This window comes from Hyla sarda, chromosome 2 (genome assembly GCF_029499605.1).
Source record: "Hyla sarda isolate aHylSar1 chromosome 2, aHylSar1.hap1, whole genome shotgun sequence".
NCBI classification, from domain to species: domain Eukaryota; kingdom Metazoa; phylum Chordata; class Amphibia; order Anura; family Hylidae; genus Hyla; species Hyla sarda.
In genome coordinates this window covers 108,542,533-108,607,138 of record NC_079190.1, presented here as the reverse complement: position 1 = coordinate 108,607,138, position 64,606 = coordinate 108,542,533, and the positions used below count along the sequence as shown (strand labels likewise).

At 43.8% G+C, this 64,606-nt stretch overlaps 1 protein-coding gene across 3 annotated transcripts; it reads right to left on the bottom strand.

Annotated features, from left to right (window-relative positions):
* Positions 1 to 22,292: 22,292 nt before the first annotated feature.
* On the bottom strand, positions 22,293 to 45,517 carry NFE2 (nuclear factor, erythroid 2). 3 transcript variants are annotated; one of them, XM_056560410.1, is made up of 4 exons: positions 45,203 to 45,517; positions 42,675 to 42,714; positions 27,437 to 27,601; positions 22,293 to 23,760 (listed from the first exon to the last, which is right to left on the bottom strand). In XM_056560410.1, exons 3-4 carry the CDS (start codon positions 27,506 to 27,508, stop codon positions 22,729 to 22,731), a joined length of 1,104 nt encoding a protein of 367 aa, XP_056416385.1. In that variant the 5' UTR covers positions 27,509 to 27,601; positions 42,675 to 42,714; positions 45,203 to 45,517; the 3' UTR covers positions 22,293 to 22,728. The 3 variants fall into 3 exon arrangements, with proteins under 3 accessions (XP_056416385.1, XP_056416386.1, XP_056416387.1); XM_056560411.1 differs by having other exon boundaries at positions 42,675 to 42,709; XM_056560412.1 differs by lacking the exon at positions 42,675 to 42,714.
* Between the last annotated feature and the right edge of the window lie 19,089 nt (positions 45,518 to 64,606).

The window sequence follows — 64,606 nt, the reverse complement described above, 5'->3', positions numbered from 1 at the left end:
TCTTCATGTTAAGCCTAGCAGGCAGTGCCAGCCAAAAGGGACAGTTTTGTTACCTTTCTATTAGGTAAGAACAGACTTTTACTATGTTGTACTATTTTGTGACCTCAACTTTACAGGGTGCTTGGCTCAGTGGATGGGTAAGTTGGTTTGAGTTATTCCTAAAAGATGCTACTAGCCATTTGCAGCTTGTCTATAGCTTCCTGTTAAACAAATGCCAGTTCTATCATCATAAGAAAATAATGGATGGATCTAGATTTTAATTATGATTTAAAACACTCTGCCTTGAATGGAGACACTTATCCCTGTTAGACACTCACTTTAGGTTTTCCCTTTAAATAGATAACACATCAAGTCAAGACATGTCAGTAGACTTGGTGGCTTTATTCCATAGAAAGTTTTGTAGGTGGCCCAACATCTCACGTAATCACGCCTGCTCCACATGTTTGATACACATGGCTTGTCTGATAGTGGCAGCAATGTGTAGGGCAGGCATAGGCAACCTTCAGCACTGCAGATATTTGGGACTACATCTCCCATGATGGTTTGTCAGAATTTTGGGTTTAAGAGCATCATGGGAGATGTAGTCCAAAACATCTGCAGTGCCAAAGGTTGCCTATGCCTGATGTAAGGAATGCATGTGCAATTGTTAACCTGTCGCTCTACAAGAACAATTGACTTATATTTTATATGGAGTTAAGCCACCAAATTCACTGACAAAGGTATGCCTTGAATGGACACTTATTGCTAGATGAGCAGTTTAGCAGGTAAAAGTCAACTGAATAAATAGGCTGTTGGCTACAAACTATTTGACTAATTAATTTCCCCCCCACCACACACAGTGATCACAGGATAGTACGTGCATTTTGTTTATGCATGAGCACACCTTTAGACTGGACTTCTCATAGCAACATGCACTTATGTTCTGCTTTTCTCAAAGCTTGTGGTTGCAAACTAAGAATATTTTAGTGATCGAATAGAAAAGACCACTAGTATTCTGCATTTATTTAAAATTTTCCCCATTGTGTGGGCTACAAGTCTACCTACTTCCAGCATTCCTCCATTGTTCTCCTGATCCTATGCAGAGATTCTCTGAAGCTGCAGTTTGTCTGCTACAGAAGCACCTGGGCCCTTTGTCATACCGCAGCAATGTCTATCCTTGGGCAGCAATTTTATGATACAATGTGGGAGATTTATCAAACTCTCCAGGGAGAGTTGCAGTCCTAACTGAATTGGCATTGATAACTAAAGCTTACCTGTGTATTCTTACAGGTCATGAACACACATGAGGATCTGACGGTACTGCTGACTTGACTGCTTGGTGTGAGTTGATTCAATGGACTACATATTGAAAGGTGGGTTAGTGTTGCTTGAGGAGGCAGACATCGCTAAAACACTTACAGAAGTAGTCCAGTGTTTTTCTTAACCCTATGTGCCCGGTCTGCCAAGCGAAAGAAGCTTTAACTCTCCTTCCTACATTCCTCCCCCCATTGCTCTGATCTCTATGTCCCATTCTCCAGTCCCCAACTTCCGCTTCCTGTAAGTCAGTCATGTGACCCTCAGCGTATCACCGGCCGCAGGGGGACACTGCTGTGGCCAGTGATAAGCGGAGCATCGCGTTACTCCTTGACTTACATGAAGTGGAAGCAGTCAGGTATTGAAGAACAGGATATCAATATCGGCGCAATGGGCAATGTAGGAAAGTGAGTGAGTGTTTCGCTTTGCAGCCCGGGCACAAAAGGTTAAATAAAAAACCTCCTATAAACTATTTAAAGCGGTACTCCGATGGAAAACTTTTTATTTATTTATTTATTTTATCAACTGATGCCAAAGGTTGAACAGATCTGTAAAGAACTTCGATTTAAAAAAAAAAATGACCCTTCCAGCAGTTTTTAGCAGCTGTATGCTACAGAGGAAATTCATTTCCTTTTTGAATTTGTCTTGTCCACAGTGCTGTCTGCTGACACCTGTCCGTTTCAGGAACTGTCCAGAGCAGGAGAGGTTTGCTATGGGGATTTTCTCCTGCTCTGGACAGTTCCTGATAAGGAGTCAGCAGAGAGCACTGTGGACAAGACAAAAAGAAATTCAAAAATTTAATCTGTAGCATACAGCTGCTAAAAAGTACTGCAAAGGTAAATTATTTTTTAATAGAAGTCACTTACAAATCTGTTAACCTTCTGGCACCAGTTGATTTAAGAGTCCACCAGCGTACCCCCTTTTAAAGCACTGATTTTGAAACCTATTGGCCTCCATTGCTCTGCAGACTGAAGTTTAAATAGTCCTTTATTGATTAGCAGATCAATTGCAATTTGTAAGTGGCCAGTCAGCAATGCGCATGAGTAGAAAAAGTAGACTGCCTATTTACAACAGTTAAAGTAATACTATAGTAAGAATTCTAATAACATACACATGCAGAATATTCCACTGTCTCAAGGACCTGCCTAACTTTTTTCCCCCCCCCCCCTTTCTCCTGCAGTTGAGTGGAATTGTACAATCAAGGAGTATGCCTGCCTGTTTTTATATTTTTTTAATAAACTAAACTTTGGTACATTTGCAGTTTGTCTTAATTTCTTCTAACTGATGTTGGATACTTCTAGATGGTAAAACATGAAACCTAGTTGACCTACTTATCCCATTGTGTAAGGCCCCTGTCACACTGCCATTGCTCTGTCAATAATGGCCGTTAAAGTGTACCTGTCATAGTGCAAAAAAGTTATATGGTACTCAGTAACTGATGTGCATATAATTGTGTCTAGGACCTATATATCCAGCAGCAAATATATTTTTTCTTTGAATTACTTCATCTTGCTTGCTGGATGGGCGTGTCAGAGCAGATTAGTCACCACTGAGGGAGACAGACTGTCTCTAGAGCAAGCCTGGGCAGTCTGCTATACACGAGGGGTATGTGCAGAATGCAGAGCAATGCACCCTAGCATCTGTGGAAGACACTAGGGTGCAATGCTCTGCGCATAGCTCCATGTGCAGAGGCCCTGGTTGGGCAGATTGCTGGGATGCAGTCACTTACAGACACAGCCAGGGCTGCAGCAGGAGCAGTACGGGTACAATCACAATCCTCTGGGATCGGCTTAGTGTGCTACACAAAATATGGCTATAGCAGGGTGAGGAGACATAGGAGGGGCACAGTTGAGTTCAGAGAGTTGAGGCTATGCCTGAGTCCTCAAGGGGTTAGACCAGTGTTTCCCAACCTTTTTCGGGTCAGGGCACACCTCGGAAAAATTTTCCGCAGGGCACTGCTACCGAGGTTGATGAGCAAGAAAAGGGGGGGGGGGGGGGGAATGCAATGCACTAGATCTATCAGTGGGTATGTAGTTTAAAGGGCTGCTTTATACAGCAACTCAAAAATGACTCTAATTTGCATCATTGTCTTCTCTTCCTGGTCTGGGCCATCACGATTTCTTCCACACACAATTCTTCACCGTTAAACCTGCAAAACCTATTAGGATTGGCACTTTTTTTACTTGGGTGTAGAGTTTACATGGGTGACGGGTATAGAGGAGTGTACATGGGTGACCAAGGGGTGTACATGGGTGACAGAGGGGTGTCTCCAGGGACTGATTACAAACGGGGTGCCGCGTGCAAGATCCCGGGGATCCCCAGCGGTGGGAGTCCCGCGATCAGGCATCTTATCCCCTATCCTTTGGATAGGGGATAAGATGTCTAAGCACCGGAATACCCCTTTAAGTGTCTATAGCTACAAATATTCCCTATCCTGCCAATATGGGAGAAGTGTCTGATCGTAGGGGTCTGAATAGGGACATTAATGAGGTTATTCACCTCTCCCTAAAAGCCCTGCCTAACAAATATGCAGGGCACCCCTGTCTGAATCCTGTCCCTTTACAAAAGTCCCTATTGCTTCCTTAAATAAAGGGACCCCCACTGATTGAATTAGCAGATTAAATATAAAAGATTGGGGAAGTAGTAGTGCCCCAAGTGAACTGGATCTGGGGGAGTAGTGAATAGAGGGAAAACTAAAGTACAGTGCAAACCACATGGTCACTAAGATTAGAGGCATTGTCATTACAAAAACTTTTTATATTTTGTACTACTAAGATTAGACACTAAACCCCTTAAGGACCAATACAAATAAACCTGTACGCCCCTGAAAGACCAGGCCTGTTTTTTCAAATCGGATTTCTGTCTTTATTAGAGAATAACTCGAACGTTTTGCCAATCACGATAATTCTGACTGTTTTTTTTGTCACAAGTCGTCCATCATGTACTATCATGCCCCCTCCTGTAGGCTTGCATTGAGGGGCGGAGCGTGAAGTCACATGCCGGTGCAGGCGTGACATCACACGCCACCCACGCTATAGTCGCCAGTAATCAGTCCCGGAGCAAACGCGCTCCGGGAACAAATTACAAACAGGGTGCCGTGTGCATGATCCGGGGGTCCCCAGCAGCGGGACTCCTGCGATCAGGCATCTTATCCCCTATCCTATGGATAGGGGATAAGATGTTTAAGCACCGGAGAACCCCTTTAAGAGGGAAGTGCTATTGCACACAGATGCCTCCAAACAGCTGTTAAACTATTGTAATGGGTAGCAAAATAAAAAATGCAAAACTAATTGGAGACAAAGGGTTAAATCCAAGTTGACAGAAGATTAGAATGATAGGAGCCTGGCGGTATCAAGGTTCAATAAAGCACGTATTATCCAACCTCTCATTTAGGCCAAGGGGAGACTGGGATTGGATGCAGTGTATCCAACTTTCTTCCTTACGTAGAATCAGATTGTCCCACAACCTCAATAGCAAGAAATTGTATGGCTTTAGGGCTTCCATTGCGTGCCTCAATGGGTCGTGCCAATAGTTTCCCTATGTTCAATGTCATTAAGGTATTCGAGGACCCTCCTGCTAAACTCCCTTTTAGTTATTCCTATGTAATCAAGGGGACTTGTGCATTTGCCCTTTGAATGACAATTGGCAAAATCAGAGTAGACATTAACCTGTTACTGTACTAGAAAAAATCTTACTATGCGAGATATAGGGGCTTGCTCAACAACCACCACATCTGTAAGTACCAACTGGTTTGCGATGTAGCCATGATCCAGTTTGGGATGGTCTTTGACTATGGACTAGTCTGTCTCAGAGTGATTGGCCCCTGTGGTAGTTAGAAATTACATCCCTCATATCCTTATCAGCCAAAATCTTTTCAAAATATTGTGACCTGGTTCATTGTCATATGTGCCAATTAACAGTATAATCTTGGATGTTTCTTGTCTCACCTTGGGGACTATACGACTACCCCGATCCTGGGAGGCTGCAAAATTTAAAGCTAGGTATCCATGTTTGAATCATTTCTGGAGATCTCTGGACTGTATGAAACTCAGTATCTGAAGAACAGTTTTGTCGCATTCTAAGATATTGTCCCTTAGGGATGCCATTTTTTCAAAGCAGGTGGGTGGAAACTATTCAGTGGTGACAGTGGACTTATGATATACTGGTTTACTGATCTTATTAGCTTTTCTTGACTTCCTACTCAAGAAAGATGGTATCTCATCATGATGGATTTCATATTTGAAGGTCAAACCTATGGTGTTTTTATTGTGTGGACATTAAATTACTAAATTCCTTCTTGGTACCTGACCAAAAAATCAGTTTATCGATATACCTTGCCCAAAGGAGGATCCCTGTCCACCATATCCCTTCTGATGGGAAGACAATTGTGTCCTCCCACCAGCCCAGGAGGAGGTTTGTGTATAATGGGGCACAGGGACTCCCCATCACAGTCCCTGTGTGCTGGTGATAGTTTACCATCAAAAGTGAAAACATTTGGTAGCAAGATAAATTCCATAAATTTAACAGATTTATTTAACAAATCACTGGTAACAGGAGCCGTCCTGGAAGATTGAAAATTAGCAAATATCGTGCCCACAAGAAAGATAGGGAGGAATCGAGCAACTATAGGCCAGTAAGTCTGACATCAATTGTGGGGAAATTAATGGAAACCTTACTAAAGGATAGGATTGTGGAATATCTAAAATCCCATGGAAGATCATGTCAAACAAATCTATTAGATTTTTTTTTTTTTGATTGGGTGACTAAAATGATTGTGGAGGGACAGTAGACATCGGATATCTAGATTTAAGTAAGTAAGTTCAGAGTAAGGTCTTTAATATCTTCATTAGTGATATTGCAAAAGGTCTCTGGTAAGTAGAGATGAGCGAACTTACAGTAAATTCGATTCGTCACAAACTTCTCAGCTCGGCAGTTGATGACTTATCCTGCATAAATTAGTTCAGCTTTCAGGTGCTCCCGTGGGCTGGAAAAGGTGGATACAGTCCTCCTAGGAGACTCTTTCCTGGGACTGTATCCACCTTTTACAGCCCACCTGAAAGCTGAACTAATTTATGCAGGAAAAGTCAACTGCCGAGCCGAGAAGTTTGTGACGAATCGAATTTACTGTAAGTCCGCTCATCTCTAATGGTAAGGTATGTCTTTTTAGAAAGATATGTATCAGGGTTGATGTTCCTGGAGGGATCCGCCAGATGGAAAAGGATTTAGGCAAACTGGAAGAATGGTCAGAAATCTGGCAACTTAAAATTAATGTGGATAAGTGTAAAATAATGCACCTGGGCGTAAAAACCCTCAGGCAGAATATAGAATATTTGACACAGTCCTGACCTCAGTATCTGAGGAAAGGGATTTAGAAGTAATTATATCCGAAGACTTAAAGGTAGGAAGACAATGTAATAGAGCAGCAGGTAAGGCTGGGTCCACACTACGTTTTCTCCCATACGGGAGCGCATACGGCAGGGGGGAGCTAAAAGCTCGCGCTCCCGTTTGTGACCGTATGCGCTCCCGTATGTCATTCATTTCAATGAGCCGACCGGAGTGAAACGTTCGATCCGGTCGGCTCATTTTTGCGCCGTATGCGCTTTTACAACCGGACCTAAAACCGTGGTTGACCACAGTTTTAGGTCCGGTTGTAAAAGCGCAAAAATGAGCCGACCGGACCGAACGTTTCACTCCGGTCGGCTCATTGAAATGAATGGCATACGGGAGCGCATACGGTCACATACGGGAGCGCGAGCTTTTAGCTCCCCCCTGCCGTATGCGCTCCCGTATGGGACAAAACGTAGTGTGAACCCAGCCTAACCTAGCAGAATGCTTGGATGTATAGGGAAAGGTAGAAGCAGTAGAAAGAGAAGTGCTCATGCCGTTGTACAGAACACTGGTGAGACCTCACTTGGAGTATTGTGCACAGTACTGGAGGCCGTATCTCCAAAAGGGTATAACTACTCTAGAGAGAGTTCAGAGAAGAGCTACTAAACTAGTACATGGATTGCAGGATAAAACTTACCAGGAAAGATTAAAGGACCTTAACATGTATAGCTTGGAAGAAAGAAGAGACAGAGGATATGATAGAGACTTTTAAATACATAAAGGGAATCAACACGGTAAAGGAGAGCATATTTAACCCCTTAAGGATGCAGGGCGTATGCATACGCCCCCGTTTCCGAGTCCTTAAGGACTCGGGGCATATGGATACGCCCTGCGTTCGTCCGGTCCCTGCCGCTCACCTGGCAGGGACTGGGATGCCTGCTGATATCATTCAGCAGGCATCCCGGCATATCGCCCAGGGAGGTCCTGAGGTCCCCTCATATCGTCAATTCAGGCGTGCGATTTGCGGTTATTCCGGGTCAATCGGGTCTCTGGTGACCCGGAAAAAAGGGTGAATATGGCTGTCCGGGACAGCCCCATTCACCCTTACTCAGCATGAGTGAGGTGGCACGGGTGCTGCCTTGCAATCACGTGATTGATCGGTCGGAACAACCGATCAGTCACGGACCTACTGGAGACGGCGATCGGAGCGGAGATCGGCACCGGAGGGGGTCTCCTACCTTTCCCTGGTCCGGCGGCGGCGATAGGAGCAGCAGGATCGGCTGCAGCAGCGGTGGCATCCCTGGGAAGGATACACAGCAAGAGGTAAGGCCTCTTCACTTCCTGCTGTTGCTTAGCAACAACTCTCGGAATGCAGTTCTAGTTTTGCAACAGCTGGAGGCATACTGGTTGCGAAACACTGAGTTAAGTAATAAACTGTGGTTCCCAACCAATGTGCCTCCAGCTGTTGCATAACTACAACTCCCAGCATGTATGGTCTGTCAGTGCATACTTGGAGTTGTAGTTTTGCAACAACTGGAGGTTTGCCCCCCCTCCCCATATGTGAATGTACAGGGTACATTCACACGGGCGGGTTAACAGCGAGTTCTGCCCCCCCCCCATGTGAATGTACAGGGTACATTCACACGGGCGGGTCAACAGCGAGTTCTGCTGCAAGTTTTAGATGCGGCAAATTTTCTGCCGCAGCTCAAACTCCCAGCAAAGAAACTCACTGTAAACCTCTGCCCGTGTGAATGTATCCTAAAAACACTACACTACACAAAATAAAAAGTAAAACACTACATACCCCTACACAGTCTTCCCCCCCCCCAATAAAAAAAAAAATCTTGTACGGCAGTGTTTCCAAAACGGAGCCTCCAGCTGTTGAAAAACGACAACTCACAGTATTGCCGGAAAGCCACTGACTGTCAAGGCATGCTGGGAGTTTTGCAACAGCTGGAGACACCCTGTTTGGGAAACACTGCCGTAGGGTATTTTAGTGGCAGATTCAAATCCCCAATTTAGTCCTCAAATGCGCAGGGCGCTCTCTCACTTCGGAGCCCTGTCGTATTTCAAGGCAACAGTTTAGGCCCACATATGGGGTATCTCCGTACTCGGGAGGAATTGCGTTACAAATTTTGGGGGGGCTTTTTCTCCTTTTACCCCTTATGAAAAGGTAAAGTTGGGGTCTACACCAGCATGTTAGTGTAAAAACTTTTTTTTTTTTACACTAACATGCTGGTGTTGCCCCATACTTTTAATTTTCACAAGCGGTAAAAGGAAAAAAAAAATTTGTAACACAATTTCTCCTGAGTACGTAAATACCCCATATGTGCGCGTAAAGTGCTCTGTGGGTGCACTATGTACATTTGAGGTCTAAATTGGTGATTTGCACAGGGGTGGCTGATTTTACAGCGGATCTGACTAGAGATGAGCGAACTTACAGTAAATTCGATTCGTCACAAACTTCTCGGCTCGGCAGTTGATTACTTTTCCTGCATAAATTAGTTCAGCTTTCAGGTTCTCCCGTGGGCTGGAAAAGGTGGATACAGTCCTAGGAGACTCTTTCCTAGGACTGTATTCAACTTTTCCAGACCACCGGAGCACCTGAAAGCTGAACTAATTTATGCAGGAAAAGTCATCAAGAGCTGAGAAGTTCGTGACGAATCGAATTTACTGTAAGTTCGCTCATCTCTAGTTCTGACATAAACGCAAAACAATAAATACCCACATGTGACCCCATTTTGGAAACTACACCCCTCACGGAATGTAACAAGGATAGTGAGCCTTAACACCCCAGAGGTGTTTGACAAATTTTCGTTAAAGTTGGATGTGAAAATAAAAAAACATTTTCCCCTAAAAGCTGGTGTTACCCTACATTTTTCATTTTCACAAGGGAGAATAGGAAAAAAGCCCCCGAAAATTTGTAACCCAATTTCTTCTGAGTAAGAACATACCCCATATGTGGATGTTCCCTGTCGTCCTAACCAGCAGCACAAGTGGGGTGTTTCTGCCCCTTTGAAGCTGGCAGGACGGTGGAATTTTTAATTCCGCCCAAGCAATTAACATAATTGAACCCCCCATATAAGGCCTCCTCCCCAGGCCATAGTGCTTTTTTTCTGTCCTGTGCTGGACAGCAGGATGGGGAAGGCTCATTGAGCCTACCTGGAATTATATACTTTTTTTTTATACATATGTTCTGCAGCGTGTGCTGCTTTAAGCCTTGGGCTTCCCTTACGTCCTAACCAGCAGCACAAGTGGGGTGTTCTGCCTCTGTGAAGCTGGCAGGACGGTGGAATTTTTAATTCCGCCCAAGCAATTTAAATAAATTAGCCCCCCCATAAAAGGCCTCCTCCCCTAGGCCATATTGCTTTTTTCTGTCCTGTGTAAGGACAGCAGGACGGTGCAGGCTCCTTTCGGAGCCTGCCTGGAAGTCTCCCCTGTATTTTTGGGGAGATATTTTGGGGTGCAGTACCTTTTTCCCTGCCCCCCGTTTTTTTCTTTTTATATTAACTGGGCCTCTGGCCTGGTTTATCTTTAAAACAATTTGTTTTGACTATTTCTGTTGCTAGAGGGATCCGGTGATCCCTCCTAGCATTAGGGATGCCGCCGCAGGTATTTTCTTACCTGTCCGGTGTCCCGCCACGCTCTCGTCTCCTCCGCGGCTCCATTACACTGTGCGGGCCGTGGACCGGAAGTACGTCATCTGACGACTTCCGGTCCCGGCCTCACTTTTCTTCAGCGCTTTGCACTGCTTCTAAAGCACATATTTATGTGCAAATGCAGGCGTGAGCCCCTTCCTAAGTGGGGAAGGGCTCAGTGTATAATTTTTATTAAAATTATTTTCCGTGTTTTTCAGCCTTTTGCAGGCTGTTTTTCTGGAGGGGGCGGGACTTCCGGGTCCCTTTCCATATAAAGACAGCTGAGACCTTCATTCGGTCTCTGCTGCCATCATAGCTAGACCTATTTACTAGCCTAGCATTAGTGGTTAGAGCTCCTATCTGCATTATAGGTATCTCTCCCTCTCTATTTGGTGCTAGGGCGATAATATTTTTCTTTATTATCCCTAACTTATTTTATTCCTTTCCAGAGTCATGTCTACTCCTTCTAGTGACCCACACTCTGGTGGTCGCAAAGCCAGCACCAAAAAACGCCATTTAACTTGCGGCAACTGCGGCACTCCGCTTCCGGACGCTTATGAATATAACAGGTGTCCTGGTTGCCGTCCACCCGCTAATCCAGCTGAACCTACTGTCCAGGACATGTTCATCTGGATGAAGGAGTTTATGGGAAATTCCATCTCTGAAATTAAGAGTGCTCTTGTTCCCAAAAGAGCTAGAACTGAATCCACTCCTTCTGTGGCGGAAGAATCCGTTATGTCGGTCGACGTATTGGACCAGAGATCATCGGTACAGTCTGAACAGCCTGTTGAGGTGAAGATATTTCCGCCTCTTTTTCCTGCGGAAAAGACGCAGAGATTAAGGGACCAGAATGTTGACCAATGGGAAGCCTCTGTATCCATCTCTAGAGAACCTTGGGTTTTCAAGGTGAATGATGCACGCAAAAAAATGATGAAGGCTGAGTGGAAGCACCCAGATAAACCTGCGCTTGTCACTCGCACTTTCAAGTTGATGTACCCTCTCTCGGACGCGGAATCTGATTCCTGGATGCCACCTCCTAAGGTCGATATGGCGGTAAATAAATTGTCCAAGAGAGTCTTGGTTCCCGCGGATGATGGAAGCAACCTCCAGGACCCGCTTGATAGGAAGGTGGATTCCCTTCTCAGACGCACATATTCAGCAGCGTCTGCCTCTGTGGCTATTGCCTCGGTAGAAGTGTCTGACTTCGTGAAGGAGCGCGCGGAGCGCATACAGACCGAGATTGACAACAATGTCCCCAGGGAAGACATCTTGGACAGCCTCAAGACACTCCTCCTTGGTATAGACTTCCTCTGCGAGGCCTCCCAGCAACACCTTAAGCTAGCTGCCAAGTCCATGGCACTCGCTTCCGCTAGCAGACGTCCCTTATGGTTACGCCCTTGAGTAGCGGACAACACCTCCAAGTTTAACTTGTGTGGGATGCCCTTCGAGCCTACTTGGCTATTTGGTTCTGAACTGGATCGCATAATGGAAGGTTATGCTGACAAGAAGGGCAAATGCCTTCCTGTTCAGGCCTTTCGGGGTAAAGGTAGAGGCAGACGGGGGAAGACCCAGGGCCCTTCTAGATCCCAGAGACGTCAGTCCTCCCAAAAACCTGGTGGAGGTCGCGGCCACGGTAAAGACCGTAAGGCCGAGCTATGACTCTCCAATGACATCCACCAACGTTTTCCCTCTCCCCCTCAAGTGTTTTTTGCAGAGAATCTATCTGCCCATCCTCCTCCAGTAGGAGGACGTTTAAGTTTATTCCTTACAGCCTGGATGCAAGAAATCCAGGATCCCTGGGTTCTGAAGGTTATTCAGTCGGGGTACAGGATAGAATTTATCTCCCCTCCCCCAAGGAAGTTTGTTTTAACAAAGTTACTTCCTCAGCCAAAGCAGGCTGTCATAGAAAGCTCAGTTCTCCAGTACTTGGAAAAGCAAGCTCTGAAAGAAGTTCCCCCAGATCAAAGAGGATCTGGCGTATACTCCTCGATATTTTTGGTTCCCAAACCAAATGGCGACTGGCGTATGATAATAGACCTGCGCTACCTAAACAGATTTATAAGGAAAAGGCTCCCCATATCTTAGGGAAAGCAATAAGAGTCCGGTCAGACAACACCACCGTAGTGGCTTATATCAACAGACAGGGTGGCACAAAGTCCCAAGTGCTCCTCAAGGAGACCGGACTTATTCTATCGTGGGCAGAGCTCAACCTATCCCACCTTGTTGCAGTCCACATGAAGGGGAATCTCAATGTAGTGGCAGATCGTCTAAGTAGCAGGCTTGCAGTCCAGGGAGAATGGTCCCTCAACGAGGAGATCTTCAGGAGGATAACTCTGAAGTGGGGTACACCAGAAATAGACCTCATGGCAACCCGGCTGAATGCCAAGGTGAGCGAGTTTTGTTCCCTTTACAAGGAGGACAATCTGGTGGCGATAGACGCTCTGTCCATCCCATGGAGGTTCAGGCTGGCCTACATATTCCCTCCACTTTCCATGATACCCAAGGTATTGATGAAAGTCAGGCAAGACCAGACCTCAGTGATTGCCATCATTCCCATTCTGGCCGAAGAGGTCTTGGTTCACCCAACTCATGAGGATGAGCCAGGGGTGCTATTGGAGGCTTCCCCATGTGCAGAACCTTGTGTCTCACAACACAGGCTCCTGCCTAGATCTGAGGAGACTCAATCTGACAGCCTGGAGATTGACAGGACCCTACTAAGGAGTGGGCTTCCTGCGGAGGTCTTGAGAACTATTGCACACTCTAGAGCAGAGTCCACAAACAAGGTTTACTCCACGATAAAGAAGATTTTCTTTCAATGGAGCCAGCAAGGTGGTAGCATGGTTGGCAGTCAGCATGGTGGCAGAAGTGGAAATTCTGGAGCCAAATGTGCCCGGGGGAGAACACATGTTTTGGGCAGCCTACCTTTCCGGGAGGTAGTGGAACAGGGGTTCCTGGAGACGGCGGCAGTAGCAGTCAATTAGTACGGACTGTTGGTTGGAAAATCAGCTACTCGGCGGTGTGGCAGTTTTTCATCAAGCATCCGGAGGAGGTAAACATAACCACATGCAAGATGTGTCGGCAGAAGGTGAAGCGTGGCCAGTGTCCCAATGTTGGCACCACGACCCTGCATCAACATATGCAGAGCCACCATAAAGCGGCCTGGCAGAACCGTGGCTCCGATGTAGTGGGCCATCCTGCTGCATCACCCAGTGGCACACTGCTCCCTCTTTCAGCCAGTCAAGGCTCCACCACCTCAGCCGAAGGGAGCTGTGTGTCATACCCTCCTTCTGTCACTCAAGATGCTCCAACTCATTCTGCCAACAATCCATCTGTGAAGCCATGTCCAAGAGACAACAATATGCTCCCACTCATCCAATGGCGCAGAAGCTAAATGTGCTCCTTTCCAAGTTGCTGGTGCTGCAGTCCCTCCCTTTTCAAGTGGTGGACTCTGCACCTTTCAGAGAACTGATGGCTTGTGCTGTGCCTAGGTGGAGAGTGCCAAGCCGTCATTTCTTTGCGAAGAAGGCAGTGCCAGCCCTGCACAATTTTGTGGAAGAGAAGGTGGGCCAGTCCTTGAGTCTGTCAGTGTGTAGCAAATTGCATGGCAGTGCCAAGGTCTGGAGCTGTAACTGTGGTCAGGAACAATACATGTCCTTTACGGCCCACTGGATGAATGTGGTTCCTGTAAAACCACAACACCAACTTGGACAGGTCACGTCGCTTCCTCCTCCACACTCTCAGGCCGTTGGTCCTGTGACAGTGTGCAACTCAGCCTCCTCATCCTCCACGCGTCCTCAGCCTCCACTGCACAAAGAAGTCGCAGTGCACCTTGAGCATACCATGTGTGCATGGCACGGCGGTGTCACACTGTTCTTCACATGGTTTGCCTTGGCGAACGGAGTCACACAGGGGAGGAACTGCTAAAAGTCATTAATAAAGAAATCGGAGCATGGCTTACTCCATGAAAACTGGAAATGGGAACCATGGTGACTGACAACGGGAAGAACATCTTACCTGCGGTGAAACAAGGAAGTCTGAGCCATGCGCCCTGCATGGCACACGTGTTCAATTTGGTTGTCAAGCAGTTCCTGAAGTTTTCCACCCATTTGCAAGACATCCTAACAATGGTAAGGAAACTACTGCCAAAAAATGGGGGCCTTTTTTACACCCACTGAGAGGGAGGACAAACTGACCTACTACAGAGACATCCTACGTAGTCAGTTGGCCGATGTCTATTGGCGCCATTGTCCATCCTCTTGCAGGTCTGACTTGGGGGGCCCTCTGCGCTCACCTTCCACTGCCATGGCTGCTGGGGAGGGGTGGCATTAGCAGTATCAGCTCCATCAGCAGCAGCCTGAGTCTACAGTCACTGATGAGTAGCTTTCTTCACCCGCATAGTGAAGCAACCCATCTGCAGCAAGACCTGCAGCAGGACCTGAACCAGCAGGTGGTGGCATACCTTGACATGCCCATGCCAACACACGTTGAAGATCCACTGGACTTCTGGGCAGCCAAACTTGATTTGTGGCCGCAACTAGCAGAGTTTGCCCCGGAAAAGCTGTCCTGCCCGGCCAGTAGTGGGCGGCGGGGCCATAGTCACCCCAAGAAGAACTTGTCTGTCCATGAAAAATGTGGAGAAACTGACCTTTGTAAAGATGAATCAGGCATGGATCAGCCAGGATTTCCACCCACCAATGCCTGATGCATCAGAGTAGATTGACCATGGTGCCACACCAACACTTCACAAATATCGATAGTGCCAAAAAGATTCCTTTTTTCACTCACCTTTGTCACCAGGTACTGGTATTGCCACCCACTGCACCACTCTGTAAAAGGGTCACTGTCAGGACTCCTGATGCTGCTGCCGCCACCTCCAGGCTGTCTCATTTAGCCACTATATGTTCTCCTTATGCTGCCGCTACCTCCACGCTGTGTCATTCAGCCACTATATGTTCTATTCATGCTTCTGCCAACTCCAGGCTGTGCCATTTAGCCACTATATGTTCTCCTCATGCTGCCCCCCCCACTCCAGGCTGTGCCATTCAGCCACTATATGTCCTACTCATGTTGCCGCCAACTCCAGGCTGTGCCATTCAGCCACTATATGGTCTCCTCATGCTGCCGCCACCTCCACGCTGTGTCATTCATCCACTATATGTTCTACTCATGCTGCTGCCAACTCCAGGCTGTGCCATTCAGCCAGTATATATTCTAGTACTAGAAGCGGGGTGGGGGGGGGGTTGTTAGTAAAAGTAGAGTAATACAACCACTAACCTGAACACCACCGATCGGCTCCTCAGACATCACAACCTCTGCACATCCACTCTTAAACGAAAATCGCAAGGCCAGGGAAGATGTCCATCACACTTAGGAGGGGGGGGGGGGGAGTCAGAGCGATAAAGAGGAGTTTCGGCAAAGGCATGCCAAGCCGCTATGTACCTAGTGGAAGCCCCGGAGGAATCCGCCATGAGTTCCTCCATACGACTAAGAAAATGTATTTCCTTGTACCATTCAGTGATTGATGGGGGGCAAGTGTCTTTCCAGTGTCTGGGTATCACGGTCCTAGCCGCCATCAGTAGAAAATGTGCTAATGTCTTAGCCGGGGACCTCCGTGAGCCAGGGAGAATGGTTAACAGTAGTACCTTTGGGTCATTAGGATAGTGAATTCCCGTGATAGTTAGTATACGAGACAGCACGACAGACTAGAACTGATCAAGGGAAGGACATGACCACCAGACATGTGTCATGGTTCCCCTATTGCTCCCTTATCTCCAGCAGAGATCTGAAACCTGGGCGAACATTCTATGTAGAAGTAACCAAACTATTTATTCAAAGTAAACGCTGGGGCCCGGGACATTAAAACTTGGGAGTGTAATATTAAATTTCAATTTCAAAATCTTATATTTCAATTTGGAGTGAGCTTATTCTTTTGGCAGCTGAGTTTTACCGGTGGAACCGCACCTCTCAGCTCTATGCTATGTTTCAGATGCCTGAAAACTAACTTTAATCACTGCTGGCCATGGCTGATAATACTCTCATGCAGCACCTGCACGAAGTGATGATCGCTCCGTGTCTGAAGACTCACGACCCCGGGGCCGGAGTATCGTGACATCACGACTCCGCTCCCTTGTGATGTCATACCCCGCCCCCTCAATGCAAGCCTATGGGAGGGGACGTGATGGCGGTTATGCCCCCTCCCATAGACTTGCATTGAGGGGGCGGGGCGTGAAGTATGACCACTGATGCCGGAACCCAGCGTTCATTCAGCTTCGTGCAGCTGAGACAGATGGGTGCTGCATGAGAGATTGCGGGGGTCCCCAATGGTGGGACCCCCGCGATCAGACATCTTAGGGCCGGAGTACCCCTTTAACCCTTTAATGACGCAGGGCGTATATTTACGTCCTGCGCCGGCTCCCACGATATGAAGCGGGGTCACGCTGCGACCCCGCATCACATCGCGTCGGTCCCGGCGCTCATCAACGGCCGGGACCCGCGGCTAATACCACACATTGCCGATCGCGGCGATGTGCGGTATTAACCCTTTAGAAGCGGCGGTCAAAGCTGACCGCCGCTTCTAAAGCAAAAGTGAAAGTATCCCGGCTAGTCAGTCGGGCTGTTCGGGACCGCCGCGGTGAAAGGACACCGGGAGGGCCCTTACCTGCCTCCTCGGTGTCCGATCGACGAATGACTGCTCCGTGCCTGAGATCCAGGCAGGAGCAGTCAAGCGCCGATAACGCTGATCACAGGTGTGTTAATACACGCCAGTGATCAGCATAGGAGCAAAAAAAGTGTTAACCCCTTCCCGCTATTGGACGTATGCATACGTCCAGGCGAATTACACGTTCGCGCAAATGGACGTATGCATACGTCCAAGCGATCTCCTGCTCTGCCGCGGGCAGCGCAGGAGATCGCGGGTGGGACTCAGCTGTCAATCACAGCCGGAGTCCCACCGCAGCTGCCGGGGCCGCGATCGCGCCGGTCCCGGCAGCATTAACCCCATAGATGCCGTGATCAGTTCTGATCACGGCATCTACGGTGTTTGCAGGGGGAGCGCTCTCCCCCTGCCCATCAACGGCGGCGCCGTGATAAAATAAGGGGGATCGGGGGTGTCCAAGACACCCTCGATCCCCCTTGAAGAGATAGGAGTGAGGTGGCAGGGTTGCCACCCCTCCTATCCCTGCTATTGATCGGCGGAGCGGCCGACCAATAGCAGACTGGGGGCGGGGGGGTTAAAGTTCGGTTCCCCTCCGCTATCCCTACCCATCGGTGTCGGGCACAGCGGGGGGAACCGTGTAGTAGCGGCGGCGGCAGCGGCGGTCACTTACCCGGCGGCGGCGGCTGTGATCACGGCGGCGGTGGAGGTGAGTATGACACCGCGTGTCCAGGAGTCTGTTGCCTAGCAACATCTGCAGGGCGACAGTTTAGAGAGTGGTCTCTAAACTGTCGCCCTCCAGATGTTGCAAAACTACAGTTCCCACCATGCCTTGACAGCTGTTTGCTGTGTTGGCATGCTGGGAGTTGTAGTTTTGCAAGATTTAGAGGGGTTCAGGCTGGAGATCACTGACAGTGGTCTCTAAACTGTAGCCCTCCAGATATTACAAAACTACAACTCCCAGCATGCCCAGACAGCAGTTTGCTGTCTTAGCATGCTGAGATTTGTAGTTTTGCAACATCTGGAGGGCCACAGTTTAGAGACCACTGTCAGTGATCTCCAGCCTGAACCCCTCTAAATCTTGCAAAACTACAACTCCCAGCATTCAGGAACAGCAAATGGCTGTCTCGGCATGCTGGGAGTTGTACTTGCGTGCCTCCAGCTGTTGCATAACTACATCTCCCAGCATTCCCTTTGGCAATCAGTACATGCTGAGAGTTGTAGTTCTGCAACAGCTGGAGGCACACTGGTTGGGAAATACAGAGTTAGGTAATAGGTTCTATTACCTAACTCAGTATTTTCCAACCAGTGTGCCTCCAGCTGTTGCAAAACTACAACTCCCAGCATGCACGTTCTGTCAGTGCATGCTGGGAGTTATAGTTTTGCCCCCCCCCCCCCCCCCCTCCCATGTGAATGTACAGGTTACATTCACACTGGCGGCGGATTACAGTGAGTTCCCTGCTTCAAGTTTGAGCTGCAGCAGCCGCAGCTCAAACTCCTAGCGGGAGACTCCGTGTAATTCGCCATCAGTGTGAATGTAACCTAAAAACACTACACTACGTTAACACAAAATAAAGAGTAAAACACTACATATACACACGTACACTGCCCCCCACCACCCCTTCCCCCCCAATAAAAATGAAAAACGTATCCTACAGCAGTGTTTCCAAAATGGAGCCTCCAGCTGTTGCAAAACAAAAACTCCCAGCATTTCCGGACAGCCATTGACTGTCCAAGCATGCTGGGAGTTTAGCAACAGCTGGAGGCACCCTGTTTGAGAATCACTGGTGTAGAATACCCCTATGTCCACCCCTATGCAAATCCCTAATTTAGGCCTCAAATGCGCATGGCGCTCTAACTTTGGAGCCCTGTCGTATTTCAAGGCAACAGTTTAGGGCCACATATGGGGTATCGCCGTACTCGGGAGAAATTGCCTAACAAATTTTGGGGGGCTTTTTCTCCTTTTACCCCTTATGAAAAGGTAAAGTTGGGGTCTACACCAGCATGTTAGTGTAAAAAAAAACATTTTTGTACACTAACATACTGGTGTTGCCCCATACTTTAAAATTTCACAAGCGGTAAAAGAAAAAAAGCCTCCAAAATTTGTAACGCAATTTCTCCTGAGGACGGAGATACCCCATATGTGGGCGCAAAGTGTTCTGGGGACGCACAACAAGGCTCAGAAGGGAGAGTGCACCATGTAAATTTGAGGTCTAAATTGGTGATTTGCACAGGGGTGGCTGATTTTACAGCGGTTCTGACATAAGCGCAAAACAATAAATACCCACATGTGACCCCATTTTGGAAACTACACCCCTCACAGAATGTAATAAGGGGTACAGTGAGCATTTACACCCCACTGGTGTCTGACAGATCTTTGAAACAGGGGTCTGTGAAAATGAAAAATAAAATTTTTAATTTGCACAGCCCACTGTTCCAAAGATCCGTCAAATGCCAGTGGGGTGTAAATTCTCCCTGCACCCCTTATTACCTTCCGTGAGGGGTGTAGTTTTAAAAATGGGGTCACATGTGGGGGGGTCCACTGTTCTGGCACCACGGGGGGGCTTTGGAAATGCACATGGCCAAATTCTCTCTCCAAAAGCTCAATGATGCTCCTTCTCTTCTGAGCATTGTAGTTCGCCCCCAGTGCACTTCACGTCCACTTGTTGGGTATTTCCATACTCAGAAGAGATGGGGTTACAAATTTTGGGGGGTATTTTCTGCTATTATCCCTTGTAAAAATGTAAAATTTGGGGGAAAACAAGCATTTTAGTGTAAATTTTTTTTAAATTTTTTTTACATATGCAAAAGTCGTGGAACACCTGTGGGGTATTAAGGTTCACTTTACCCCTTGTTACGTTCCCCAAGGGGTCTAGTTTCCAAAATGGTATGCCATGTGTTTTTTTTTTTCTGTCCTGGCACCATAGGTGCTTCCTAAATGCGGCATGCCCCCAGAGCAAAATTTGCTTCCAAAAAGCCAAATGTGACTCCTTCTCTTCTGAGACCTGTAGTGCGCCAGCAGAGCACTTTTCATCCCCATATTGGGTGTTTTCTGAATCGGGAGAAATTGGGCTTCAAATTTTGGGGGGTATTTTCTGCTATTACCTTTTTTAAAAATGTAAAATTTTTGCTAAACCAAGCATTTTTGTTAAAAAAAAAATTTTTTTTTTACATATGCAAAAGTCGTGAAACACCTGTGGGGTATTAAGGTTCACTTTATCCCTTGTTACGTTCCTCAAGGAGTCTAGTTTCCAAAATGGTATGCCATGTCGTTTTTTTTTTTGCTGTCCTGGCACCATAGGGGCTTCCTAAATGCGACATGACCCCCGAGCAAAATTTGCTCTCAAAAAGCCAAATATGACTCCTTCTCTTCTGAGCATTGTAGTTCGCCCGTAATGCACTTCAGGTCAACTTATGGGGTACCTCCATACTCAGAAGAGATGGGGTTACAAATTTTGGGGGGTATTTTCTGACATTAATCCTTGCAAAAATGTGAAATTTGGGGGGAAACACACATTTTAGTGAAACATTTTTTTTTTTTTTTTTTTTTAACATATGCAAAAGTCATGAAACACCTGTGGGGTATTAAGGCTCACTTAATTCCTTGTTACGTTCCTCAAGGGGTCTAGTTTCCAAAATGGTATGCCATGTTTTTTTTTTTTTTGCTGTTTTGGCACCATAGGGGCTTCCTAAATGCAACATGCCCCCAAAAAACCATTTCAGAAAAACGTACTCTCCAAAATCCCCTTGTCGCTCCTTCGCTTCTGAGCCCTCTACTGCGCCCGCCGAACAATTTACATAGACATATGAGGTATGTGCTTACTCGAGAGAAATTGGGCTACAAATTCAAGTATAAATTTAATCCTTTTACCCCTTGTAAAAATTCAAAAATTGGGTCTACAAGAACATGCAAGTGTAAAAAATGAAGATTTTGAATTTTCTCCTTCACTTTGCTGCTTTTCCTGTGAAACACCTAAAGGGTTAAAACACTTACTGAATGTCATTTTGAATACTTTGGGGGTGCAGTTTTTGTAATGGGGTCATTTATGGGGTATTTCTAATATGAAGACCCTTCAAATCCACTTCAAACCTGAACTGGTCCATGAAAAATAGCGAGTTTGAAAATTTTGTGAAAAATTGTAAAATTGCTGCTGAACTTTGAAGCCCTCTGGTGTCTTCCAAAAGTAAACACTTGTCAATTTTATGATGAAAATATAAAGTAGACATATTGTATATGTGAATCCAAAAAAATAAATATTTGGAATATCCATTTTCCTTACAAACAGAGAGCTTCAAAGTTAGAAAAATGCAAAATTTTCAATTTTTTCATCAAATTTTGGGATTTTTCACCAAGAAAGTATGCAAGTTACCACAAAAATTTGCCACTATGTTAAAGTAGAATATGTCACGAAAAAACAATCTCGGAATCAGATTGATAAGTAAAAGCATTCCAGAGTTATTAATGTTTAAAGTGACAGTGGTCAGATGTGCAAAAAAGGGCTGCGTCCTAGAGGTGAAAATGGGCTGTGTCCTTAAGGGGTTAATAAAGGTCATTTAACCCCTTCCCTAATAAAAGTTTGAATCCCCCCCCTTTTCTCATAAAAAAAAATAAAACAGTGTAAATAAAAATAAACATATGTGGTATCGCCGCGTGCGTAAATGTCTGAAATATAAAAATATATTGTTAATTAAACCGCACAGTCAATGGCGTACACCAAAATGAATAAAAAGTGATCAAAAAGTCAGATCAAAACAAAAATCATACCGATAAGAACTTCAGCTCACGGCGCAAAAAATGAGCCCTCATACCGCCCTGTACGTGAAAAAATAAAAAAGTTATAGGGGTCAGAATAGGACATTTTTAAACGTATAAATTTTCCTGCATGTAGTTATGATTTTTCCAGAAGTACGACAAAATCAAACCTATATAAGTAGGGTATCATTTTAACCGTATGGACCTACAGAATAATGATAAGGTGTCATTTTTACCGAAATATGCACTGCGTAGAAACGGAAGCCCCCAAAAGTTACAAAATGGCGTTTTTTCTTCAATTTTGTCGCACAATGATTTTCTTTTCCGTTTCGTTGTGAATTTTTGGGTAAAATGACTGATGTCACTGCAAAGTAGAATTGGTGATGCAAAAAATAAGCCATAATATGGATTTTTAGGTGGAAAATTGAAAGGGTTATGATTTTTAAAAGGTAAGGAAGAAAAAACGAAAGTGCAAAAACGGAAAAACCCTGAGTCCTTAAGGGGTTAAAGATATTTTGAGGTTCGCTGAATGTTAGCTATAATACCATAGTATTCTGTATTTCTGATAGAACCATGCATAGCATGTGTTGAAAAATAAGTAACAAACAAAAGAAAATATTCAGCTTCTGAAAGATTGTTTTATTAACAGAAATAAGTTCTTAAATTACAATTTTACAAGTTGATTCTATAGCATACATATGCCAAATAGATTTCTAAACCAGAATGTTAAGAGTATTTTTCAGCTCAAAAAAGATATATTAGAGTCCAGAAAATGCATATTTCTCACGTAGTATCTCCTCCAAATTTTTTGGTGAGAGGGTAGGCCGATGTTGACCTCAGTGTCAGGGCATATTGTTCTTTTAACAATTGATGATGTTTATGATGGTCAAACTTCTCAAGGTCAATGAAGACTATGGACCAAAGTTTTAGACTATGGTGGAGGGCTCCAGTCTTAAAACTAATATACATTCAGCTCAATTCATGACATGCAGTAATAAAATTAAAAAGTATGCTTTCAGCATCCTTCTAAAAATGAGTCATTGTCTGATAATGGACAATCCATTCTATACCAACGAGAAAGAGACGTTACCATTTGGTGTCTGATGGAGAAAAATATCTTCTGGGTAGTGATGGTTGCCCTGATTTTTTAAAATGCTATAAACCTCTTGCTGAAGTACTTTCATGTTGCTTTTCAGTTCATAAATAATACTTTCCACTTCCTCACGTTCTCTATGTAATCCTTCACGTTCTAGCCTGAGTTGCCCAATTTCTTTTTCCAAGATGGAAATGTTTTCCATCTTGCGCTTGCGACAGTTCTGAGCAGCAACTTTATTCTTGCCCCGTCTACGGATGTCCCTGACCAAAGCCAGCTGAGATTCAGTCAATGTGTGGCGAGACAGAAGTTCATTAAAATCCTCCACAGGAAGATTGACTATCCTGTCTGTGGGGAATGGTATCTGCATTGCGGCTGCCCTTCGCTCATCCCTACCGCAGACAAGGTCTTGAGTCCGTGATGCAAAGTATGCTTGGGTTTCACACATGTTGTTTTCCATAACAGGTTGTGTAAAGCTTGGTGCCAAAGGATATTGGTTTTGGTAGGCATGATGTGGGATTATTTCCATGTATTCTGAGCGAAGACTGTGGCTGTCTCTTTTCTCTATTTCTATTGATTCCCCATCACTAAAATTTAGAGACAAACCTGAATCAGATTCAAAATCATCATGGTTTTTGGAGGGAAGGTGCAGAGAATGAGCACTGCCCAGGTAAGGCTCCGGCATAATGACCTGGTCTCCTGGGGCACTTACTGCCATCTGCTTTAATGGATAGTGATTTATTGTCCCCATCTGAGAGAGATTTGATGAGATTAACATTCCTGTGTACGATGTTGGACCATATCCAGAAGTCATAGAGATTGTTACTGCATTCTGTGCTTGACAGTCCATGTAATATCGGTTGCATATTGGCATATTATTGGTTGAACTTGGTAAAATGCCATCTTTTTGGAAACTACTAAAACTGCCTCCTGGAACTGGCAAAGTGGGTGCTTGATATCCATTTTCAACATCATATGGGGAATCTGGGTGTAAATCCAAGCCCTGAAAGACAAAAGAAGTTACCGTAAATACCTCTGGGTGTTATTGAATGATAATAGGATTTTGTAAAAGCTCTCAGTCACATTCACAAAGAGATTAAAGTCAGGGCCACCATCAGGGGGGGTACAGCCAGTACACCAGTAAGGAGCCCAGGCTCCCAGAAGGACCGGTACCCACCTGCGGCAGAAATCACAGAAGAAGGAGGCCGCTGTGTAAACAGCGGTCTCCTGCTTCTGGACATACAGTACGCAAATTGCGTACATAATGTACGTACAAGCTATAGCATTTTCCGGCTCCTGTATGTACATTACGCAAATAGCGTACACAATGTACGTACAAGAGCGTACATTGCGCAGCAGGCCGCGTGATGTCATTTCATCACGCACCCTGCCGGAGAAGTCCCGCGCTGCTCCGAAGGCTGCAGACAGCCCAGCCTCAGCACAGGATCAGCGGAAAGGTGGGTGGATTTTTATTATTTGTTTTCGAAAATCTATGTGGGGCATTATTTACTAATGGAGCATTACCTATGTGAGGGGCATTATTACATAACTGGGGGCATTACTTTTGTGAGGGGCATTATTACATAACTGGGGCATTAGCTATGTGAGGGGCATTATTACATAAATGGGGGCATTACCTATGGGAGGGGCATTACCTATGTGGGGGGCAGTATTACATAACTGGGGGCATTACCTATGTAAAGGGCAATATTACATAACTGGGGGCATTACCTATGTGAGGGGCATTATTGCATAAGTTGGGCCTTATTACCTAACTAGCTGGGGCATTATTACCTAATTAGGGGCCTTATTACCTAATTGGGGGCATTATTACTCAACTGGGGGCATTACCTACCCGGGGGACACTACCTACCTGCATGACCTAGATGGGGGAACTATCTACTGGGGTCACTGTATACTGGGGGTATTACCTACCTGAGGGCACTACCTACTAGGGCCACTATCTACTGGGGGCACTACTCAGCTGGGGGGGAGGGCACTACCTACTAGAGGTATTACCTGCTAGTCACCTACTAGGGGCACAATCTACTGGGGGCATTACCTACTATCTATATACAGGGGGCACTACCTACTGGGGGCATTACCTATCACCTACCAGGGGCATTACCTACTACCTACCTAATGGGGCATTAACTAATAGGGGAAGAGAAATTACCAACCCACCACCATCCAATCCCCCTACCCTTTCCCCAACACACTAACCTACTCCCTAGGACACCAAGGAGGAGCATTATTGGGGGCACTGAGAGTAGGGCATCGGGGGGTGATGGGGGGCCCCAAAATTTCGGATGGCAGCCCTGATTAAAGTTCTGGGAGTATGGGAGAGCTGTAGATCCCCGAACGCTGTATCTCCAGCTCTCCCATAGAGATACATGGAGGGGGCGTGTCAGCGCCCACTTCGTGCTAGGGTCGACACCCTCCCTTTCTGGGGACTGCCAGAGTGCCATGCAGAAGATCACGGGAGTCCCAGCAGTAGGACCTCCGCGATTAAACACTTATCCCCTATCCTTTGGATAGGGGATAAATGTTCCTTCATGATAGTTCTCCTTTAACCCCTTAAGGACACATGACGTACTGGAACGCCATGTGTCCTCTCCCGATCTTTAACGCGGGGCCATGGCTAATAGCGCGCAGCATTGATCGCGGTGCCGCGCGCTATTAACCCTTTAGACCCCGCGTTCAAAGTGAAAGTGAAAGTATGCCGGTTAGCTCAGTGGGCTGTTCGGGATAGCCGCTGCAAAATCACGGCATCCCGAACAGCTTACAGGACAGCTGGAGGATCCCTACCTGCCTCCTCGCTGTCCGATCGCTGAATGACTGCTCAGTGCCTGAGATCCAGGCATGAGCAGTCAAGCGGCAGAATCATCAATCAATGTTATCCTATGAGAAACCAGTGATCAATGTAAAAGATCAGTGTGTGCAGTGTTATAGCTCCCTATGGGAGCTATAACACTGCAAAAAAAAAGTGAATAAAGATCATTTAACCCCTCTCCTATTAAAAGTTTGAGTCACCCCCCTTTTCCCATAAAAAAAAAACACAGTATAAATAAAAATAAACATATATGGTATCGCCGCATGTCCGAATTATAAAAATATATCGTTAATGGCGTACGCGCAAAAAAATTCAAAAGTCCAAAATAGTGCATTTTTGGTCACTTTTTATATCATGAAAAAATCATTAATAAGTCCCATCAATGCAAAAATGTTACCGTTAAAAACTTCAGATAACGGCGCAAAAAATGAGCCCTCATACCGCCCCATACGCGGAAAAATAAAAAAGTTATAGGGGTCAGAAATGACAATTTTAAACGTATTAATTTTCCTGCATGAAGTTATGATTTTTTCCAGAAGTACGACAAAATCAAACCTATATAAGTAGGGTATCATTTTAATCGTATGGACCTACAGAATAAAGATAAGGTGTCCTTTTTACCGAAAAATGTACTACGTAGAAACGGAAGCCCCCAAAAGTTACAAAACAGCGTTTTTTTTTCCATTTTGTCTCACAATGATTTTTTTTTCCGTTTCACCGTAGATTTTTGGGCAAAATGACTGACGTCATTACAAAGTAGAATTGGTGGCTCATAAAATAAGCAATCATGGATTTTTAGGTGCAAAATTGAAAGAGTTATGATTTTTTAAAGGCAAGGAGCAAAAACGAAAGTGCAAAAACGGAGAAACCCCGGTCCTTAAGGGGTTAAATGCACCATTACTGTTTTCTGAATTTAAAGGGGTACTCCGCCCCTAGACATCTTATCCCCTATCCAAAGGATAGGGGATAAGATGTCAGATCGCCGCGGTCCCACTGCTGGGGAGCCCTGGGATCCCCGCTGCGGCACCCTGCTATCATTACAGCACAGAGCGAGTTCGCTCTGTGCGTAATGACGGGCTATACAGGGGACGGAGCCGCGTTACGTCATAGCTCCGCCCCTCATGACATCACGGCCCATCCCCTTAATGCAAGTCTATGGCAGGGGGCGTGACGACCGCCGCGCCCCCTCCCATAGACTTGTATTGAAAGGGGCGGGCCATGATGTAACAATGCTCCGGCCCCTGTATTGCGCGTCATTACGTGCAGAGCGAACTCGCTCTGTGCTGTAATGATAGCGCAGTGCCGCAGCGGGGATCCCGGGTCTCCCCAGCAGCGGCACCGTGGCGATCAGACATCTTATCCCCTATCCTTTGGATAGGGGATAAGATGTCTAGGGGCGGAGTACCCCTTTAATTAATTTAAACCAAAATTTTGCCCTGTGCCTCAATGTGGGCGCTCTTTTCAAAGTGATCCAATAATGTAAGCTTTTACAACTCTGTTTACTTCCCAGTCCTCCTACACAATTCCATTTCCGCTAATATATCCTCTAAGCAGCTGAGAGATATAACTGACTCACACAAAGTCAGAAGACTAAGGGGGAATTTATCATTGGTTTTACCCAATTTTTTTGGTGCTGCAAATTTTTGCGCAATTGGTGAAATGTTGCAAAATTTTTGCATGCACAATTTCTGACACCAATGGCATTTGTCCCATGTGCTGGTAAATTGGAATTCCAGTCAAACTCTGTGGTAGATTTTTAAAAGTTTTTCAATATTTTTTTCCATAAACTATCCAAGGCACCAGGTTATATATTATGTTATGAGGACCAACATAAACGTATACTAACCTGCAGTTCGGTGATAGAGAAGATCTCTTGCCAAGTGAGATCCATGTCTCCTTGGGCACACTGTTCTCCCATTTATAAAAGGAACCTTCCAAATCTAAGCTCTACATTAAACAAACCAGGCATTATAGCAAAACTGAGGAGAGTTCAGAATAGTTCTCTGTAAATCTGGAAAATAAGGAAAGCAGAACAATAGGCATAACAAATTAATAATTTGGAGAATCTTTCAAGATACTAGTACTAACATTTTATTATATTATTTTATTACAGGACTTTTTTTTTTTTTTTTAACAGAAATATTTAAAGAGGTTTAACATATCACAGAGAGATGTCCAAAGTTTTCATCTGTAGGGCTCTCAGTGCTAAGACCCCTACAATCAGTAGGGAGAAGAGCGTTCTTAAATGGTTCCTGTCATTAGTAATAAAAATTAATATGTTATAGATTAGCCTATATGAATAACTTTCCTAATATACTTCTTAAAACATTTTTGTAACTTTGGGGGAGATTTATCAAAAACTGTGCAGAGAAAAAGTTGCCCAGTTGCCGATAGCAACCAATCAGATTGCTTCTTTCATTTTTAACAAGGCCTCTGCAAAATGAAAGAAGCAATCTGATTGGTTGCTATGGGCAACTATGCAACTTTTCTTTTGCACTGGTTTTGATAAATCTCCTACAATATGTGTTAAATTTGCCCCTAAACATTTGGACACCAGGGGTCCTCCTTCTGGTCCAGCCTGCAGTCCTTCTAGCAGATTGTCTCCTGCTGAAACAAAAGTCAGGAAATGCAGGTGGGACCTCAGCTCAGCATAGTGAATAGAGTGTATGGAGCTGAATATTTCTGCTCAGGGGGGAGGTGGGTGCGGTCTCAGCCAATCACAGCCCATCTCACACTAAAATACTCTGGGCTGTGTGTAGCAGAGTGAGGGAGGAAGTTCTCCCCTGTATGCCTGCTGGGGAACACCCCTTCCCAGCCTGTGGAGCTGACGGAGGTTGACCAGAAAATACAAAGTATCAAGGTAGAAAACTGACAAATAAGAAAAATAAAGCCAGGTGGTGGTTTATTATGATGGGGGCAGTGAACTGGGGGGGGGGGGGATTAAAAAATGTATCAAGATCATGACAGGTACTAGATAGTAACATAGTTCATAAGGTTGAAAAAAGACCAGAGTCCATCAAGTTCAACCTATAACCCTAATAAGTCCCTACTGAGTTGATCCAGAGGGAGGCAAAAAACCCTCATACTCGAAGTAAAAATTCCTTCCCTACTCCAAATATGGCAATCAGAATAAATCCCCGAATCAACGTTCTGTCCTTATAGATCTAGAATCCATAACCTGTAATGTTACTGTTCTCCAAAAATGCATCCAGATCGCTATTAAATTCTTTTACAGAGTTCGCCATGACCAACTCCTCAGGCAGAGAATTCCAGACTCACTGCTCTTACAGTAAAGAACCCCATCTGTGCTGGTGTCTTGCTGGTGCCCCCTTGTTATAGATACAGTCCTGGGTATAAATAGATCATGGGAGAGATCTCTGTACGGTCTCCTGATATATTTATACATAGTTATTAGGTTTCCCCTAAGCCTTCTTTTTTCTAAACTAAATAACCCTAATTCTGATAATCTTTCTGGGTACTGTAGTCCTCCCATTCCCCGTATTACTCTGGTTGCCCATCTTTGAACCCTCTCCAGCTCCCCTATATCTTTCTTGTACACCGGTGCCCAGGACTGTACCCAGTATTCTATATTGTGGTCTGACTAGTGATTTGTACAGCCATAGAATTATTTTCTTGTCGTGGGCATATATGCCCCTATTGATGCACCCCATGATTTTATTTGCCTTGGCAGCAGCTGCCCGACACTGGTCACTACAGCTAAATTTACTGTTAACTAAGACTCCCAAGTCCTTTTCCATGTCAGTTGTCCCAAGTGTGCTCCCATTTAATACATAATCCAAGCCTGGATTGTTCCTCCCCATGTGCATTACTTTACATTTATTAGTGTTGGACCTCATCTGCCACTTCTCAGCCCAAACCTCCAACCCATCCAGATCCATTTGTAACAGTGCACTGTCCTCTACAGTGTTTACCACTTGACATAGTTTAGTATCATCTGCAAGGATTGCTACTTTACTATTAAACCCCAATACAAGGTAATTGATAAATATTTTAAATAGAACAGGACCCAAGACTGACCCCTGTGGTTCCCCACTAGTAACAGTCACCCAATCAAAATAAGTACCATTAATAACCACCCTCTGTTTCCTATCACTGAGCCAGTTGCTTACCATCTTACAGACATTCTCCCCCAGCCCAATCCTTCTAATTTTATGCACCAACCTTTTATGTGGCACTGTATCAAATGCTTTGTAAAAATCAAGATATACGACATCCAGTGATTCCCCCTGGTCCAGTCAGGAGCTCACCTCCTCATAAAAGCTGTTCAGGTTAGTTTGACAGGACCAATCCCTCATAAAGCCATGCTGATATGGAGTCATACATTTATTTTTAATGACAAAATACCCCAGGGGGTAACAGGGTAATGACTTATATAGACAACAACTTTAGGGGAAAACCCCCAAAAGGGGTACCCTAAACTAGAAACCCCCCAACAAAAACAATAATTGAAAATTAACTTCTATTATTTATTTCTAAAACTGAATGACTTATATAGTGATAGATGTGTAACACAAATGTATGGCCACTACTGAGGTGCTAAATGATTGCACATAATCGTGCTGACAGAGACCACTGCGATTAAAATCCAACACGGCTATTCACTGGTAACCCAGCATCATCAGAAGACTGGGGGCAAGTGAGACCCGGAAGTACAGCCTCTCCTTTTATAGACTCCCCCCCCCATGTCATCATCAAAAAGCTCTCCCACCCCGCTGCATGCGCAGCCAATAATCGCGCATATATTCATCACATGTATTGATGCCATACATTTATTTTTATCAAGATACTCCAAAATAGAATCTCTTAGAAAACCCTCAAATAATTTACATACAATGGAGGTTAAACTAACAGGCCTATAATTCCCGAGGTCACCTTTTGACCCCTTTTTAAATATTGGCACCACATTTGCCATGTGCCAGTCCTGGGGAACAGTCCCTGTTACTATAGAGCCCCTGAATATTAAAAATAGGGGTCTGTCTATTACATTACTTAATTCCTTTAGAACACGGGGGTGAATGCCATCTGGACCTGGCGATTTGTCTATTTTGATTTTTTTTAGGCGGCACTGTACTTCTTCCTGGGTTAGACAGGTGACCTGTACTGGGGAGTTTACCTTATCTCGCTGTATTTCACCTGGCATTTCATTTTCCTCGGTGAATACAGTGGAGAAGAATTTGTTTAATATATTTGCTTTTTCCTGATCCCCGTTTATAATTTCTTCCTCATCACTTTTTAAAGGGCATATTCTTTAAGCCCTTGACTCCCTGGTTGACAGTGTTCTCTGGATAGCCCCAATATGTGTTCATGGCGAAATTGCTGCGAGTGTGCACTTCTTCCGCTTGTTAGACTAATCAGAAGGGGTCAAAACTATTGAAATGTCTCTGTTTTTAATGATAGGGACACTTTAAATTCCAAAACTTTTACATTAAAGACCTATCTATAAGAGAAGCCATCAGTATCTTATTGGTGGGGTCTGACAACCAGCATTCAGAACCTATTTGACGTGAAATTTTTCATGTAGAAGGTATGCCATAGAGATCACTCATCAGAAGGTATTCCAGGCCTCCATACATTGTGTAATGGCCATGCTGGGTTACTGCAGCTCAGAATTCATTGGAGGACATTTATCATTGTTGCTTTGGTAAGCAAGTTCTGAAGTTTTTTTCCCCTTGCTTTTGGTTCTGCTTATGTGTGACATATTTATCATACTAACACAGGGCGTTGATAAATTTGGCTCACATAAGCAAAAACCAGTAAATCACTTTAAAACACCACTCTTTTTTAGCACACATAAGCGAAAACCAATAAATGACTTCAGAACACCACTTTGTAACACCTCCTCCTCTCCTCTGTAACTTTTTTGCTCTAAAGTCGTAGCTGTGTTAAAAATGTGCAAACTATTTTTCATGGTTTTTTTTTCTCCTCATTTCAGATCAGTGGTGTATGCAGAGGACTTCTTCAGATTCGGTGGACTACATCATCGACCCTTGTTTTTGGGCTTTTGGGGGGGTGTTTTTTTGGAATAAAAGGTATTGTGTTTTTTTGGAATAAAAGGTATTGTGTTTTTTTTATTTATTTACTTTACAGGCTTAGTAGTGGAAGCTATCTTATAGACGGAGTCCATTACTAAGCCAAGGCTTAGTGTTAGCCCCAATTACAACTAGCGCTAACCCCCATTTATTATCCTGGTACCCACCGCCACAGGGGTGCCAGAAAAAGCCGGTAACAACAGGCCCGGAGCATCAAAAATGGCGCTCCTGGACCTAGGCGGTAACAGGCTGGCTTTATTTACACTGGGGAGGGCCAGAAACCATGGTCCTCGTCCACCCTGGTAAAGTCAGGCTGTTGCTGCTTGGTTTGCATCTACTGAGAAGGAAATATGGGTAACCCTCAAGTTTTTTGCATAAATAATTAAATATTTGAAATAAAAATGTGGTTGGTTCCCCCTATTGTTATTCTCAGCCAGATACCAGCCAGCAGCAACAGTCTGACATTACCAGGGTGGGCGAGGACCATTGTTACTGGCCCTTCCATAGCCTAAATAAAGCCAGCCTGTCACCGACTAGGCCCAGGAGTTCCATTTTTGACAATCTGGGCCTGTTGGTACCGGCTCTTGTGGCGGTTGTGGTGGTCGATACCAGGGTAATAATTGGGCATTAGCGCTAGCTGTAATTGGGGCTAATGCTAAACCCTGGCTTAGTAATGGACTTCATCCACAAGATTGCTTCCATTACTAAAACTGTAAAATAAATAAATAAAAAAACATGTTTTAAAAACTTTTATTCCAAAAAACACTTCCCCACAAGCCCCCGTTAACCACTCTATTAATAGTAAACAAAAAAAATGCAGGTCATCGATGTAGTCCACTGAATCAAAAGTACAGGATACACGGATGTGAAATGAGAAGAAATGAAAAACACTAAAAAATTGATTAGTACATTTATGGCACTATCCCCTGGGGAGAACGCCGATAAAGCAGGGTTTCCAAACAGGGAGCCTCCAGCTGTTGCTAAACTACACCCCCATAATTTCTAGACAGCCATTGGTAGGGCTATTTGCAACTTTATGCGTACCCACAAAAGTCGCACAAAAAATTGCTTAGGCGCACGTGCAACTTTTTTTTTGCGACTTTTGTAAATCCCTTGATAAATCTCATCCATCCACTTTATTGGAAGATGAACTTCTGTAACCTGGCTCAGCCCTGCACATTTTCTAGAGATGTCTGGTCCTGTTCTCTGTATACGCAGGTGCCGTGGCTCTCGCAAACAGCTGAAAAGTGGAGGTGTCAGACCCCCACTGATCAGATATTGATGAACTATCCTGGGGATAGGTCATCAATAATATAGTCTCCCATTGAATATATCAGCAGCTTTATGGTCTTTTGTAGTTGTCACTAATCTAATACAAATATTTGCAGTCTGAAATGTGCAGTCTTCCATGTAAGGCTGGTTGTGTCACTTATACCTTCCCCTGCAAACCCTTTCCTTTTCTCTCTTCCTCTGTATGTACTGCACAGAGTAGATAAAACTTATCAGGAGACATGCAGCACTCCTGCTCTAAAATGCTGGAAACAGAAAAACATAAGTACACACATGATGTCCAATAGCTAAAAGACAAATTAATACTGATATTTTCGGGTCAGGTGTGTTGAATGGAGTGGGTAGTCCGGCCAGTCTGAATTTGAACACAACAAGAGAACCTGATAACCACTAGACGTTAACAACATATATTATCCTACCAAGCAAAAAACAAGGTACTTCCCTAACTGTGTAGGTACATATACTGTATATTGTAGGACAGGACCCTATAAAAAGTCTTTCCTCTTTAGCAGTGCTCAAACACCCGTGAGATCTGGTTTAGGACTGCAACACACCATCAAACTGGAGTATGGTGGTTACTTTATGTCCAGAACCTCCAGTCACTCCCAAAACCCGGATCCAAACTTCAGTCTTATGTCACTAAGGCAAGAAGCCTCAGTGATACAAACCTCCCAACCACCAGTTTACCAGCTGCTTTCTCACAATACACACACACACACACACACACACACACACTCTATAGTATATATACTCATTGGCATAAGAAATAATGCTCCAGAATAGAAATGTTGGATTACAGTAAAATCTGCATGCAGTTATGTCTCAGGTATTGGGTAGTGTACCTCTTGGTGAGAGACCATTGACTGCTAGACATACCTCTACGATACACCTAAAGACATTTTGCCCAATTGACTGACTTTAAGAGGAAGCACATCATTGGACTGAGAGAAGCAAGATGGCTGTTTCAACAAATTGCCCACCATCTAGGCCGTTCTGAGAAGCTGTTAGGAGGTGTGACTGTACCTGCCATGTTTGGGTAAGAAGCTCAAGTTAATGCTTATACAGAGAACATGATGTGCAGAACATTTACATTTATATTATAATGTATGCTGCAAACAGAACTCATTACTGTATGTGAATTATAGCAATAAACCCAGAGCTACTGAACCGTGAAACCTGCTTGTGTGGGTTGGTTTGCTTGCTGGTAAGGCTGTTTTAAAGGATGTATATATATATATATATATATATATATATATATATGTATATATATATATATATATATATATATACCTACATATATATATATATATATATATATATATATGTACATACATACAAACTCTGTATTTGCATTGCATGTAGAGGAGAGACCCCATCTACACCATCATACCTGTTCTTCCTTCTATTTTTTTTGGCTTCAGTAAAGCTCGACCTAGAGGGCACTGGTTTAGGGGTGCATTTAGAAGTAGAGGCAGAAGTTCCTTGTTTGTGAGGGAAAGCAAAAACCCATCTGCCACCACATAGTCAGTGGTGGGTGTGACTAAATTTGCTTTAGGGCTTTAAATCATGCTTCTGCTAGGACATGTTGACTTGTGGGAATGTAAATGTTACGATTAGTATATGCACCTATCATTAGTGAACATTGCTGCATCTGTCACTGCAATCTTCGGTGGCCTCACATAATAAAAATTTTAAGACACTTTAATAATTAATCAGCTTATTGCAGCTGGGAAAGGGTGTAAAAGTAATATCATAAGAATGAGTTTTGTTGACTAATTTACCATCAGATGAGTAAGTACATGGATGAGGGGCTTCACATGCATTAAAGATTGTGAGTCAGTGAGATGTTTCACAAAAGTGATCAATTTAAACCCCATAGGGGATACTAAAGTACATAAGCATTATAGGCGGTAGGAACTTCCTGCACAAGGCCATGTATGTTACTGCGATAACACGGTTGAGTCATACTGGGATTTCCGCAAAGCCAGCAATGCCTACGTGCAGAAAAAAAACCTGTAAATAGTGCTGTGGCCCCTTAATTCTCAAGATCAGTTGGGGTCCGATGATAAAGTGGTGCGGTATCCCAGATGTATGCCATCATTTTCAGATGGGAACACTTCTTCTTAAATGAAAAAGTTATGTCTGATTGTGAGGAGGTGAAAATTGAACGCTAATATTGGCTCTGTCCTTAAGAGGTTACAAAGAAGCCAGAACTTAAAGATCAAAATCTAGTCAGGTCGAGTTTGCCCCAATGTTTAGTATGCAGGTCATTGTGCACACTAAATGTATTCATAGGAAACAATTGTCACAAGGGGGCCAAAAGGCATTTGAGGAGATTTATCAAAACTCGTGCAGAGGAAAAGCTGACTAGTTGCCCATAGCAACTAATCAGATTGCTTCTTTTAGTTTTAACCCTTTAAGGCCCATTTTCACCTTAAGGACCCGAGCATTTTTTGCACATCTGACCACTGTCACTCTAAAGGGGTATTCCGGGCAAAAACATTTCATCCCCTATCTGAAGGATAGGTGATAAGATGTCTGATCGCGGGGGGACCGCTGCTGAGACCCCCACGATCTCCCTGCAGCACCCACATTCTATGCGGGTGCTGTATCTCCAGTTTCGGAAACCTCTGGGTTTCCGGGACTGGGGAAGTGATGTCATGCCACGCCCCCTCCATTCATGTCTATGGGAGGGAGCGTGAAGGCTCCCCGTGATCAGACATCTTATCCCCTATCCTTTGGGGATAAAATGTTTTTGCCCAGAATACCCCTTTAAGTATTAATAACTCTGGGATGCTTTTACTTTTCATTCTGATTCCAAGATAGTTTTTTCATGACATATTACGTTAGTTAAATTTTCGTCAATACTTGCATCATTTCTAGGTAAAAAAAATTCCAAAATTTTTATGAAAAATCTGAAAATTTAGGTTTTTTGTAACTTTGAAACTCTCTGCTTATAAGGAAAATGGACATCCCAAATAAATGATATATTGATTCACATATACAATATGTCTTCTTTATCTTTGCATCATAAAGTTGACATGTTTTTACTTTTGGAAGACATCAGAGGGCTTCAAAATTTAGCAGTAATTTTCCAATTTTTCACAAAATTTTCAAAATCTGAATTTTTCATGGACCAGTTCAGTTTTGAAGTGGATTAGAAGGGCCTTCATATTAGAAATACCCCATAAATTACCCCATTATAAAAACTGCACCCCTCAAAGTATTTAAAATGACATTCAGAAAGTGTGTTAACCCTTTAGGTGTTTCACAGGAATAGCAGCAAAGTGAAGGAGAAAATTCAAAATCTTCATTTTTTACACTTGCATGTTCTTGTAGGCCAAGTTTTTAAATTTTTACAAGGGGTAAAAAGAGAGAAATCACCCTAAAATTTGTAACCCACTTTCTCTCGAGTAAAGAAATACCTAATATGTGGATGTTAAGTGCTCTGTGGGTGCACTAGAGGGCTCAGAAGAGAAGGAGCGACAATGGGATTTTGAAGTTTTTCTGAAATGGTTTTTGGGGGGCATGTCACATTTAGGAAGCCACTATGGTGCCAGAACAGCAAAAAAAAAAAAAAAAAAAAAAAACATGGCACACTATTTTGGTAACTACACCCCTCAAGGAACGTAACAAGGGGTTCAGTGAGCCTTAACACCCCACAGGTGTTTGATGACTTTTCGTTAAAGATGGATGTGTAAATGAAATTTTTTTTCACTAAAATGCAGTTTTTTCCCCAAATTTTACATTTTTACAAGGGGTAATAGGAGAAAATGTCCCCCAAAATTTGTAACCCCATTTCTTATGGAAATAGAAATACCCCATGTGTGGACATCAAGTACACTGTGGACGTACTACAATGCTCAGAAGAGAAGGAGTCACATTTGGCTTTTGAAAAGCAAATTTTGCTGAAATGGTCTTTGGGGGGCATATCGCATTTAGGAAGCCCCTATGGTACCAGAACAGCAAAAAAAGAACCTACATGGCATACTATTTAAGAAACTACACCCCTCAAGGAACATAACAAGGGGTACAGTGAGCCTTAACACCCCACAGGTGTTTGACGACTTTTCGTTAAAGTCGGATGTGTAAATGAAAATTTTTCCCCCAAATTTTACATTTTTATAAGGGGTAATAGGAGAAAATTCCCCCCAAAATTTGTAACCCATTTCTTATGAGTATGGAAATATGCCATGTGTGAATGTCATGCTCAGAAGTAATAGCAGACCAAAAATGGATTGAAAAAACGGATGCAAAAGGATGACATTACAGGCTCATCCATTTGCCATAGACTTCAATGTAAAATTTCATATATCCGGAGAAAAAAAATACTGCTTGCAATGTCTTTTCTCCGCTAAAAATAACGGAATAGGAACAAAATGACTGCAAACGGGTGACAAAGAACCATAAAAAAATCTCATTGTGACCTCATAGATATTCTAAACAAGACAAAAACTCCAGGTGTCTTCCTGAGTTTAGATGCAGAGAAGGCATTTGACATACTCAGTTGGCCTTTTCTGATGTCAACTTTGAGTGCCTACGGGTTTTCGGGTCCTTTCCTCGATGCCATCTCCTGCCTTTATAATTCCCCCACAGCTCAGGTACGCCTCCCCCATGCCACCTCCCGTAGCTTTACTATAAATAATGGGACACGTCAAGGATGCCCCCTATTCCCCTTATTATTTATTCTTTGCATAGAGCCCCTTGCGACCCATATACGCAATAATCCCAATATTCAAGGCATTAAAGTTAATTCGAGGGAATTTAAAATTACCCTATTTGCAGATGACGTTCTATTATCCCTATGTAATCCACAAATCTTCCAACCAAATTTACACATAGCCATTAAAGAATATAGTAGCCTCACAGGTTATAAAATAAACTCCCACAAGACGGAGGCCCTGCCAATAAACATCTCTAATGAGGTCCTTGGGTCTTTAACATCCTCCTTTCCATATAAATGGCAAACCGAATCCTTCTCCTACCTAGGAATTAGTCTTACTGCTAAATATTCTACCTTATATAAGGTTAATTTCCCGCCCCTCCTAAACAACATTAAAGAATTATTGAAGAAGTGGTCTTCTCTTCCGCTATCCTTTCTTGGAAAGGTGGCTACAATAAAGATGTCTATCTTACCCAAAATATGGTATTTCCTTAAAACGCTACCTGTTCATGTCCCCAAGACCATGCTGAAGAAGCTTCAGTCTGAAATGTTCAGATTCATTTGGGGTGGGGGCAACCATAGAATCCCCTCATCCGTCCTTACCACAAAAAAGTCCTATGGTGGCCTAGCCGTACCGGACCTCCATAAATACTATTTAGCAGTTCATCTGAATCCCATCTTGGTCGACCTTCCTGGCCTTTAATAAATGGACGGAGGTGGAGAAAATGTGGGTTTCCCCCATTCACCCAAGCTTTTTCATATGGTCCAAAGACCCCATAATCACATCATCCAAATTATTAGGCCCTATGAGATTGATGGTCAAGATATGGGAACAATCTATTTCAATGTTCCAACTAAAATCTAAACCTTCACTCCTCACCCCTCTCCTATATAATCCACTAATCCCAGAAAGCTGGGACCCTATAGTTACTACTCCATAGATTGAATCCCAACTCTTTCATTTAGCAGATATTGTTAACCCGCTCTCGAGAACCTTTTTCCCATTTCGGGTCTTAAAAGACAAATATGAGCTTCCAAGTGGTGCCTTTGGGCTATATCAGGCAATTATTTATTATTTATATTTAGCACCACATTGCTCTCCCTTTTCACCTCCCACACCATTTGAGCTGCTATGTAGGGGTCCCACCTCCACCAAAGGCATCATATCCACTATTTACAACATCTTATCCTCAGAAGGAGGCTTTGATACTCATAGACATTCCTACATGGACAAATGGGAGGCATACCTGGGTAACCCATTATCTACCTCACAATGGCAGGCCATTTGGAGGGCAGCAGCTAAATCGTCTTCCTGTACCTCCTATCAGGAAAAGCAGTACAAAATCTTAATGAGGTGGTATCAAACCCCAGAGAGGCTACACCTCCTTTTCCCCCAAGTATCTCCTCTATGTTGGAGATGCCATACTGACACTGGTTCTCTGCAACATATTTTTTGGGACTGTTCGGCACTGAGACATTTCTGGTTGGAGGCCCAATCCCTGATTTTCCGAGTCCTGAATACCATTGATCCTCTCCACCCCGCTACATATCTTCTGAATCTCCCCATCTCTGGTATGTCTTCTGTCTCCTCTAAATTATTCCTACATATATTGACTGCATCCAAATGCCTTATAGCCTTTTGGTGGAAATCCCTTGAACCTCCACCGACTCGAGCCTTGCTAGATAAAATCAGAGAGGTATATAGGATGGAACGTATGTCGGCAATACTTGATAATAAGCTGCACATCTTCCAAATAACATGGAGGCTTTTGGAAGAATACGATAATTCCCTACATAATAGATGACACGGCATGACCATGCGATTTACTTTCTTTCTAAATCTTTACTTTTTCCCTCTTCTCCCACTTCTTCTACCTTACTTGCCCCTACCCCCCATTCTTGTTCCGTTACTCTTTACTCTACTCCTATCTATATTTTCCCCTTATGAGAGGTTTTTCCTCAACATATATGTGACTGTTGTTTTCTTTATTGCATAACGCTTACGTTTTAGATTCATTAGGTATGACTATTTTTTCTTTTCCTTTTTTTTTTGTATTATCCTTTTCCCTTTATGTTATAATGAAAAACTCATTAAATAAACAGTTATATATAAAAAAAAAAATCTCATTGACATCAATCGGATCTATTTACAGCAGTTTGCAAAAGGCTTGAACAAATTTGAGAACGGGCATGAATTAACGGGGATTGATGTTAATGTGAACGAGCCCTTAAGCTTACAGAGGCAGAGATGCAAGGACCTTCTTTTTCCTCTTCTCTTAAGCTCCCTTTAGAGTTGTGGTATTGTAGACAGCAACCTGACATTTTGCCAAGGCTGTATTTACAGCTCACGCTGCCTTAGGCACTTAATACAAGACCAAATGCGACATATTAGGGTAATTCCACAAGTGTTTTTCATGAATATCTGTCCAAATACGCAGCAAAAACCATGTGTGTTAAAGTGATTGCAGCCTCCAGTCTTCTTGGGGATGAAGCCACAAGGTTTGCACACCTGGATTCAGGGATTTGCACACCTGGATTCAGGGATTTCAGGGACATCCTCTTAAGCTCTGTCAGGTTGGATGGGGACCATTGGCGAAAGAGTACCTCTCATTAACTTGATAAATGTTATAATCCTCCCAGCTCACTGCCTCCTCATTGTAATAAACCACCCCCTGCCTGTATTTTTTATTTTATTTTAGTTTTCCACCTTGATATTGCTCTGTATTTTTTGCTCAGCCTCAGATTCACAGACTGGGAAGGGGCGTTTCCCAGCAAATGTGACATCATCTGAAACCATATAGGGAGAACTTACTCCCTTACTCTGCAACCAACAGCAAACAGCAGTTAAGTGTGAGAGGAGCTGTGATTGGATAAGGCTGGACACCCCCCCCTCAGCACTCCAGACTGCATTTCCTGTGTTTAAACTTCTGCAAGGCCAGCAGGAGTCCAAAGTCTGTGGAAAAGATGGGGGAAAATGTGCTCTGGACAAGTAGGGAGACACCTAGTGGCAGCTTTTTTAAACACAAATAAAACATAACTTCATTTTTTTTAAAACAAAGTATGTTAGAAATATTTTTTTATTTACCATAAGTGCAATAGCAAAAACTAGTTTTAATGAGAGAACCCATTTAAGTTCAAGTCAGGTATCTGGCTGGGCCCCTTCAGCCACTAATGTGTTGTCTTGGCTGTGTGCTTAGGGTCATTGTATTGTTGGAAGGTGAACCTTTGGTCTAATCTGAGGTGAAAAGCATTCTGGATCAGGTTTTCATTATAAATATTTTTGTACTTTGCTTAATTCGGCTTTCCCTTAACCTTGACCAGTCTCCCTGCCCCAGCCAATGTAAAATACCCCCACAGCATGATGCTGCCACCACAAGGCTTTACTATAGGGATGGTATTGGGTAGGTGATGAGCAGACAAACCAAGGTGCTTAGAATTGAGGTCAACAGACCAGAGAATATTGTTTTTTACAGTCTAAGACACCTTCGGGGGCTTTTTTTTGCAAACTCGAGGTGGCTTTCCCGTGTCAAACTAAGAAAAAGGCTTCTTTCTGACTACTCTACCATAAAGCCCAGATTGGTGGAGTGCTACAGTGATGGTTAACCTTTTGTAAGATTCTCCCATCTGCACACAGGATCTTGGGAGAGCTAGAGTGACTATTGGGTTCTTGGTCACTTCTCTTACCAAGGCCCTTCTCACCAAATTACTTTGTTTGGTGGGGTGTCCTGGTTATCTTCTTCCATTTAAGAATTATAGAGGCCACTGTGGAGAGCACTAAGGGTAGGGGAATGAAGGGCATAACAGTGCGCTTTTCAGGCTTGTCCTATTGATCAGTGTGGTCTCAGCACTGAGACAGGTCAAAACTTTAATTATTTTTTGAACAAGAAGGTGAAATGTCCACTATATTGGTTCTCCTTTATGCAGAAGGTGTAACAATATTACCTATCTATTGATAGCTGTGGAAATTAGTTATGCTGTTATGTACATGGATTCTGACAATATGATTTTTTATGCCACTTAATAAAAAATTGATTACACTCCAATAGTTTCTGGAATTTTTCTCGATTTAGGTTCTTAATATAGTAAATAGGTCATTCACACTAACAACGGACACCTTAAAAGTTTTCTCAAGATTTGAAGAGTATGTTAGGCCACGTTAGGATGGCCATATTTTTCAGATAGTTATTGGGTAAATGTACACTGGATTTTATTGATTTGGCAAACACCCTCTACCCCATACACTTGCTAGGCTGAACATTAATGTGTTCTAAGTGAGTAGAGAGGTGAGTCACTGGCAAACTCCTATGGCCACGTTCCCACTTGCGCACGTGGCTTCAACCCCACCCCATAGGTTTACCAATGGCCACGCTATGTTCCTGATAGTGAACCTTCCTCTGGTGATTTGTTGCCAGAAATCACCTTCCGCATATTCATTCACAGTCTTTTCTCACGTGACTACTCTTTTTCTGACTTCTGGGTGAACTGTGTCACCTGCACATACACTCTGCCTGTACTCTGCCAAGCAGACCAGTCACGTAGGAAAAGACTCTGACATCCCCCAGATGTGAGAGAGAGGCTGTAATGAATATGCATGAAGAGAGAGGGGATATCTGGAAGGATTGCTAAAACTGCCAGATCCCTCCTCCATTGCACAGAGATGAATATTAGCATATTAGCAATGCTGAATATTTCCACTGAACAGATTTTCTTCAGCTAAAGAGCATTTTAATCAGGGTCATCCGCACTATTAACCTACAGGCTAGTGTGGGTGATTCTGCTGTCAGATTCCCTTTAACAAAACAATCGGGCATGTTAAAATCCAACATATCCGATCCTTGTTTCTCCTAACATCAGCCATGAGGTGAGAGGTAGATGGTCCCAATACACATTAGATGGTTTGTTCACCATCAATCAAATATGTTTGGCCAGCTTTACGGGTGTATGAGCTTATACTGAAGTAGTATCACAAAAGTTACCGCATAACTGTATATAAAGCGGATGTATTTCAGATAGTGAGGGTCTCAGAGCTTTGTCCTCACACATTGTTTCTGTATGTATGTATGTATGTATGTATTTTTTACCTTCATTCATCTTCGAGCCTGTAGTGTTGAGCATTCTGTACTGGAAATACAAGTGTTTCAGTTATTACATAACTCTATAGCAAAATTGTGACACAGTGAAGACCAGGCTAAGAAGGATACAAGTGTATTTGTAACAGTGACAACATGTAGCAGAAAGAAATACAGTAGATACTTAACAAGGCTGCAAAACGTTCAGTTAAACCTAAAAGCTATGAACCAGGAGAAAGAAAAACTTTTTATAAAGCTTTGTCCAGTTTCCCCTAAGAGGGGAAAGTATAAGGGTCTATTCACACGGCAGAATTTCTACTTGCGGAATTCTGCCTCAAAATAAAGCCCATAGACATTTATGGGATTCCGCACTTCCATTCACACTTCTGAATTTCTGCTTGGGGAAATTCAGAAGTTTGAATGGGATTGCAGAATCCCATAGAATTCTATGGGCTTTAATTTGAGGGGGAATTCTGCAAGTAGAAATTCTGCCATGTGAATAGACCCTAACTCTGCACATCCCTAGAGCAGATTGGAATAATTTCAAAGCCAATGTCTGCAGTTAAATGTCTTGCCATTTTAGGCTATGTTCACACACTGTAAAATGGAGTATAAAAAAGTCAGTATTTTTGGAAAATAAATTGTTATGGTTAAGTCTATGGTAAAGCAGCCTTCAGTGCACACAATGTATAAAAACTGCAGTAATCCCTAATAGCTGTTCATTATTTGCGTCTGTTAGTGAGAACTAATGGACAGAATAACAAACTCGCCCTGTAAAACAATAATAAACTGATTTAAAAAAATGTGAAATAACTGGCATCAATTTCTACAATTTTTGAAAAAAAATAAATAAATAAATAAACGGTTCCATTTCTTATGGATACAAATACTACCGAAAATAAAGTGTGTGAACATAGCCTTTCAGGAGAAAAATGTAGTGCTTTGTATATCTTTACAGCAGTTAGAACTATGTTTTTCTGATACACAGCTCCAAATCCCCTGCCTAGATATATAGAGTTACCTAACAAACTTATGGTTGCCTGTGGGTGCCACTAGATGGAGCTTAAGAGCTTACTGCACAGTGTGTTATTATTGAGTTTAGTGTTTAAACAATATACTGCAATTGCAGCGCTATCTGTCCAGACACAACTACAAAATAATGCCCCAGCAGGGACAAGGGTAAGTTACAACTTAAACCTGCAAATCCCGTTTCCGGAATCAAAAATACCCTTTATTACCCCACCCTAAAACATCACTTTTATTAACGTGTCTATTAAAAGGTATAACAAAAAGAAATGTTTATAAACACCAGTGTCACCAGTCCAAGTGTAATAGCTATATGCCACTGTGACATGAGGTCATGCGCCCACAATCATATAACACTGGGAGTATCACATCATATAAACTGTTGATGGCTGCAGTCTTAACAACAAGTATAATAAAAATATGGCCGGTAACACAGGCTTACTAAAAACTGAGACAAATACCCCCTGACATGTTTCACTCCTCAGAGCTTCATCAGAGGACAATAGGGTCTGTAAGGGACTGTTCGGTTGGGTTTACACTACAGAATCTCTGAGCAGAATTCTGTTTTGAAATCCTGCTCGAATATTCTGCAGCCAAAAAGAATAACCTTGTTCATTCATCAGGCTGAATCCCCTCGGTAAACATTGCTGTCTATGGGGATGACAATGTCCTCATGGTCGAAGCGCAGGCTGATTCAGTCGTCGCTGGCCGCACTCAGAAGCTCCAGATGGAATTTTCCCGTATAGAGCATTCCGTATGGAGTGTGAACCTAACTTTAAGGTCAAGTGAATGACAAATGAGGCACATGAATATGGCTTCTGCTATTGCAAAATCAATAGTATAAGTAGGAGGAAAATTCATTTTTTAGAAAAATCTGCCACATATAAGTTCATACACATGTCGGGATGTAGTGACCGCTTAGCCACATCTAAAGTAAAGAAATCTTACAGTCAATATGGATGGTAAACCGACATTTCTGACATTTTTAGTATTAGAATATTTTATGCCCTTTTAATAGTGACAGAGGGTTTTATGCTGCATGATTACTATTCCTCCTCTGGCTTCACAAACTCATAGGGGGCAATTTATCTACTGGCGTGCACCTTCAAAATTGTGTGAGCATCATGTTTAAAATTGTTGCACATTGAGGGGGGTAAGGAAATGCACTGGTTGCTGCTCTGAATTTATCACTTGCACAAAAAAAGATTTTTTGTGCACTTATGTACACAGTATATGTGTGTGAGCTTTTCACTCTTTTCACTCCTTTTTACTATTCAGGGGCTTCCTGTCATTTGCACAAATTTATGAAGTGTTGTGTGCAACATAATCCATTTTGCACAGCAACTGGGAAAACCCCACGCTTGCGTAGCAGGTTTCGCTTTGTGCAAAAAACTGTGCTAATAATAAATTCCCGATATAATGTCAAATCTTAAAAGGTGTATAATGCCCACACACTGCTTGCTGGCTAAGGTAGGAGCTTCTTCCAAAACAATACTTAAATATTATCTTCTTACCTGTTGGCAGATAGTTATGGGGGATCTTCATATGAAGAGGATTTCAGCAGTAAGTTGCCTTCATGAATGTCTTCACCTTTATGATGTCTTGGCAATTTAAAGTTCCTCTGTCCTATTTCTATCAGATAGTTCTCTACTTTTTATACGTGTTTCAAGACTAATTTTCTCACATTAATAAAAAATAAAAATGAATAGTCTCACATTTGTGCTTCCCCCATTTTCATACACTACATTTTCCTTGCTTTCCTCCCAATCCCCATCCTGTCATATCATTGGAAGTGGCCTCCGCACGTAGTCCTACCCTGTATATCCACACTTGCTTGTGCAAAACCACAAACTTGAGACAGTGGCATCCTCTCCCCACCCTCTTTTCCCCCCACCCTCCTGATCGCAGCTACCTCCTTCACTGTAACCGAGGGACATGGGTAAAGATTAGGGACAGTTGTTTAAGTCAGATAAAAAGAACTTGTATGTTGGTGTTCCTATTTAGTTCATAGCAGCAGAAACACTGCAAATAACCAGCCTTATATGACCAATAGTCAGGCATTGTCTTTATATGCTGTGGTAGCTGCAGTGAGGAGTAAAACATTTTCTGGTGCATACTGAAGCATGAAAACCACACCCAATATTTATATAAAAGTATTTAAAAAAAAAACATATACCTAAACTGTAAAATGTGTCTTGAGCCCTAAAAATGAAAAACGTATTGTATGGCAGTCTTTCCAAAACAGAGCCTCCAGCTGTTGCAAAACAACAACTCCCAGCATTTCCGGACAGCCAATGACTGTCCAGGCATGCTGGGAGTTTAGCAACAGCTGGAGGCACCCTGTTTGGGAATCACTGGCGTAGAATACCCTCATGGCCCTCTCTCACTTCGAAGCTCTGTCGTATTTCAAGGAAACAGTTTAGGGCCACATATGGGTATTTATGTACTCAGGAGCAATTGCTTTACAAATTTGGAGGGGGCTTTTTCTCTTTTTACCCTATATGAAAAGGAAAAGTTGGGGTCTACAACACCCTGTTAGTGTAAAAACATTAAACATTTTACACTAACATGCTGGTGTTGCCTCATACTTTTCATTTTCACAAGAGGTAAAAGGAAAAAAAGACAGACAAAATTTGTAACGCAATTTCTCCTGAGTACAGAAATACCTCATATGTGGGCGTAAAATGCTCTGCGGATGCACAAGGCTCAGGAGTGAGAGCGCACTATGTACATTTGAGGCCTAAATTGGTGATTTGCACAGAGGGTGTCTGATTTTACAGTGGTTCTGACATAAACGCAAAAAAATAAATCCCCACATGTGACCCCATTTTGGAAACTACACCCCTCACAGAATTTAATAAGGGGTGCAGTGAGCATTTACACCCCACTGGAATTTGACAGATCTTTGAAACAGTGGGCTGTGCAAATGAAAACTTGCATTTTACACCACTGTTCCAAAAATCTGTCAGACACGTGTGGGGCGTAAATGCTCACTGCACCCCTTATTACATTACGTGAGGGGTGTAGTTTCCAAAATGGGGTCCATTGTTCTGGCAATATGGGGGCTTTGTAATCACACATGGCCTTCAATTCCGAACAAATTTTCTCTCCAAAATCCCAATGGCGCTCCTTCTCTTCTGAGAATTGTAGTACACCCGCAGAGCACTTTACATCCACATATGGGGTATGTTCTTACTCAGAAGAAATGGGGTTACACATTTTGTGGGGCTTTTTTCCTATTTTTCCTTGCGAAAATGAAAAATTTAGGGTAACACCAGCATTTTAGTGAAAAAAAACTTTTTCTTTTTCCCATACAACTTTAACGAAAATTTGTCAAACACCTGTGAGGTGTTAAGGCTCACTATACCCCTTGTTACATTCTGCGAGGGGTGTGTTTCCAAAATAGGGTCACACGTGGGTGGGTCACCTGTTCTGGCACCATGGGGGCTTTGTAAACGCACATGGCCCCCGACTTCCATTCCAAACAAATTCTCTCCCCAAAAGCCTAATGGCGCTCCTTCTCTTCTGAGCATTGTAGTGCGCCAGCAGAGCACTCGACATCCACACATGGGGTATTTCCATACTCATAAGAAATGGGGTTACAAATTTTGGGGGACATTTTCTCCTATTACCCCCTGAAAAATTGTAAAATTGGGGGAAAAACAGCATTTTAGTGAAAAATATTTTTTTTTCATTTACCCATACAACTTTAACGAAAAGTCGTCAAACATTTGTGGGGTGTTAAGGCTCACTGTACCCCTTGTTACGTTCCTCGAGGGGTGTAGTTTCCAAAATAGTGTGCCATGTGTTTTGTTTTTTGCTGTTCTGGCACCATAGGGGCTTCCTAAATGCGACATGCCCCCCAAAAACCATTTCAGTAAAATTCAATCTCCAAAATCCAATCATCGCTCATTCCCTTCTGAGCCCTCTAGTGCACCCACGGAGTACTTTACATTCACATATGAAGCATTTCCTTACTCAAGAGAAATGGGGTTAAAATTTTTTACGGAATTTCTCTCCTTTTTTACCCCCTTGTAAAAATGCAAAAAAATGGCCCTACGAGAACATGTAAGTGTAATAAATGAAGATTTTGAATTTTCTCCTTCACTTTGCTGCTATTCCTGTGAAACACCTAAAGGGTTAACAAACTTTCTAAATGTCATTTTGAATACTTTGAAGGGTGCAGTTTTTATAATGGAGTAATTTATGGGCCATTTCTAACATGAAAGCCCCTCAAATCAACTTCAAACTGAACTGGTCCCTGAAAAATTCCGATTTTGAAATTTTTCTGAAAAATTGGAAAATTGCTGCTATACTTTGAAGCCCTCTAATGTCTTCCAAAAGTAAAAACATGTCAACTTTATGATGGAAACATAAAGTAGACATATTGTATATGTGAATCAATATATCATTTATTTGGAATATCCATTTACCTTACAAGCAGAGAGTTTCAAAGTTAGGAAAATGCTACATTTTTTACATTTTCATAAAATTTGGGGATTTTTCACCAAGAAAGGATGCAAGTAACAACGAAAATTTACCACTACGTTAAAGTAGAATATGTCACGAAAAAACAATCTCTTAATCAGAATGATAGGTAAAAGCATCCCACCAGAGTTATTAATACATAAAGTGACAGTGGTCAGATTTGCAAAAAAGGGCTGCATCCTTAAATGGGCACGGTCACCAAACTTTTTTTTTGATATGTTGTAGTACTTATGTACTACAACACATCTGTAATATAGATCCATTAATTTCTTTTTTATTAAAATAGTTTATTTTAATTTTGAAAACCGGCCACTAGGGATCTCCCTCCTGCAGAATGGCATGACATTAAGCTTGAATTCGGACCGATGCTGGCCAGGCAATCGGTCTAAATTCATTCAGCCTGTGCTCGCTCCCTGCCTCTCAATCGGACAGGCGATTGAGAGCGCATTGGCTCCCTGTCCTCACACCCCGGCCCCGCCTCACGGCATTTATACACCGCTGCTGCTGCCCTACTCTTCACTAGGGTATGTCTTGGGGAGAGAGCTTGGTTCGGGATTTCCAACACAGGGGTTGGGGGAGAGTGGGATTTGCAGTTTTCAACACGGGGGGGGGGGGGGGGGGGGCGGGGGGTGGAAAGGGGTAGCGCCGCGGCCATGGCCCTAACTTATTGTTTACAACACAGGGTGCCTCCAGCTGTTTTACCACTACAACTACCAGCATGCCCTGATAGCCAATAGATGTCAGGGCAAGCTGGGAGTTTTAGTGGTGAAACAGCTGAAGGCACCCTGTATAGGTGAACTAAGGGCAGAAGTTGGCCCAGCCAGCAGGCATCAGTGACATCGCGCCTGCTGGGGAAGTCTGCCTGGTAAGTGAGCACACTACCAGGCAAGGCATTTTTTATATAGTAAAAAAAAAATTAAGACAGGGAGGGGGTTAGGGATAGATAGGCAGTAGATAGGGGCAATAGGCAGGGACAGGAAAAAAAAGGATGGTGGGAGCTACTCTTTAAGGGGTTAAATATGGTGGACTGTTTCAAATAATGATGTTCATGTTGTATAGATCCATCAGGATATGACAACACAGGTGGATGCTTAGTCAGTTTCCCGCTTCATAATCTCCGCCACAGCTTTAGCAGAAAGCTTTAGCAGAAAACTCGCTAAATCTGTGCGTGGGAACTTACCCTTATACTACACTCATAGAAGCCCATGGATTTGGTTTCATATGGAGGTTTTTTTTTATCACAGATTCATTAGAATCCATGAATTAAATGTGGCCTTTAATGGTAATATACCTTCCTGCACCTTGGAGACATAACAATGCCATACAGAGGTATAATACAGCAGCACACAGAATGCCTACAGGTCCAATATTTAGAAACATAAAGACTCTGGGGGAGATGAATCAAGACCTGTCCAAAGGAAAAGTTGCCCATAGCAACCAATCAGATCGCTTCTTTCATTTTTTCAGAGGCCTTTTAAAAAATTAAAGAAGCGATCTGATTGGTTGCTATGGGCAACTGGGTAACTTTTCCTCTGCACACGTTCCGATAAATCTCCCAAGTCTGTGTGTAGATGAGGCTTTGCCTTATGGTTTATCTTATTGTTAGTGTGCCCTAGTTAATATTCTTTACCAGAAACAAACAGCAATGCAAAGAATGTGTATATATCGGAAAGATTTGTCTGTAATGTTAAGATCAGCAACTTAGCCCTTTGAACTGGATCCGGGGTAAGGTCAAGTGGTGCTTGGCTCTCATCTTGTTTTTTCATTTCATTTCTGAAATTGCAAAAGCTTGACCAACACACTGACTCAATAAATGAAGTCTAGGCTTATTACAATTGGCAATATTTTTGTGCCATAGTCCCGATTTCCTCATAGAATTTATTGTTCAGTATATCCAGTTATGGACTTAAAAAATGTGTAGGTTCCTTTTTATGAAACAATGACAATGCACTGAAAGTTTTATAGGAAATTCTCAGTTTGCATTGGAATTAATATTCCACCACTGTTGTATTATTATTGTTACGCCGAGCGCTCCGGGACCCCGCTCCTCCCCGGAGCACTCGCAGCATCCTCTCATTCGCAGCGCCCCGGTCAGACCTGCTGACCGGGTGCGCTGCAATATCACTCTCAGCCGGGATGCGATTCGCGATGCGGGAGGCGCCCGCTCGCGATGCGCATCCCGGCTCCCGTACCTGACTCGTTCCCCGTCTGTCTTGTCCCGGCGCGCGCGGCCCCACTCCTTAGGGCGCGCGCGCGCCGGGTCTCTGCAATTTAAAGGGCCACTGCGCCACTGATTGGCGCAGCAGGCTTAATCAGTGTGTTCACCTGTGCACTCCCTACTTATACCTCACTTCCCCTGCACTCCCTCGCCGGATCTTGTTGCCATTGTGCCAGTGAAAGCGTTTCCTTGTGTGTTCCTAGCCTGTGTTCCAGACCTCCTGCCGTTGCCCCTGACTACGATCCTTGCTGCCTGCCCTGACCTTCTGCTACGTCCGACCTTGCTCTTGTTTACTCCCTTGTACCGCGCCTATCTTCAGCAGTCAGAGAGGTTGAGCCGTTGCTGGTGGATACGACCTGGTTGCTACCGCCGCTGCAAGACCATCCCACTTTGCGGCGGGCTCTGGTGAATACCAGTAGCAACTTAGAAACGGTCCACCAACACGGTCCACGCCAATCCCTCTCTGGCACAGAGGATCCACCTCCTGCCAGCCGAATCGTGACAATTATGTTATGGAATGACTATTGTTTGAATGTGTTCAGTGAACAAATGCTTAGAACTATAATATACTGTACATATCCCTCAAACAAGTCTTGAAAATACTCATCTGGATATCCTAATTTTTTTAACACCTTTTACGAAGGGGTTTAGCATTATGATATATCTTTTACACAATCCTCCAGTCCCCCTGCACAAAGATGAAAAATGAACGTTGCTGTTATGTCCTGCGCTCCGGCCAGACATGCTGGCCGTGAGTGCTTTCCTACCTCTGCCGGCAGGGCCGGGATTCGCATCGCGGGATGCGCCAGTATGCAAATCCCTGCCCATCACTCACCTCCCTTGTACCTCCTGTGTTCTCTCAGCGTCGGCGTGTGTGCCCCTGTCTCCTAGGGTGCACATATATGCTCTTAGATTTAAAGGGCCAGTACGACCTTAATTTTTAGTTACACCTGCACCTCAGTTATAAGGTTCTGCACCTCCCATCACTCCTTGCCGGATCTTTGTTTGCCTTGTGCCATTGTGAAAGCGTTTTTCTGTGTCTCCTCTGCCGTGTTCTGACCCTCTGTTCCGTTACATGACCTTGCTCCTTTGCTGCCTGCCTATTGACCTTCTGCCAAGTTCCTGACCATGCATCTGTGCCGCCAGCCCTGATCTTCTGCTATCTTGACAATGAGTTGCCTGCATCCTCCTGTGCCACATATCTCCTCAGCGGTCTGTGTGGACCAGTCGTGTCAGGGGTAGCGACCTGGGTGCCGCCTGCCGCAGCAAGTCCATCCCGCTTTGCGGCAGGCTCTGGTGAAAACCAGTGGCACCTTGACATGGCCCAAGTCATCATCCACACAGACATAGGGGATCCACTATACCATGGGTGTTCCAGTTGCCACATTCATTATCCAAAACATGGAAGTGTTAGGCTGGGTTCACACCACGTTTTCTTAAATACGGTTCCCGTATACGGTTGGGAGGAGGGGGGCGGGGCTTAATCGCGGCGCCCGCACTCAGCCGTATTCGGGAACCGTATTTAATGCAAGTCTATGAGCCGATCGGAGTGAACCGCAGCCTCCGGTCGGCTTCGTTTTCGGCCGTATGCGGTTTCCCGACCGCAGGCAAAAACGTGGTCGACCACATTTTTGCCTGCGGTCGGGAAACCGCATACGGCCGAAAACGAAGCCGACCGGAGGCTGCGGTTCACTCCGGTCGGCTCATAGACTTGCATTAAATACGGTTCCTGAATACGACTGAGTGCGGGCGCCGCGATTAAGCCCCGCCCCCTTCCTCCCAACCGTATACGGGAACTGTATTTAAGAAAACTGTATTTAAGAAACCGCATACGGCCGAAAACAAAGCCGACCGGAGGCTGCGGTTCACTCCGGTCGGCTCATAGACTTGCATTAAATACGGTTCCTGAATACGACTGAGTGCGGGCGCCGCGATTAAGCCCCGCCCCCTTCCTCCCAACCGTATACGGGAACTGTATTCAAGGTAACTGTGTCTGATCAAACAAACACTTTTGAACCTTGCATTGGCTGTATTTATTCTTTCTTCCAAAGGTGACAATATATTCTGTCCCTCCAGACTCACCGTATTTTGCCTTCTTGGTAAATTGGCTGATCGCCCTAAAAGAGTGACCCTAAACAGAAAACTAACCCTAATAACTGCTTACTTTTCCTCTCTTCCATACACATTTCCCATTTTTAGGATTCATCAAGGGAAATATAGAATGTCATACAACCATGCACAACCCACAAAAAGTGTAGCCACACAATCAAAGTGAAGCAACAATGTCCATAATTGTGTACCACGGCAATAGTGCTAATGTTGTTCACACAATGCTGTAGAGGAGATGTCCAACATCTGTCACCATGGTATCGATGTATCGAGAAAGAAGTGGACCCTGATATTTATATGTTTTGGTGAGCCTAACTTTCACAGATTTAAATTAAAACCCCTATCCTATCCCCATATTTATATGTTTTGGCGAGCCTAACTTTTACAGATTTATATTTAAATCCTTTAATACTAGACACTTCCTTACCAGAGGCGTAGCTTGCAGCTTCTGGGCCCCAATGGAAAATCTGCAACAGGGCCCCATAGGCCAATTATAATTCTGGTCTCTTATGGGGCAGATGTGCTTTTGCGCCAGAGCCCTGATGCGACTGCTACCTCTATAGCTATACCCCTGTTCCTTACCTCTGACCCTTGCAAGGTTATAACATGCCAACTGATGCTGAGTAGCCATCTCACTTTATCCATCTAATGTGCTGGGTAGCCATCTGCCTTTAGCCATCTCTTGCATTAAGTTGCCATCTGACTAACAGAACCAGTTTTCGTAGAGGTTGAAAAAGCATGATCTTGGTTTTTTTGAGCCTGGAACATGCTAAAACATACATTATATTTTGTTCAGAATGCTCAGAGCCGGAGGCCGTGATCATGATGTATGGCCACGCCCCTTGTGTTGTGATGCCACGCCCCCTCCATCCATTCTGTATATGACATGAATGAGGGGGCATGGCGTCACAGCACGAGGGGCGTGGCTGTGACGTCACAACCTCTGCCGCAGGAACCCGGTGTTTGTTTAGAACGGCGGGTGCTGTGGGAGATTGGGGGGGGGGGGGGGGGGGTAACAGCAGGACCCACGTGATCAGACTTCTTATCCCCTATCCTTAGGGGATAAGATGTCTAGCAGCGGAGTACCCCTTTAATAGTAATATTCGCACAGTCAACAGCTCAGGTTTGGTTTCTATACTATATCCAGGGCCGGATTAACGTAGGGGCGGATGGAGCGGCAGCTCCAGGCCCCTGCGTTAAAATAGGCCCGGCGGCCTGCACAAACGGCCGCACAGACCGAGGGCTGCAACATGCTGGGATCGGTGCTGGTACGGTCCCTGCATGTGCATAACCGGACGCTTCACCTGCGGGCCCCATCGTTCCCCTTGCGACTGGGCCAGGAGGTGAAGGGTCCGGGACGCCAGCAGATCCGGGACATCTGTCCCGAATCTCCGAGCGCCCGCAGCTTTTAACACTGAGTGCGCCTTTAAGACGCACACAGCGTTGAGCGTGCGCACAGTGCGGCAGCTGACGTAACAGGAAGAAGCCGGCGGCTCCGTCCTGTCACTCCAGCCCGGGCTTCCTGTGCGGCAGCGGCTCTGCGGAGGCTGTCAGCACAGGAGAGAAGAGGAGAGAACAAGAGCTGCGGGGGAACGAGACAGAGGTGAGTGTTTTTTTTTGTTTTTTGCTGGGGGCATTATTATGTGAGGGGCATTACTTATATGGGGGCAAAGTGACGGGGGCATACTTATATGGGCGCAAAGTGAGGGGGCATTACTTATATGGGGGCAAAGTAATAATAAGTAATGCCCCCCTAACTTTGCCCCCAATAAGTAATGCCCCCTCACATGCCTCCCATACATAATAATGACCCTCACATGGCCCCCATATATAGTAATGCCCCCTCACATGACCTCCATTTATGGGGGCATATGTGTGTGAGGGGGCATTAATGTGTGAGGGGGCATTAATATGTGAGGGGGCCATGTGAGGGGGCATTAATATGTGAGGGGGCATTATTATATGTGGGGGCCATGTGAGGGGGGCATTATTGTATGAGGGGGCATTAATATGTGAGGGGGGCGTTAATATGTGAGGGGGGCATTAATATGTGAGGGGGTATTAAAATACAAGGGGGCCATGTGAGGGGGCATTAATATGTGAGGGGGCCATGTGAGGGGGCATTAATATGTGAGGGGGCCATGTGAGGGGGGCATTAATATGTGAGGGGGCATTATTATATGTGGGGGCCATGTGAGAGGGGCATTATTATATGTGGGGGACATGTGAGGGGGGCATTATTATATGTGGGGGACATGTGAGGACGGCATTATTATATGTGGGGGACATGTGAGGGGGCATTATTATATGTGGGGGACATGTGAGAGGGGCATTATTATATGTGGGGGACATGTGAGGGGGGCATTATTATATGTGGGGGACATGTGAGGGGGGGCATTATTATGTGGGGGACATGTGAGGGGGGGCATTATTATATGTGGGGGACATGTGAGGGGGGGCATTATTATATGTGGGGGACATGTGAGGGGGGCATTATTATATGTGGGGGACATGTGAGAGGGGCATTATTATATGAGGGGGACATGTGAGGGGGGGCATTATTATATGAGAGGGACATGTGAGGGGGGGGCATAATTATGTGTGGGGGACATGTGAGGGGGCATTATTATATGTGGGGGACATGTGAGGGGGGCATTATTATATGTGGAGGACATGTGAGGGGGGCATTATTATATGAGAGGGACATGTGAGGGGGGGGGCATAATTATGTGTGGAGGACAGGTGAGGGGGGGCATTATTATGTGTGGGGGACATGTGAGGGGGGGCATTATTATATGTGGGGGACATGTGAGGGGGGCATTATTATATGTGGAGAACATGTGAGGGGGGGCATTATTATATGAGGGGGACATGTGAGGGGGCATTATTATGTGTGGGGGACATGAGAGGGGGGGCATTATTATGTGTCGGGGACATGTGAGGGGGGGAATTATTATATGTGGGGGACATGTGAGGGGGGGGGGGTATTATTATGTGTGGGGGACATGTGAGGAGGGCATTATTATATGTGGGGGACATGTGAGGGGGGCATTATTATATGTGGAGGACATGTGAGGGGGGCATTATGTGTGGAGGACATGTGAGGGGGGCATTATTATGTGTGGGGGACATGTGAGGGGGGTATTATTATGTGTGGGGGACACGTGAGGGGGGGCATTATTATATGTGGGGGACATGTGAGGGGGGGCATTATTATATGAGGGGGACATGTGAGGGGGCATTATTATGTGTGGGGGACATGTGAGGGGGCATTATTATGTGTGGGGGACATGTGAGGGGGGGCATTATTATATGAGGGGGACATGTGAGGGGGGGCATTATTATGTGTGAGGGACATGTGAGGGGGGGCATTATTATGTGTGGGGGACATGTGAGGGGGGCATTATTATGTGTGGGGGACATGTGAGGGGGGGCATTATTATATGAGGGGGACATGTGGGGGGGGGGCATTATTATGTGTGTGGGGCCTGTGAGGGGGGCATTATTATGTGTGGGAGCCATGTGAGGGAGGCATTATTATGTGTGGGGGCCATTATATATGGGGCAATGTGAGGGGGCATTACTATATATGGGGGCATTACTATATATGGGGCAATGTGAGGGGGCATTACTATATATGGGGGCATTACTATATATGGGGGCATTACTATATATGGGGGCAATGTTAGGGGGCATTATAATCTATGGGGGTAATGTAAGGAGGCATTATTATATATGGGGCAATGTGAGGGGGCATTACTATATATGGGGGCATTACTATATATGGGGCAATGTGAGGGGGCATTATATTATATAGGGGCAATGAGAGGGGGCATTATAATGTATGAGGACAATGTTGGGGCCTAATACTATATAGGGCACAGAAGGGACTACTATATGGGGCAGTGTAATACATATAGGGGGTTTGTATAGAGGTGAGGACTTTACTGTAGCGAGAATCCTAAAATGTTTGTCTGGCAGATTCGGTGAAGACGAATTGTGATTGGGAGAAATCTTCATGATGACCCAGGACAGATGGATAAGAAAGAGAAAAGTGAACGACTCCGAACAGAGTAGACGCCCCGTGAGTATATAACTATAATAACCTATATGGTCTGCAGCCCCTGTGTACAGCTCAAATCTATCCCTGTGTAGGGTTATTGATCTTTTGTATACTGTACTGGTTTTTATTCAATAACAATATAGCAGTGTTAGTGGTATTGGTAGTGGTCATGGTGTGGTAGATTTATATGTCCCTTGTATTGTGGTGTTATTAGTGATACTGGTCTGTGTATAGTGGCTTTTATTTCCATACAGTATGGTGGTATTGTTTAGTCAGTGGTCATGGTGTGGAGGATTTATATGTCCCTTGTATTGTGGTGTTATTAGTGATACTGGTCTGTGTATAGGCCGCATCACATTTTCTATGTTCACGAGGCAGTGAGCGTCTGTATACAACCTGTCACGTTGCCATGATTACTTACACATGTGGTGAGTGTTTTTGACCTAACCCCTTCTCCGCCATTGTTTTTAATTCTCTTGTAGATACGTATTTAATCATGATTATATTTTCACTATGATAGGTTTGGTGATATGTAAATGTAATGACACTAAACACATTGTATTTCATTGCACGCATATATCCATACAATGGTCCCTCAAGTTACAATATTAATTGGTTCAGGGACGACCATTGTATGTTGAAACCATCATATGTTGAGACCATAACTCTATGGAAACCTGGTAATTGGTTCTGAAGCCTCCAAAATGTCATCTGAAAATAAGAAAAAGTGAGGATTAAAGAAAAATAAGTAGATAACTAATATAGATAAAGCAAGTCCTTACATATAGATAAGAAAGATCTGCTGGGAGCTGTAATCACTGTCTACTTCAGTGTTTTCCAACCAGGGTGCCTCCAGCTGTTGCAAAACTACAACTCCCAGCATGCCTGGACAGCCAAAGGCTGTCCGGGCATGCTGGGAGTTGTAGTTTTGCAACAGCTGGAGGCATCCTCGTTGGGAAACACTGGTCTATGTAGAGGACCGGAGATTCTTCGGGGTCCTGTACAGTACACAGTGTCCTAAAAAAGTATCATGGAGCCGCCCTCACCTGGTGTCCAAAGGAGCAGGTAACCCTGGTACAGGTAAAGAGTAGTAAAGAACATGTAATACCTCCCTGTACTGTAGGGGGGGGGGGGGGGGGGGCGCTACCAGACACCAGTCAGTGCATGCACTTCAGTAATACAGGGGTTTTACCAGTAAATGCCCATTCTGATTGGTCAGTTCTTCCCGCCATTGATTACGTTTCGCAGATCTGGACTGTCTGTACATTGTATGTTGAGTCTGGTTTCAAGTTACAATGGTCCAGAAAAGACCATTGTATGTTGAAACTATTTTTTAACCTTTTCACTTTGATTTGCTATAATTACCCTGTAATTGATTTTGTGTGTGTTCACACATAAATACCAGGACTCTGGTCACTTTTGTATGCTTGATAAAGACTGTGCAGACAGTGGAAACGTTGCTTGCCACATATGAGGAAATAAACTACACTGCTTTTCACCTTATATTGGAGTGCTGTGGGACGCTTTCTATTTGTGTCGATTACTGCCGCCAGCGACCAGGGCTGTGATTGGGCCCGCTTGCACCCACATCACCTTGACGCTGTTCGGATGTGCTGCTCTACCTTGCTTCTACTTAGTTATCTGGCTATCTACCTAGTTAGCTAACAATCCAACTGGCAAGCTACGTACCTGGCTACCTACATATGTCATATGTTTGTCGTACGTGTCGCACATAATGTAAGTAAATGGAGTTGCACTGCAACCCACAAATGGCTGCAACCCAGCTGTTGGGTCACGGACACTTGTAGGCCCATCAAAATCCTCAGCACCAGGCCCATGATGCTCTTAATCCGGCCCTGACTATATCACCAATACTTTGATGCAACCATGTAAATTAATCGGCAAGACCAATATTCATTATAACTGAATAATTGAAGGAAATTTATCACCAGTTGTATGCTCCCTAATCTGAGGATAGTATTAAGTAATGACAGACACCCTGATTCCAGCACTGGGTCACTTATTTGGGTCTTCAGTAGTTTTCCTACAATCATTGTTTCTGAGCTGTAGAGTGAGAGGAGCACACTACTCCAACCAGTAATGTGTGTTTTCTGCCTACGAACAGTATAGAATTCATTGTGATTTATAGTGACAAGTGTTGGTACAAAGGCAATGACGATATTTGTATCACGGCAGTGACATGAGGTTATCTTAACAATATTATCTGGAGCTGGATTTATGAACAATGTGGGAGATTTATCAAAACCTGTGCAGAGGAAAAGTTAAAGGGGTACTCCGGTGAAAACCTTTTTTCTTTTAAATCAGCTGGTGCCAGAAAGTTAAACAGATTTGTAAATTACTTCCATTAAAAAATCTTAATCCTTCCTGTACTTATTAGCTGCTGAATACTACAGAGGAAATTCTTTTCTTTTTGGAATTCTCTCTGATGACATAATGAGCACAGTGCTCTTTGCTGACATCATTATAATAATAATAATAACTTTTCATTTATTGTTGTCCTTAGTGGGAATTGAACCCAAGTCCCCAGCACTGCAAGGCAGCAGTGCTAACCACTGAGCCACCATGCTGCCCTTAGCATACATCTGCTATGCACGATTGCTAAAATGGACAGAGATGTCAGCAGAGAGCACTGTGCTCGTGATGTCATCAGTGTTCCAAAAAGAAAGGAATTTTCTCTGTAGCATTCAGCAGCTAATAAGTACTGGAAGGATTAAGATTTTTTAATAGAAGCAATTTACAAATCTGTTTAACTTTCTGGCACCAGTTGATTTAAAAGAAAAAAGGTTTTCACCGGAGTACCCCTTTAAACAGATTTGTAAATTACTTCTATTAAAAAATCTCAATCCTACCAGTACTTATCATCTGCTGTATAATACAGAGGAAGTTTTTTTTTTGTCTGTTGGATAAAGGTTAACACCGTAACGCTGCGTTGGGGTGGTGTCACGCCGGTCCTTGGCTCCCGCTGTTTTTGTCCTCCAAGCTCTCATTGTGTATGTATTAAGCAAACATTATTGCAATGGATCCCGTTACTTAGATATGTAGCATACATTAGTGTTCACTTTTTTACCTGTAGCTTATAGTTCATATTATGTTGTATTTATACATCCTATATTCAGTCTGTGAGGTATTATGCCAGGGCCCTGTGTGACACCTTTTTGTGTTTTTTTCCCCCCCACTCCTGTGGAATATTTTTGTGTTTTAAATGTATGTACTAATAAAGTAATCATTATATCTTAAGTAAATGACTCCAATTTCCATGTTTTTTCTTGAATATATAAAATATTTTATATTGTGCTGGGGCCATTTTAAAATAAAACAAATGGCATACTCACCTACCTGGGTGCCCTGCAGCTCCTGTTGGAATATATTCATGCACCTGCTTGTCAGTCTGCTTATTTCTTTCAGGGTAGACTCATTTCAACAGTAAGGGTCTGTTGAAGTGCTTAGTGCACTGCATGAAACCCCCAAGCCGGCTGACACCACTAAGCAGGAAGTAATCATGCCACAATGGTGTCACCCCATGGGTCCCGATAAGCCTACAGGTGAAGAGTAGTGTAAGTGGGTAGTGTTAGTGGTGCCGTGCCTGCTCCCTGTCTTTAGTAGTAATATGCAGTGGCTTTGCTATGGTGGTATAAGTAGTGCAGCCCCAACCAGGTGACACCCCCAAGCGGGAAGTAATCGTCCCACAATGGTGTCGCTCCCATTGGTCCCGATAGTCCCAGGGGTGTGTAGTGTGATTTGCCTCACAGCTAGATGCAGGGGAGTAAGCGAGAGTTCTACTATGTTTGGCACTGTGATAAAGGACTGCAGCAGGAACATTACAGGAGTGCAGGGTACAGCTGTGCCCGCATGAGGGAAAGAGCTGCTCTTTTAAATCACTCCTATATTCCCTGTGCATGTACTCTATGGACAGACTGGCATAGGGCATTTATATAGTTAGGCTATGTTTACGTTACATTCAGATGTTTTTCTCTGTCTGGAGGTAAGAACCGGCGACAGAGAATGAGAAACATGAATACGAAGATTGCATTATTGCCGGCAGGGAACAAAGACCTATGAGGGAGCCATAGCGTTTAAATCCACAATCTTCAAGTTCTTACGTATGGTGCATAGGAAAACTGGAAATCTTTAATGCTACCACGGCGGTTCCCTCAGATGTTTTGCTTGCCAGCCACAGTGGATTTAAAGGGGTACTCCGCTGATCAGCATTTGGAACAAAATGTTCCGAATGCTTAAAGCCGATGCCGGGAACTTGTGAAGTCATAGCCCTGCCCCCTCATGACATCACGGCCTGCCCCCTCAATGCAATTCTATGGTAGGAGGTGTGACGGCTGTCACGCCCCCTCCCATAGACTTGCATTCAGGGGGTGGGGCGTGATGTCATGAGGGGTGGGGCTATGACATCACAAGCTCCCGGTGGAGTGCCCCTTTAAGCATTACTGCCAAGGTAAAGAGACACGGTCAGCAGTCCAAATTAATATGTTTCTGAAAAAGCTTCTAGGTTTGTTTTCGTGTTACAGTATATGCAGCCATTGGCTAGATGGGGCTACTTGAAAATGGCTGATTGGCTGGATGTGGGGAATAGAAGAAGCGGATTGGCTGGATGTGGGGAATAGAAGCAACAGACACCACTGCATATTTCTATAAAGAACGACTATATAAGAAAATGTTAAGTGACAAACAGCTGGAATCATGGTCTTTGTCACTATTTTATGTAGAGTTATGTTAAGTATTTTATTGTTTTTAGATATTAGAAAACTATTTTTTTTTATAAGTTGAGCTAGGATGTAACTCGTAGCTTTACCAGAATATAGAGATTTTAGGTTCTACTGTTATGAAAGTCTAGGAAATTACACATATGAGGTGGTGAAACAAGTATGCCTGTTACTGCACCATACTGAAATCTACCAACTGCTTGGCAGGAATCCTTTTAACCAAAGTCAGCCTGAAGTAGTTTTAAGAACAATAGGAATCTAGGAATTTTTTAAAGAAATATAAATATATGTAATCTAGGATTTATTTGAAGAAATATTATTCATCTGGAAAACTGGGACCATGAAACAGCATATAGAAATTTAGGTTGTTTATTTTATTATTTGATATATATTTTTGCTTTGTGCCTTCATACATATCATGGTTTGACATTGGGTTGAACATGCACCTGCTTTCACTGTAAATAATGTCCTAACTATAAGGTTGCTGTAAAAAAGTGGAGATGGCGATACTACTCATTCCCCAACCAAATCAATTTAACGCAGAGCTGTTGGTGTACCTGGAATGAAGACTAGAGGAGTCCAGAAACACCATAATGCATGGAGTAAGACTGGGAAGATGTTTCCTAGTGAATGACTCTTCATGGTATTGCCCATGTGGTCTCCAGACCAATCTCAGGGGTACTTATTGCTGAAGAGGATAGATGTCCATTCCAGCCTCTATTGTCATTACCAAATAAACTATTGTAAACTAACTCAGGTTATGTTCCCTAACTATTCCTAACACCCCTCCAGCCCTTCCATTTTTTTTTAGAGCTTTAAAAAGCTGTGTATGTTACCTTTCTTTTTGCTCACATAGTGCAATTTCCTAGAAGAAAGTGGGCGTTTCCCAGCAGGCATGACATTACTGAAGCCTGCTGGGGGACCACTTCTGCACTCACATGGTTGCAGAGCTGTGATGAATAGAAGACTTCAGGCTCTGTGCATGTTTCAGTCTGTGTTGCTATCAGTTAGGCTCTCCTGCAGCTTTCTGTGAGAATCTGTGGAGCTTTCATTTTCTGTGCAGCTGTCAATCAAGCTCATTGCAGAGAAGCACTTCCTGAGTTTGGACTCCTGCCAGGCCGGGAGAAGACAAAACTCACTGTATTAATTGAGGCAGGAAACAGAACATTTTTTATATTACATTTTCAACATATTTATGTTGAGAATTTTAAAAGCAAGTGAATGGGAAAGTGTCTGCTAATTACACAAGGAACACTATATTAAAAACACTATATTTTCTTTGGTGACAGGTACTGCTTAACACCATGTTAGCAGTGGCATGAGATCAATGGAATTTCTGTAGATGGACTTGCAGCCCTATGTCGTTAAAGCGCTTTCTGATTCAGCTGTTTTTCTAATCCTGGATAACCCCTTCTTAAAGGGAAACAAGAATGGTTCTCAGGAAGAACATCCACGACCCAATTGCACACACACAAAACAAGTATATTGGCTCTCAATAAGGAATTCGCGAAATGTTCTTCCATGTGTTATTCCATAAAGAACAGCAAAATAAATGTATTTGCATTTGGGGAAGATCGTTTTATATATGACTGATCAATCATTGTTGTATCTTTTGACCATGGACATGGCACTGTTAGCATTAGGTATGCAGACATACTTTAGATCAGAACCATTATTGCGCAGTGTTAAAGAACCTTTAAAAACCCCAACATTGCATCTAGTTCTGGGCTGAACTCAGGAATAAGCTGCTTCTACTAGACAGTCGTGTGGCATTTTCATACTGTTAGTCATAGATAAAGCTACATTATCAGCAGGACTGAAGCCCATTAGTTCGGAGCATGCTTATCTGTGCCTAACGGGGAGTCAATAAGTTTACTGTGTTTGAGTGTTAACTAACGTCTCGGACTTAGTGTCATCATAAACATGTATATATATATATAGCCGACTTGAAATTTGTCATTATTATAAGTTAAATGTACAAAAATGATGACTTGTAAAGACTAAGAGAGTCTGCCAATTATATTTACTAATGCATTAGCACACACCATCATCATCCAGACTGTTTATACCTGTTAATTGGTGCTACCAACCATTTTGTCTATTCATCTATGTAGTCCAGGGTTTCCCAACCAGTGGCTTGCAGTTGTATTCTTTTTGGACATGCGACCAAGTAACCGGCAGAAAGTTTTTGTTATTGCTAAAGATACCCAGGCTGTCTGTAATAAAAAAAATAAAGCTTTACATGCCTTCCACATTTCCCCTCTGCATCCCGTAACATTACTCTTGGTTTCCTCTTACGGGTGCGGTTATTGGATGAGTGGTCAAGTGGCTGAGAGGAAGAGGTGCATGGCTGGGCCAAAAACATCACTTACTGAGGAGGGAAACTGCTGTGGCCAGTGAGTGGCAAATGACATATGCGGCCCCAGCACCTAGAAGGGGAGAGCCCCGGAAACCGGGAGCAGCGTTATCAGATGCAGTGAAGGAGCGCAAAAGGCATGTACAGCTTTATGTTTTTATTACAGACATCCTGGGCATCTTTAGAAAAGAAAACTTTCCACCAGACAATACAATAAATTTAAACAATAGGTAATTTTCTAATTACATATTACCTTTAAAGGGGATGCCTCTGTTATAAGGGGGAGTTTAAAGCAGAAAAATAAACTCACACTGAGTAAAGAAATAGAGTGAAGAGGAAGCATGAATGTTAATATGGAGGCATATTTAACTGAAAGAGCAGTATTTGTAAGGTGCTTAAACTCCTCCATACCAAACTTATGAAACCATGGGAGAGATTTATCAGAACCTGTGTAGAGGAAAAGTAGAACAGTTGCCCATAGCAACCAGATTGCTTCTTTAATTTAAAAAGGCCTCTGAAATATAAAATAAGCAATCTGATGGTAACTGCCCCACTATTCCTCTGCACAAGTTTTGATGAATCTCCCCCATGTCTTTACAGACCTTGCTTTGCGCAAAGAAACAGGATTAGGCAAGGGCCTTCTGAAACAGTTGTCACAAGGTTCTGAAATGCAGCTGTTTAGAACACCTTTGTATGCTGTAGTATTACAATTACTCTTTACTGGAAAGGCCTAGTCACAAACCTAAAACTACAGCCCCAGACCATTGTCTAAGAGCCGAGATGATTCTATTTTTATTGGTCAAGCCTCCCTGTCAAGTTCTCTCAGTTCTCTATCTTTAGGAGAAAATACTATGAATTGAGATCAGACATGATTGACACATACAGCTGGGAGGAAGGAGAGGTCATCACACAGGCAAAGACTTAAGACATATAACTTATTTACTTGAT

Excerpts from the sequence above, each read along its gene's own strand:
- NFE2 (XM_056560410.1), bottom strand. The coding sequence starts at position 27,508 with ATGGGAGAACAGTGTGCCCAAGGAGACATGGATCTCACTTGGCAAGAG. Across the intron at positions 23,761-27,436 it reads TCTCTATCACCGAACTGCAG|GGCTTGGATTTACACCCAGA; the intron begins GTTAGTATACGT and ends TTTGTCTTTCAG.